The 72,089-nt window shown below is 32.6% G+C and overlaps 5 protein-coding genes across 8 annotated transcripts; 3 read left to right on the top strand and 2 right to left on the bottom strand.

Annotated features, from left to right (window-relative positions):
* The first annotated feature begins 4,809 nt into the window (after window positions 1–4,809).
* LOC123895944 (protein DYAD-like) lies at window positions 4,810–8,021 on the top strand. The gene is made up of 5 exons (XM_045946408.1): window positions 4,810–5,279; window positions 5,966–6,349; window positions 6,454–6,571; window positions 6,700–6,783; window positions 7,190–8,021. Exons 1-5 carry the CDS (start codon window positions 4,810–4,812, stop codon window positions 7,778–7,780), a joined length of 1,647 nt encoding a protein of 548 aa, XP_045802364.1. The 3' UTR covers window positions 7,781–8,021.
* Window positions 8,022–8,415: 394 nt separating this feature from the next.
* LOC123899451 (probable glutathione S-transferase parC) lies at window positions 8,416–9,840 on the bottom strand. The gene is made up of 2 exons (XM_045950581.1): window positions 9,361–9,840; window positions 8,416–8,869 (listed from the first exon to the last, which is right to left on the bottom strand). The coding sequence occupies exons 1-2, from the start codon at window positions 9,673–9,675 to the stop codon at window positions 8,525–8,527; spliced, it is 660 nt and encodes a 219-aa protein (XP_045806537.1). The 5' UTR covers window positions 9,676–9,840; the 3' UTR covers window positions 8,416–8,524.
* A 5,564-nt stretch (window positions 9,841–15,404) lies between these two features.
* Window positions 15,405–35,682, top strand: LOC123898206 (guanine nucleotide exchange factor SPIKE 1-like). The gene is made up of 30 exons (XM_045949103.1): window positions 15,405–15,777; window positions 15,855–16,017; window positions 16,582–16,703; window positions 16,843–16,946; window positions 17,056–17,111; window positions 17,269–17,366; window positions 17,484–17,621; window positions 18,749–19,060; window positions 19,586–19,873; window positions 20,835–21,002; window positions 21,104–21,301; window positions 21,426–21,469; window positions 22,208–22,277; window positions 22,672–22,833; window positions 23,150–23,257; window positions 23,450–23,487; window positions 24,214–24,358; window positions 25,193–25,319; window positions 26,378–26,571; window positions 27,856–27,986; window positions 28,702–28,777; window positions 28,870–28,980; window positions 29,363–29,545; window positions 29,880–30,023; window positions 30,160–30,333; window positions 30,693–31,040; window positions 31,144–31,476; window positions 31,894–32,079; window positions 33,965–34,939; window positions 35,119–35,682. The coding sequence occupies exons 1-30, from the start codon at window positions 15,718–15,720 to the stop codon at window positions 35,371–35,373; spliced, it is 5,511 nt and encodes a 1,836-aa protein (XP_045805059.1). The 5' UTR covers window positions 15,405–15,717; the 3' UTR covers window positions 35,374–35,682.
* A 1,273-nt stretch (window positions 35,683–36,955) lies between these two features.
* Window positions 36,956–48,470, bottom strand: LOC123898208 (probable serine/threonine-protein kinase DDB_G0283337). Its single transcript, XM_045949110.1, has 2 exons — window positions 48,434–48,470; window positions 36,956–37,761 (listed from the first exon to the last, which is right to left on the bottom strand). The coding sequence occupies exon 2, from the start codon at window positions 37,694–37,696 to the stop codon at window positions 37,046–37,048; it is 651 nt and encodes a 216-aa protein (XP_045805066.1). The 5' UTR covers window positions 37,697–37,761; window positions 48,434–48,470; the 3' UTR covers window positions 36,956–37,045.
* Window positions 44,544–68,387, top strand: LOC123898207 (ATP-dependent zinc metalloprotease FTSH 12, chloroplastic-like). Of its 4 annotated transcripts, none has more exons than XM_045949108.1 (19): window positions 44,544–45,006; window positions 55,746–55,930; window positions 56,948–57,168; window positions 58,186–58,460; window positions 59,823–59,900; window positions 59,983–60,225; window positions 60,698–60,838; window positions 60,939–61,106; window positions 61,560–61,672; window positions 63,498–63,714; window positions 64,062–64,133; window positions 65,231–65,350; window positions 65,431–65,547; window positions 65,645–65,821; window positions 66,534–66,653; window positions 66,754–66,828; window positions 67,002–67,109; window positions 67,668–67,748; window positions 67,885–68,387. In XM_045949108.1, exons 1-19 carry the CDS (start codon window positions 44,629–44,631, stop codon window positions 67,960–67,962), a joined length of 2,967 nt encoding a protein of 988 aa, XP_045805064.1. In that variant the 5' UTR covers window positions 44,544–44,628; the 3' UTR covers window positions 67,963–68,387. The 4 variants fall into 4 exon arrangements, with proteins under 4 accessions (XP_045805064.1, XP_045805060.1, XP_045805065.1 ...); XM_045949104.1 differs by having other exon boundaries at window positions 58,183–58,460; XM_045949109.1 differs by lacking the exon at window positions 44,544–45,006 and adding an exon at window positions 54,041–54,579.
* The last annotated feature ends 3,702 nt before the right edge of the window (window positions 68,388–72,089 follow it).

Here is a 72,089-nt window from a genome sequence, read left to right as displayed (position 1 = left end):
TATAAGTATACAAGGTTCAAACGATTCATAATCATATAATAATCAAAAATAAAAACTACTTGTGATTTCATTCAAATAGAATAAGAATTATGTACCTCAATTGGTTAGAGCTTCGTGCTAATAACGTGTTATGAAATATAAGTAATAGTAATAATATATAAGTATAGAAGAGAGAAGAAGATAAGAGAGAAAGAATAGAGATTGTATTATTCTCATCAAGGTGTATGTTTACATGACAATACAAGTCCTATTTATAGGACAATATAATGAGTCAGTGGAATGAGTCAATGCTTAATGGACATCCACCAAATTATTCATAACATTGTTTTCTTTTACTCAACTCTTCATATATTTTATTACTTTATTTCATCTCATCATGAAAAATTGGCAACTTATTTATATTTTTGTCATATTTGGGCATAGGTGAATGCACAGTAAATTTTTAGATACGTTATTTTAATAGGGGATGAATATTCTTTCAGTAAAATTCAATTTTACATTGTAAGTAAAATTCCATTTTATAATCTTTTTATTTTCTCTATTATATGGTTTTGGAAACAAAGGTAAAAATGTGACATCGAATAAAAAAAAATTGTTGACACAAGAAATGACAAAATTATTGAAAACTCACACACATAAATTGGGGGTGATCGGGGATTGAACCCCGATCATGACGTTCATCACTAGCAATTTCGGTATTTTTACCAGTTGAACTAGAATTTCTGGACGACATTGAATAAATTATATACCTCAAAATATTTTAAAATATTAATATAGAAGAAATGATAATAATAATAATAATAATAGTAAAAAAATGAAGAAATCTTAAAAACTACTCCGTAATTAGGTGAATTTACCAATTAATTCCGGTATTTTTAATTTGTTAGGATTTAGTTGTGACCCTTATATTGAATCAGGTAGAGAACCACGTCCACGTCAAGGACAGTAAAAGCAAAAAAAAAAAAAAAGTCATTCTTCTCTTTTCACCATTCAACTTGTACGTTAGGTAATAGAGACTCTTGCATAGATACAACTCCAAATAAAATATATTTGGGCACACTCACGTACGTCGTCAAGGACTTTCTACTCCCAAATATGATTAATTAATAGATATAACTCCAAATAAAATATATTTGGGCACACTCACACACATGTTAGTCACATCACTTACTATTAATTAATCATTTTACTTTCTACTTTTTTGAATTTACGTATGTGTGTGCCTAACATGTATTATTTGTGGTTCTGTCTAATTCAGTGCCGGCTACTAGCATGTGCAGGGTGTGCTACGTAGCCGGGCCTCAGTTTTATCGGGGCCTCAACAAAAATTTATATGATAGTAGATCTTTGCAAAATTATAAAAAAAATTTATTCACAAAAATAAAATAAGAACTCAATATTTTTTTTAACCTGTCTTTGTTAAAAAATAATTTCAAAGGCCCAACTAAAATGGCTAAGCTTCCGGAAAAAACATAAAGTGAACAAAAAAAATACAATATGAAGATTTGTTTCGATGAATTTACTTCAAAAACTGCTATAGAAGTTAAGTGTTGCGCTTACGTAGTTAAAATGTATTTTGTTGTGATTAATTAAAATATGAATATTTTGTATGTTAGTTATAAGGATGACAATTTTTTATGTCATTAATGTTATTTACAATTTAAATAAAAATTATTCTTTCTAAATTTTTTGCATTTTTTTTATTAAGGCTTCTATTCTTAATATTCGGAGCCGGGCCTCCAAATTGTCGGGACCGGCCCTGGTCTAATCAAGTATTCCTCTGACTAATATCCTTTAAATTTGCATTTTATAACCTTTGTTAGCCTCTAATTTTCATCTCTAACTTTTTTTCATTAACTAATGATGACCTTCAACTCATTATACGGTAATAATTGTCTGCTAATACAATCAGTTTGTTTTTGTTAATCTTGTTATATTATTTATAGTATAGGATCCGTTGACACCAACTAGTTTGACACCAAATGTTACACCTCTCAATAACGTTTTAACCGATATAAATTTTATAAAATCCACCGTTGGATTGAAAGTTTACATCATATAGATCATTTGTGTAAAATTTCAAATAAATCCAAAATCATTTGATATGTTATTGAGATACATCAAAATTAACGGTTTTTGAGATTTATTTGAAATTTTACACAAATGATCTATATGATGTAAACTTTCAATCCAACGGTGGATTTTATAAAATTTATATCGGTTAAAACGTTATTGAGAGGTGTAACATTTGGTGTCAAACTAGTTGGTGTCAACGGATCCTGACTCAATAGATAAAGAGTCAGGATCCGTTGACACCAACTAGTTTGACACCAAATGTTACACCTCTCAATAACGTTTTAACCGATATAAATTTTATAAAATCCACCGTTGGATTGAAAGTTTACATCATATAGATCATTTGTGTAAAATTTCAGACAAATCCAAAATCATTTGATATGCTATTGAGACACATAAAGATTAACGGCATTTAAAAAAATACAAAAACCGTTAATTTTGATGTATCTCAATAACATATCAAATGATTTTGGATTTATTTGAAATTTTACACAAATGATCTATATGATGTAAACTTTCAATCCAACGGTGGATTTTATAAAATTTATATCGGTTAAAACGTTATTGAGAGGTGTAACATTTGGTGTCAAACTAGTTGGTGTCAACGGATCCTGACTCAATAGATAAAGAGTCAGGATCCGTTGACACCAACTAGTTTGACACCAAATGTTACACCTCTCAATAACGTTTTAACCGATATAAATTTTATAAAATCCACCGTTGGATTGAAAGTTTACATCATATAGATCATTTGTGTAAAATTTCAGACAAATCCAAAATCATTTGATATGCTATTGAGACACATAAAGATTAACGGCATTTAAAAAAATACAAAAACCGTTAATTTTGATGTATCTCAATAACATATCAAATGATTTTGGATTTATTTGAAATTTTACACAAATGATCTATATGATGTAAACTTTCAATCCAACGGTGGATTTTATAAAATTTATATCGGTTAAAACGTTATTGAGAGGTGTAACATTTGGTGTCAAACTAGTTGGTGTCAACGGATCCTGACTCAATAGATAAAGAGTCAGGATCCGTTGACACCAACTAGTTTGACACCAAATGTTACACCTCTCAATAACGTTTTAACCGATATAAATTTTATAAAATCCACCGTTGGATTGAAAGTTTACATCATATAGATCATTTGTGTAAAATTTCAGACAAATCCAAAATCATTTGATATGCTATTGAGACACATAAAGATTAACGGCATTTAAAAAAATACAAAAACCGTTAATTTTGATGTATCTCAATAACATATCAAATGATTTTGGATTTATTTGAAATTTTACACAAATGATCTATATGATGTAAACTTTCAATCCAACGGTGGATTTTATAAAATTTATATCGGTTAAAACGTTATTGAGAGGTGTAACATTTGGTGTCAAACTAGTTGGTGTCAACGGATCCTGACTCAATAGATAAAGAGTCAGGATCCGTTGACACCAACTAGTTTGACACCAAATGTTACACCTCTCAATAACGTTTTAACCGATATAAATTTTATAAAATCCACCGTTAGATTGAAAGTTTACATCATATAGATCATTTGTGTAAAATTTCAGACAAATCCAAAATCATTTGATATGCTATTGAGACACATAAAGATTAACGGCATTTAAAAAAATACAAAAACCGTTAATTTTGATGTATCTCAATAACATATCAAATGATTTTGGATTTATTTGAAATTTTACACAAATGATCTATATGATGTAAACTTTCAATCCAACGGTGGATTTTATAAAATTTATATCGGTTAAAACGTTATTGAGAGGTGTAACATTTGGTGTCAAACTAGTTGGTGTCAACGGATCCTGACTCAATAGATAAAGAGTCAGGATCCGTTGACACCAACTAGTTTGACACCAAATGTTACACCTCTCAATAACGTTTTAACCGATATAAATTTTATAAAATCCACCGTTGGATTGAAAGTTTACATCATATAGATCATTTGTGTAAAATTTCAGACAAATCCAAAATCATTTGATATGCTATTGAGACACATAAAGATTAACGGCATTTAAAAAAATACAAAAACCGTTAATTTTGATGTATCTCAATAACATATCAAATGATTTTGGATTTGTCTGAAATTTTACACAAATGATCTATATGATGTAAACTTTCAATCCAACGGTGGATTTTATAAAATTTATATCGGTTAAAACGTTATTGAGAGGTGTAACATTTGGTGTCAAACTAGTTGGTGTCAACGGATCCTGACTCTTATCTATTATTTCCTTACCTTTATTGTTTCCACATTTCTAACCAAGGTGTCACTTTTTTGCCACAAACTGTGAATAAATATTTCAAGGACTCTTGAGGACTTTAAAGTGGGTCGATTTTATAACCATTCCAACACTTCCACCCAATTGCTCTGTTCAATTAAAATGTGTGAGCATTGTAATGGTATCTCTCTCTCTCTCTCTCTCTCTCTCTCTCTCTCTCTCTCTCTCTCTCTCTCTCTCTCTCTCTCTCTCTCTCTCTCTCTCTCTCTCTCTGTTATATGCAAATGTATTTTCAAACACTTAACATACCTCTAAAAATATAATCTTTGCTGGGTTTCATATACTGAATGTTGAAATCTTTCAGGTATGTGACAAAGTTGAGCAACAAGTATATCTGAGGTATCATCCACTCTCATTGCACTCACTTCAACAACAAAACCTTTGGTAACAAAATCTCTGCACTTGAATAGAAAAGTACGTAATGGGAATCGAATTTGCCATCAAAACTCTTTGCAGAAGCATCAAAGCAGACGAATTTGCACAAAAAAGAAGAAACTCATTGGTTTCCAAGCATGGTTCATGTTGGTCTCAGCTCAAGTTCACTGGTATGATGCAATGGGGCCAACGCCGCCATGTTCGGTTCCTTGGTCGTCATGAGGACAAAAAGCTTCAATTTTTACGTGAAAATCGTAAGGAAAAAGGTGTCATTTTTGAAGGAGGGGCTAGTAGGAAGAGGAAAAACAACGTTGAAGATGAAATGAAGGGTGTAAAGGTGGCTCCTTTTGGGGTATCGGAGCCGAGGATGACTCGTGGATGTAATCAACAAGGTGTGAGTAGTAGCAGTGTTGCTAAAAAGTCTAAGAATGAAGTACATGACACCAAGAAGCGGCAACTTGTGCTTTATGGGAAAAAGAAGGGGAAGATATTAATTGATAGATGGTGTGCTAAGAGGTACTGTAAATGGTTATTTTTGTTCAAATAAATAACTTGTTTTTAGTTTGCTGCAGAAATTATCAGTAGGATGGGTGAATTTGGTTTATTTAATGCTGCACTCCTGTATTAATTAATTTGTTTAAGAGATGATCAAGGTTTTAAATTGCGGTTGTAGTATTGCTGATGTGGTAGCCTTCGCAACAACATCGCGCCACAATTGCAGATGATTTTACCCATATTCGTTCTAATTTTGTCATCAAAAAATTAAATTTATGAAACTCAAATACTAATTTGCATCAAATCTAAGGAAAAATCTTACTTTTAACGATGTATCAACCGTGTATTTTAAGCACTTTTGAATCGGTGCTTTTGAAATAAACTGCAATGGTGGGTAAATAGTGTAGTGGTATAGCGGTGTCATTCTATATATAGTATGTGAAATTTCAAAATATTTAACCCGCAACGACCGCAACTGTTACTGCATCCACGACCGCACCCGCAATTAAAACCATGGAACTGATGCTTTTGTTTCTGCACTTCACCCTAATTTGTTTCCGGTTTGCAATTTGGCTCTTTGTGTTGGTTTATCATTCTTATATCAATCTAATGTATAGGGTGAAAACTCATAATCTTGTATGGTTCTATTCTATGGATGTTAGTTATAAATTTTCTGCTATAAATGTTTTTACCTTGTACATTTGAAGGTATAAATCGGCAGAGGAGAGTGTGTTGAAGGTTATGAAGGAAAAGGAAGCTATGTATGGAAACCCAATAATGAGGTCAGACTTGAGAAAAGAAGCACGGAAGTATATTGGTGACACAGGTTTACTTGATCATTTGCTGAAGCACATGGCTGGAAAAGTGGCACCAGGAGGGGTTGAAAGATTCCGTCGGCGACATAATGCAGAAGGTTCAATGGAATATTGGTTAGAGAGTGCTGATCTTGTTGACATTAGAAAGGAATTGGGTGTCCAAGACACTTACTGGACTCCTCCCCCTGGATGGAAGCCTGGAGATGGCATTTCACCAGATCATGTTAATAGTAATGAACTCAGAATGATAAGGAATGAGATAATTAAGTTGAAAAGGTATGGCTAATTTCATCCATTTTTTAATGATTAGATGACTGATATCATCGGTTATTATTCTATTGATTCTGAGTCATTGGTTACTTTTCTTGATCTGCAAAAAGAGAGATGCAGGAACTTGCATCAAAAAAAGAAGAGGAAGCATTGGCCATTGTGGCTACTCCAACTTCTTGTTTGTCAAGTTTGAATTGTGAGGACTATGGTTCCCAGGTTTCTAAGCAGGTGAGGGGAAGCATTGTAGGCACATTTTACTGCTTAAGTACTTATATGAATAGTAAAGTTGGGATTAGGAGCTTACATGTCATATAGATACCAGCTACTTTTAATAACTCTTGTCTTTCATATTACAGGATATTTATGTGGACTTGGTTCATAGAAAGGCTAAAATTGAAGAACAACTAAAGGAAATTTCTCTGGCTATGAGTGTCATAGAGGTAACATAAACTCTGTAGTCTGTATTTAATTGACTGCTCACAGATTGAAATTTTCATTGCAAAGTAATGATTGCTTTGTATTTTCCCCTCAAAAATCTATATATTTTGGTATAGTGTACCTAAATGGATTTTATATATGCGTGTGATCAAGCCAGTGTGTGTCGTATATAGTATAGAGTGTTAACCGAAGTATAGAAAAATGCGGGCAGATTTGCTGCTGTAAAAAAAATGCCACAATTTTCACACAGTTTAGATTTTGGACGGTCCGAGCTAACTTGTACGGATGAGATCATTTTATATGATTTTATATCTTTATCAACTTGAGCCGTCCAATCAATAATTAACGGCCGAGATTAAAAACTGGGAATGGTATTTTCTTGTCACTAATGAAAGTCAATTAATGCAGGAGCAGGATCAACTGGGAATGCTGAAACCAGCAGTAGTACAAGAACCAATAATGTCAGAATCATCAACACCACCAGCATTATTGCTTGGACCAGCAACATTGGCACAAAACATTGGAGAAGAGACAAGTGAGGATGTGAAAGGTACTAATGACAAAGAAACAAAATCAGCAGACAAACAAATGGTACTAAGCAGCAAATCAGAGCTCAGGGCAGCAAAAATAGAAAGATTGAAAAGTGGTTTCAAAATTTGCAAACCAAAAGGGACCTTTATGTGGCCAAATATGAGTGTATCTCCAAATCTATTGACCAACCTTGATGAACACACTATGGTCCCAACACCAACCTCAGCTTTCAAGCTTGTCACAAAATCTCATACTCAGAACTTGTCCTTACTTAATCCTTCTTCTCCTATTATTAAGCCACTCGCTGCGAGGCGCACTGTGAGCACTGCTACTTTGACATATGTCACTGGACCCTTTTCCCCTCATCTTTCTCCTCCACTAGAAACTCCAAGGTCCAAAATCACTACCACCATCACCAAGAGCAGTTCATCCATTAACCTTAATGAGAGTCCTCTGGGCCGAGAGTAATGCTGCTGGGAAAGTCCTGACACATAAATATATACTTATATAGTTAATATATATCTTTGAAAGAAACCCCACCAATTTTGGTAATAGTAGATTGAGCCAACTTATAGGCTGTGTGGGTGACTGTTTTTGCTTGTTTGGCATTTTATGATTGAAGTTAGATATTACAATTATGTGCAATTCTAATTGCAAAGAGAATTTTAATATTAAACAAGCCATTTGCTAAAGTCTGACTGTGAGGAAAACTTGCAACTTGAAAGTGCTTGAGTAAGGATTGTATCTTCATTTTGTGTGTTCAAAACTTGCCACTGCTGAACCAGGAATCTTGGTTAATTTCTAGTCAATATTTTAAGGCCCTGTTTGGTAAGACCTCAATTTGAGCTTATACCTTATAAGCTCATATGACAAAAAAAGCTTTGTTTGGTAACTGTTTTTCACCATGAGCTTATAGCTCATTCGCTATAAGCTAGCGTATCACTCATCCGCTATTTTTTACCAAACAGAGCCTAAAACAAAGGTGGGAAATCTCCCCTATTCAAATGTAAATTTTGCACAAAACATTATTTGAAATCCTGCAAAATTTGCATAACCATATTTGACAGTTTACTTATGGAAATCAAGATGACAAGACCAAACACTAATAGGAAAAACCAAATTGCTTAGTTTAGTTACATATTTTGAACCCAATTCAAGAAAACAAGACCAACAACAAGTTCAATTTCTCAAAGATTCCAAAATGTCTTATGATCAATCCAACTGAAACCTCTTCCTATAGTTAACAACATACTCATATGCCTCTTTCTCATCAGCAACAGATTTGGAAACACTTTCCCTCTCCTTGCATCTCTTTGCCCAAGCAATCAACTTATCACACTCTGCCTCTACTTTGAAGTTTCCTAATTGTTCATAAGTATAAAACCAGCTATAGAAAGGGATCAAAGCAATGTCAACAAACCCAAATGTGTCACCACCAAAATAAGGCTTGTCTCCAAGGACATTCTCCAATTCCTTTAAGGCTTCAATCAACTCCTTCTTTGCCACTTCAATCTCATCTCTCTTTCCAGCCCATATTCTTCCCCCAACATCACCAACCTGCATTTTTTTAACACATGAAAATGAGTTAATATTAATGTATTATGTTTGCACAATGATGCAATTTAGTCTTTAATAATAAGGATATGGAGAATATATCAATATATGATTGTGGTATACTAGTTTCTTGATTTGGATCCTTGAAGTCGGGGATTCCCTGCACATTTGAGACATCGGTGGTCATTCATCTAACTATCTAGATTTAAGCTCGTTTCTTTTGAATTATAAAACAAAATTAAAATCTACATTTTTTTTTCGGACCGTTCAATCTTGATCAAACAGTTACCGATGTCTCGAATGCATGAAATACTGATAGCATATATTCATTATGTCTAATTAAATTAAAAAAAATAATTATTCATCCATTGAATAGAGAAAACAATAGAAAAACAAGGTATACTCATCATGTTTAGTTCATCAATAAAAATTGATTCATTCTAAAGTACAAACAATACAAGAAATTATATGTTAGGTATCCTAAAAACACTTACCTTCTTGTTGACAAAATCAGCCCAAAACTTAGCTTGAGCTCTCTGATAAGGATCTAAGGGCAGAAATGGAACTCTATCATTCCAAACCTCATCAATATACTCAACAATAATGATGGACTCACAAATAGGTTTTCCCTTATGGATAAGAACTGGAATCTTCTTGTGAATTGGGTTCATTTCCAAAAGCATTTGGCTCTTGTTCTCAAGATCTTCTTCCTTGTACTCATACTTTATACCTTTTTCAGCCAATGCTATCCTTGCTCTCATACCAAACATACTAAGCCATTCATCCAACAATATCAATTCTTCTGCCATTAATGTCAAAAACAATCACAGAGCTCAGTGAATTGGAACGAAAAAGACTTTTTAGATAATGTGTTTTTCTTTTCTTGTGGATGGAAAAATTGTTGAAAATGAGATAAAGTTTCAATCATGCGAAAACTTCAGCATACATTTTTTATTATAATTTATACTAATACTAATCATAAATACATTAATATGTGCCTTTAAGGCATATATTGAAAATGCAAGTATAGTATTTTTTCAAAATTTATACATTATATTTTTTGTCAAAAAAAAAAAATTATACATTATATTTTTGTAAATATTAAATATTTTTATTTTATTAAATATCAATTTTTAATTTTAAATACATTAAAATGTGACTATGACCCAAAAATAAATTTTTTGTTTGTCGCGGTAAAAACACCACTTGTCAAAAACATTTTTTTTTAAATATTTTAGACATTAAAAAAAAATTGGAAAATGTTTTTCAAAATGTCCCTTTATGCAAAAATGGTTTGAATTTGTTATCTAATCTATATAAGAAAATTTAGTTGTTCTGAATTTGTCTAAACTATCATTGCTTAAGCTGCTGTCATGTCCCAAATAAATGTAATTGGTGTTCAAAAATTAAATAACTGAACTAAAAGTAAACACCATTTATAATGGAACCAAGCAGCCATTTTCTAAGTTTGTGAGTGAAAAAGTGTTTTATCAAACTAGTTTTTACATTGTAACTAAGTCACTTGAGCCATTTTGCAATTTTTGAGTGAAAATTCAGTTTGGGAAACTAAGTCATCTAAGAGCATCCACAATGAAGATATTCATTTTTAGTACATAAATGGGTCTCACGTGTACACATCATTCATTTATATTTTTTTAATAATATTACCTAATAAGTACTCAATCTCTTCAACCCAACATCTCTTAAAAAGTTATAAATAGACCCTACCAATAACGCATCTCACCAATAATTATACATCATTATAAATGAGACCCACAAAAAAAAAAGGTACTAATGCTTATTGTAGAACCAATACCTATTAGGTACTCATGAGTACCTAATAGAAGTACCTAATAAGTACCATGAGTACCTAATAGGTACTACACCATTGGAGATGGTCTAAGCGTGTGTTTGGTTCTGCGGCGGAGAGAATTGATTTTGGCAGAATTGATTCTGTAAAATTGATTCTGGCCAAAATTGATTTTAAGCTGAAGTGGTTTATGTTTGGATATATTCATGAAAAAGTGAGTTGAACAAAAAATTTGAGTGTAAAAATCAATTATAGAATCAGAAGCTACGATTTCTAGCTTCAAGTAGAATCAATTCTGGAGGCAGAATCAATTCTACTTTTGAGAAACCAAACAAGTCAGAATCAATTCTACATGTCCAAAATCAATTCTGGATGCTCCAAAATTGAAACCAAACATACACTAAGCCATGTGAAAAAGTCATATGTGAAGAAGTCACTTTTCAAATTTTTTGGGGTTCCCAATGTCTCAAATCAAATTTGAAATATCTTTTATTCAAATTTCTACTTTCCCCCTCAAACTCATATGGTGATAAGTAAAAAAAAAAATTCACGGATAAATTGTAACTGGTATATAAACTTTAACTATCGTATACGGGATAAATTATTACTGATAAAAAATTCAAAATAAATATCATTTGTGAGACAAGTTATAACTAATAAAAATTCCCAAAAAACTAATTGACACGGGATAAATTTTAACTGATATATAAATTTAACTATCGTATACGAGATAAATTATCACTGATAAAAAATTCAAAATACTTATCATAGGTGACACAAGCTATTACTAATAAAAAAATTTAAAAAAAAACTATTTTATACGGGATAAGTTCTAAGTAATATAAATTTCAAACTAACTATGATATATGGGGCAATTCTAATTGATAAAAAATTTAAAATAATTATCAAATGTGAGAAAGTTGTAATCGGCCAATTACAATTTGTATAAAATAAAACTATCTTATACGGGATAAGTTCTGACTTATATAAATTTCAAATTAGCTATCATATACGAAGCAATTTCTAACTGATAAAAATTTCAAAATGATTATCAAATGTGAGACAAGTTCTAACTAATAACAATTTTTTAAAAAAGAAAAACTATCGTATACACGGAATAAGTTCTAACCGATATAATTTTTTTTTTTAAAAAAAACTATCTTATACATGATAAGTTTCTATTATTTTTTTCACTTTTTCTTAATTAACACAATTTTTTATATTGTTTTTACATATTTAAACATACTATTATTTTTTAATTTATTGAAAACTTCTTTATTTCTTTGGGACTTTGCCCCTCTTTTGTACAAAAAAAAACTATTTTATTTAACATTCATGCTACTTTAAATATCAAAATCTATTTAAATTTATACCTAAATCTATAGCTGGATAAGTTATAACTGACAAAATTTTCAAATAACCATCATATACGGGACAAATCATCACCGATAAAAATAGCAAAAAAATTACCATATGTGAGACAAGTTCTAACTAACGAAATTTTCAAAAAAACTTTCACACTGGATAAGTTATAATTGACATAAATTCTAACTATCATATACGTGATAAACTATCAGTGATAAAAATTTCAAAATAATGATCATGTATGAGACAAATTCTTGCTATTAAAAAATTCAACATTTTTGGTTTCCAAAATAACTATCGTACATGATACAAATTATACTACTAACTCATAATACTGATTAACTAAAATAATTTTTTTCAATTTTAATTAACAAAGTGTAACTGCTAAAAATATCGTCGTAACGTTACGACCCGTGCAATAGCACGGGTCTATTACTAGTTGTATACCAAAAAATAACACAACTAATAACATGTTGCCAATACGTCGCTCCACGAGCAGCTCTTATCTTGGGCAACCTGATGATTCAAATTGAAGGTGAACCATTGCTCTAGATCACAAAGAAAGAAGATCACTTGATCCTCAATCTGCTAGAAGAAACCACTAGACTATCAATTAGTGGTGTGAATGATAAGTAATGAAATAAATAACTGATCAAACTTAAAAAACATAATCGAAACACGAAAGCTACGCATAAGAGTTTGATTGTGAGAAATGTTAACACCTTTTCTTTAGATGTAAGAAATAACCTTTTAGTTTTCCATTTATGCAAGGAGTATGACATCACCCATTATATATGTCATTGTTTGTACATGTATTCATTGTACCGGGGGAATAGTGTAATCAACTTAGCATTGTTTGTACGGTTGACTACAATGGCAAACTTTCCAAACAAGCACAAGCCCTTAGATATTGCTTGGGGTCATATGGAAAATTATGAGTTTTTACGACCCTTTAAACTTGTTTTCATAGTCCACCCCTTGTGTAATCTCCATGTAAACTTTTTACTACAAGTCTCCATTAGAATGTATTTTTCTGCCAACTAATAGGCATATACAGCTCTACGATTGTCGTGAAACTTAGGCACCTATGGTCAAATTTAACACCATCAATGTGTTACTTCCCAAAGATTTTTGAAGGGATAGATGTGCTCCAAATCCGTGAAGTTGTTGCCACTAAATCTTCTTCATATAGCATTATGGAAGAAGTTTGACAGCACCAAATAACAATTTTTAACCTTAAAGTTTTAAGTTTTTGCCAGCTGTCAATGACGGTTATAACCGTCTCCCTCTATATAAGTACAAGGCTTTAGCGCCAATATACAAAATTCTATCACTTTTCACTTCACTCCTCACTGATCACATATTAACTTGAGCGTCAGAGTGCTAACATGTTTTGCATCTACCTTCCCCGCCGTGAACTATAGTTCCAAAGGCCTAGCGCCACTATAACAGCCTCGAGCCTCACCGTCAGAGACATTTGGTTTTGATCTGCTTAGAGCAAATACTATACCTCAAATTCTTGGTTCATTCCAAGACTTATAATGGTGGTGTAACTGATCTTTGATCTAATCAAACCACATATGGGAGAGATGGACAAGACAACTAAGTGTATGCTTGGTATCGTGATGAGTATCCAAAAATTGCAATGACCCATTGTGATTTAGTAGAAGCTACAAAGTGTAGCTTATAAAAAATAATAGTAGATCATCGCAATTCTGACATATCTACCGTAATATCAAACATAGACTAGAGGTTTGTCAATCAAACTTACAACACTTGTTTGATTTTACAATACTTGTGTGTTAAACAAATTATATAAATGGAAATGGTTTTGCATCCAAAATTGATTTTACTTGGATTTAGAAATTATAGCTTCACATTATCGTTCAACTCACTTTTACATGTATGTATCAAAACATAAATCACTTTATCTTTAATTCAATTCTAGTAAGAATCAATTTTACATAATCAATTTACTAAAATCAATTTTTTTTTCAACTAAAAATCAATTTTTCTTTTAGCATAACCAAACTTACATGTTTAATACTTTAATGTACTTCCCATTTCAACACCGTCTTATTTTCCCTTCTTTTTATTATTCTGGTTGAGTCCCTCTTATTTTTTCTATTATTACTACTTTTTCACCAGGAAAACTAAAATAGAAATAGGAGTTTTTTTTTTTAATTATTTATTTTTATAGATAGACAAAATAACAATAATAATTAGAAATTCACGAACATAAATTGGAGAAATAGATGTTCGAATTTCAACTAGGACATTCAACCTAATAATATTGACTTATGAAACATGGGATAATCACAAGTAGTAGTTTAATGTCTTTGACTCTCGGACAATCATGTAAACAATGAAAACACTGGCAAGGTACTCCATCAAATTCCAAAGTAACCTTGACAGTGCATATCAAACTGCCCAGTACATCAAGAATTAATCATCGTACAACTTAATTTTAAAATATGACAAGAAATGTTATTTAGAATCGAAGGAGAGATATGTTAACACTTGGAAGACGAAAGATATAATGAAATTTGAAAGCAGGTCTGAGACGAAGGACATTAACAGTTTTGAGGTAAGAAGCACGGACTCTGACACGGACACCGCGACACGGCATCGATACAAACACCGTTAATGTGAAAAATATAGGACACCGACACCGCTACATATTTATAAAAGATATAAACTAAGAGTCAAAATATATACATGTAAATCTAAGTTTAACAAGTTATTTCTTAAAAAAAAGTTCTAAAACAACATATGATAATATTTTACCTTTACTTATATCCATCTACTATCGAGAAAACTAAAAATATTGTACTTAACATGTAATGTCTTCAATCTCTCATTGATCAATATTGTTGTTTCGACACATCTTTAATACTTGTAGATATGTTTGATACGTGCCTAATTATAGTATAAACAAAGAAAAAATAATTTTTTTTTGACACTTGTCCGACACGTATTGTACAAGTGTTTTATAGGTGTTAGACACCGATCAAATGAGTGTCAAAGTAAAGAAAAATTGAGTTTTTTTGGACATCGATTTGAACTATCCGACACGTGTTGTACGAGTGTCGGACACCGACACGTGCAGGACACTGCGGCATGCCTAATCATAGAAGTTTCCGTGTTTTATAGGTTTTGAGTTCATTTGGAAATTTTATTTCATTGTAAGGGTAATTTGGTCATTTTAGGGTGTAACTTGGATTTTAAGTGGTGTTACTAAAAAAAATCTTTTCTTTTTTATTAATCAATTAATAATTAATTGCTTAAAAGCACTTAAAAAATACTACTGTATGAACAAGTTGGGAGAAAAATAATAGAAAGGGACATTGGGTCCGACACCACTTTCCCTTCTATCTATCTGTTTTACATATAGGAGTATACTATTACTATATGATATATGATATGAACCCACTTTGGCGTTTTCTTTCTATTTAGACTTTTTTTGACTTGTTTTCTCCACTCTCTTCTTTTTCTCTTGTTGCATTCAGCTACCAACTACTCTTTCTCTCTCTTTCAATCCCCGCAATGCTTCTTCTTCTCCTTCCAGATCCAGCAATGTTCTACCTAACGCACGTTTAACACCAAAACTACGTCGTTTTGTCTTCTAGCTTCCCAGTCTTTGATTCAGTTCCCTCATTAAAACCCTAGATCCGCGATGCTTCATCTCCGTCACCGTCGAGATTCTACTCCGGCCACCACCAAATGGCGTAATAAGGTATATAATTCTATCTCTGAGTGCTACAAATGCTGCGTTTGATTGAATTTGATGCAATTTTCTGTAATGTGTTGCAGTTTGATGAGAATCTTGAGCAGTGGCCACACCTCAATGAGCTTGTTCATTGCTACACTACGGATTGGGTTAAGGATGAGAACAAATACGGTCACTATGAAAGTATTGGAACGCCGTCGTTTCATAATCAGATATATGAGGGACCTGATACTGACATTGAGACTGGTATTTTAATTTCGATTTTTAATTCATTATATAAGGTTCTACATTCAGCTTCTAATTTTAGAAAATAGGATATAAGGTTTGAATGCCTTTTATAAGATTCATTTTTTAGGTCCATACTGATGTATTTAGTCTATATTATCGACCAAATACATCGGTTACTTAATATAGACCATATACACCAGTTATTCAATAAATCTAAAATGTGAATCCTTTCTTATAAAAGGGACAAAAGGGAGTATGTTTCTTAGATTTGGAGGGTGCATGCTGTGAATGTGCGTAGTTAATGGAGTGACACTAATAGCAATTCTGTAATAACAAAAATTTTTGTCATTTTTTATTAGTGGTTTTCAATGTAATATTAGCTATTGTTTTGTCAAAATTATCCCAAACTAATGTATTGCAGAGACAGAAATAAGTTGAATGAGATAATAATAGTTATGGGTCTTATAGGAAAACGACAAATAATTGCAGCAAAAGTAACGGAGACAATAATGATTGTAGCAATTTTATATTTTAACTTTTTAATCTTTAGTTTTGGGTGAAAAACTTGAATGGTGTTTGCAGAAATGCGGCTTGCTGGTGCAAGACGAACGAAGGGTGAAGACATTAGTGAGGATGACATCCCTAGTACTTCAGGAAGGCAGTTTATGGAAACTGCAGATGGTGAACATTTGGTTGTTTCAAAGGTTAATGGGGTTTAGTTTTGTTCATGTCAAACTTGGTTTTTGTGGATTTTTTCTTTTATATATATACATGGAAACAACAACAATGCATTACTGATTTTGTTTTTGGTTATTTCTTCTTTTGTTTATGCTTAACGTGCAGCATTTTGGTCAATCCCCCCTTCCTGCTTATGAGCCGGCATTTGATTGGGAAAATGAGAGGTCATTGATATTTGGGCAAAGGATACCGGAAACTCCTATATCACAGTATGGAATTCCTGAGATGTTTCTAGTCGAGTGTTCTTTGATCTGTCTTTCCTGTTTGTTTTTGTCCAACTGATTTTTTTTTTCATCCCTTTTCTGTTGGGCATCTTAGTGGAATGAAGATTTCTGTAAAGGTTCAGTCTTTACAATTTCAGGCAGGATTGTCCGGTGAGTGTTATGCTCTAGTTATTGATGGGACTGTTTAGATGGATCGCTTCCTCTTGTTGAGCTGCGGCTGCCAATGCCATTTAATTTTTAGATTTTATGCTGAGAGCAGGTTAATGTGTCTGATTCAGTGCTCTGTTTTTGAATTCATGTTTTGTAGAGCCCTTTTACGGTACCATTTGCTTATACAATAGGGAGAGAAGAGAGAAATTATCGGAAGACTTTTACTTTCACATCTTACCAACTGAAATACAGGATGTAAGCTATACACGACCAATTTTAACAAATTTTCTTGGATATGATTTATTCATTTTGAATACATCAAATCAAAGGTTTCATACTGACAATTATTGTTCCCTTTTATACAAATTCCAGGCCAAAATTACCTGTGATCCTCGCGCAATTTTTTACTTAGACGCGCCATCTGCTTCAGTTTGTTTGTTAATCCAGTTGGAGAAGCATGCTACCGAAGAAGGCGGAGTTACTCCATCTGTTTATTCACGTAAAGATACTGTATGTATTATGTTTTTCCTTCCATTGTTGTGGATGCTGTTTTCTTTATGCTTTAGCCAATAGCCAAGAACTATGGGCCGCTGTTCCTTTTTTATGCCACTGAAGTATGTAGGAGCACCTTTTGGTTTTGGGTGTAGGATGACTCTTCCATGTGTGTAGGAGTATAATTTTTTATTGACTTTATTTATTTATTTATTTATTTATTTTTTTTAAATTTCACTAGGACATAAATGAGAAGATTCTATCATAATTGCAAAGATGGATGTGAACTCTCAAATCAAATCTCAAATAGCATTCTCTAGTTCAATTGTTAAGGATTTAAGCCTATTTTTTATGGATCAATTGTTAAGGAAGTAGTTGATCACCAACAGCTAGGGAAACAGAATTATTTGCCTGTAGATTTTAATGATTCAAAGAAATTGGATACACAAAGGAGCTGTTCTTCCCTACATTGGAGCATTCTCTAGTTCAAACATCACAAAATAAACATCCTACCATCCATTGGGAAGAGTTAGTCCTAATTACATGAAACAGGACTAACAGAATTCAAAATTAAGCAAAAATAGAATAGTAACCAACTAAAAACTACGGTACCATATAACTAACACAACTAACTATTATTTTACAACCTTCCCCTTTTTCCTTTACAGTTCAACTGGGCTTTGGGCTCCGAATAATAATAGATCATTTTTCTTTTATCTTCCTTCTACTTTTCAGGAAGTTTTAATTCCATAGGCTTGGATACCACTAAAAATGGCCAAGACACTATTGTTTTAGTTTGGAATATTTTTCTACTTTTTCCATGATAAAAAATTGAAAAAAATAAAAGATAACCTTGTAAAATACTGTTCACGAGATGTTAGTTTGTCTTTTTTTCCTCTGAAAACTGATCTGTACTCTTTTATCCGTACTACATTTTTTAAAATTGTTAGTTCATAAACGAGAAGCAGGGTGTAGAGACTAGATATGCATTTTCCAGTAGAATTTTGTTGTAGAAATATAGATCTTATCTGAATGGTGGTTTGCTGACTGTGGATGCTTGACTATTTTTAATATATAATTTGAAGAGTGATTGGTTTTTGTACATGAAATGATGTGTTTACATGACATTCTCTTCATTTTGACAGGCACATTTGACTGAGAGAGAGAAGCAAAAATTGCAGGTGTGGTCCCAAATCATGCCGTACAAAGAGTCCTTCGCATGGGCCATTGTGTCATTATTTGATGGCAGTATTGGTGCAGCTTCAGTAGGGCCTGGTTCTCCAAGCAGCCCGCTTGCTCCTAGTGTATCTGGTTCAAGTTCGCATGAAGGTGTTTTTGAGACTAGTACCAAAGTCTCTTTAGATGGAAAGCTGAATTATTCAAATGGAAATTCTGTTGTGGTTGAGGTTTCAAACTTAAATAAAGTCAAAGAAAGCTATACCGAGGAATCACTTCAGGTATGCTCATCAGGTTCCTCTGACGGAGACTCTGTTATGTTCTTAAATACTAAATAGTAGGCATAAAAATTCAGACTAAAATTTGCTGCTATTTATAATACTTCAAAGCATTTTTAATGACCTATACTGTTTATATTAGACAACTTATATTTCAATCATTTAGTATTGTATGCATTTAATATATGTTTATTGAATTTTTATTGTCATATTGCTTTCATTTTTTCTGTTCACAGCTAAATGCTAAATTGTGATTGTATTATTCTTTGACAATTTTTTTATTTTATTTTATTCAGTATGAAGTTCAAATTATTTTAAGCTGTTCTTAATTTTCTAGTTTGAAAAAAATTAACCAATAAATCTTCTGAAATTCCTTGATAGACGCTATTGTCCATTTGTCATACTCTTATTAAGACCAAGTTCTTAATAACTGCATTTCTCTCTTAAGAATACAAAATTTCGTGTCTGCTAAGATTTCAACATAAGTGTTTTGACTTGATACTCTTTGGTTGTGAACAAAATGTCAAGGATCCCAAGCGTAAAGTACATAAACCTGTCAAAGGAGTTTTAAGACTGGAAATTGAAAAGCACCAGATTTCTCAAGCTGATTTGGATAATATGTCAGAATGCGGTAGTGCAACCAATGATTCTGTTGATCCCGGGGATCGCCTTGCTGATTCCATGTCTGGAAAGTATCCTAGTAATGGTTGTGATGATCCTCAGGGTAGTATCTCCAGGTGGAACGTCAGTGATGCGAAGGAAGTTCTGGGCAATGGAGCAAATCAACATGGAACCTCAGATTTTAATGCTGATGATGTAAGTATTATATCTTTTGACTGAGTTGACAGCCTATATATATATATATTATGTTGGGTTTGGTTTCTTAAAGTAGAAGTTAATGAATAGAGGGATTTATTGAAACAGGTTTTGAAAGGGATTTTTTGCAAAAATTTTTTTATACTAAAATTGCATTTGTATACCTGAGTTTTTAGATAGGTTCTTTATGTATCTGGAGAGAAAATACGGAGATTTTAGTTTATTATAAAGAGAATAGCTCTACGGTGTATCTAGGTGTTAAATTTATCATTACGAAGTACCTTAAGAAAATGGAATTACTGGCTGTTATAAGTAGAACCTTTCCAATTATACGCAGAAATGCATATATAAGGTTGTGGGGTGCACATAGTAGAATTGTGTGAAATTGAACATATCTAATTTTAGATGTCTGTTTTTAAATTGGTTTGTTTCTATTCCATGGTAAAAAGGGGAGCTTATCTAGAATCTCACATTTTCAAGGATGGCCTAATTTTCAACTCTTAGGGATTCTTAATTGTAATTCCTCTTGAGAATGGAGTTACTATGTGGTATAAAAGAATTAACTTTTCCTATGCTACACTGAAATGCATAGATAAGGTTGTGGGGTACATGCAATGCAATAATATGTAAAACTGGACATATCCAATCCTAGAGATTTATTTCTGAATTATGGGAGGTAAAAAAGGAACTTATCACACCTCTTCAAGGATAGTAAGATAGTCTACTTTTCAACTTTTAGGGATTCTTAATTGTGATTTCTCTTGCTGAATAGTGATCAGTGATCACTCAATGGATATTTTAATCTTGCTGGTCTATTTTGTGTTTTGTTAAGATATTAAAGGCCTATAATGTTTAACTTTGCTGCAGTGATGACGATATTTCTTGATGTTGTAAGCATAATTTAATTTTATGTCTATATACCATGTCAGTGCTAATATGCTCTACATTGATTAACATATAGTTCCAAGCTTTTGACTTCCGCACAACTACAAGAAACGAGCCGTTTTTGCAACTTTTTCACTGCCTGTATGTGTATCCGTTGACTGTAAGTTTGGGTAGGAAAAGGAATTTGTTTATACGGGTTGAACTCAGAGAGGACGATGGTGATATTCGTAGACAGCCATTGGAGGTATTGACCATCATTCTTTTGTTCTTATGACACCCTTGGCTTGTGCTATACTTTTTTAATTTTATCTTATTTGTTTCTTTTGGTGTGGCTAATCTGTCCAGGCAATTTATCCTAGAGATCCAACTCTAGGGACATCATTTCAGAAATGGGGTCACACCCAAGTTGCTGTTGGGGCTAGGGTTGCTTGCTACCATGATGAAATTAAACTTTCCCTTCCTGCCATGTGGACACCAACACACCATCTTCTATTTACTTTATTTCATGTTGATCTGCAAACGAAATCGGAAGCACCAAAGCCAGTAAGTTTGTTTATCTGTTCTACTTAATTTCTTGGATTTTATTCCAGCTTTTTTTTTTCTGGCTGGGTGTCTGGAGCTTGTTTTTTATTCATTTGAATTGATTATCCTTGTTAATTTTTCCCAGGTGGTAATTGGATATGCAGCACTTCCTTTATCGTCACATGCTCAGTATGTTCCCTCGATTTGATATCTTTATCTTTGATTAGACATAATAAATGTTTATTTTATTAATGACATATGGTGCTTTAATGCTCTGTGTCAGCCAAATAAAAATAGACTGCACCTGATAGAAATCTCAATTATAAACCCAAAACCATAACGGTGATGACAAGTGGTCAATTTTTCTGCTGTTGAATTTCCAAACTGGAAAACTGAAAAGCAGATAGGAAAAATACAGACACAGTTGTTTGAAGTTGTTTAGCCTTTAGTGTTTGTCCACGACACATTCAATGGGTGGATCATAGGTTGACTAATTAGCAGAAATTTGAGTGCAATTCAGTGAATGCTATATTTTAAAATTCACAAACCAATTAAATCTTAAGAATTTAATTACAAAAAATAAAGTAAATCAGTCCCCATGTTTCATTCTAAATCCTTAATTATATCTTTAATCATAATAATGCCTCTGTTGTGGGTTTTATTTCACTCTAGGCGATAATTGATGTTTTGTTCTTTATGTGATTCTTCATTTGTATTTTTGGTGTTCCCTATTCTCCTTTTAATACCAAAGAACTTTTATGTCTTGATGACTTGATGCATGTTTGGGTTACATATTTTAAGGTCAAAACTTTATTAGCAGTGTCCTTGAAGAGCTTCTGAAGTAGAAGTGATTGTCACCCAAAATAACTGTTACCAATCATTCACTCTGCTTAATTTGTTGAAACTTTTGTTCTTGTTGTTATACAGGTTGCGGTCGGAAATAAATCTCCCGATTTTGAGAGAGTTGGTCCCACATTATCTCCAGGATGCAGGACGGGTGCGTGTTTATAATATTTGTGCACACCAGTATATCTTAATTGATTTTCATTGGCTACCTTTATCCTTTTTCTTTGGGAAGTGTGAACCTATGGGTAAGTTGGGTGGAAAGCGAGGATTAAATAAAAACCGTTGTATTGAGTTTTATAAAATGAGTTCATCATGTGATCTAAAACCCTCCCTTGTATGTCGAAGGATCTGAAACATCTAAGGAGAGTGAATGCCTTTGCATGCGATTAGCCTTTTATTAAAAAAAAATCCATCGACAGCGAATGCCTTTTAAAAGGTGTTTTATTTTATTTTACTTCACTTGAATTTATGTTTTTTTGGATTGTTTTTTCATAACGCATTTGAACTTGAGTTATTTTATATTTTGTTTTCTTGCTTTTTGATAGGAGAGATTGGATTATTTGGAAGATGGAAAAAATGTCTTCAGACTACGTTTACGGTTATGTTCTTCTTTATACCCTATCAATGAACGTATTAGAGATTTTTTTCTCGAATACGATCGACACACTCTCCGAACAAGTCCACCTTGGGGTTCTGAACTGCTAGAGGTATCTTTACTGTCCAGCTTTTTTTTTTTAGTATGATTTTGGGCCCTATTAGTTATCTTAGTCGTATCTTATGGAATTTTGTAGGTATTGTTGTATTTTATTTTCAACTCATTGTCAAATTTTAGTTTTGGTTATTAGTAGAAGGTTTGTTGATAGACTGGATTCTGATTGTGCAATCATTACCTATTGTTGTCTTTTGGGTTTTACCTTGTATGTTTGTAACCATTTGAAGCTAAACTTTGTTGATATTGTACGCTGATCATATGATATCATTAGTAGGAGTACTAACTTAAGATTCACTTATTCTGGAATGCAGGCTATTAATAGTTTGAAGAATGTTGATTCTACTGCTTTACTTCAGTTTCTTCACCCAATTCTTAACATGCTGCTTCATCTTATCGGCAATGGTGGAGAAACACTCCAGGTTTGCTCATCAATTGGTTCTTTTTTGTCACATGTTTTAAAAAGAGTCTTGCTGCTGCATATACTGTTATATTTTCTCTGCAAATTATATTTTGTTGGTTCAATACTTCCCCCCCCCCCCCCCCCCCAAATTCTTTGGATGTGTGGGTTTGCTTCTTTCACATTAAGTTCACCTTTCCACAACTGCTTTTAGGTTGCGGCTTTCCGGGCTATGGTTAATATTGTGACCAGGTATGCCTTTTATCTATATTTTATTCAAGTTTATTATGTTAAAATTGTGTTTGATAAGGATAAGGAAAACATTATTTTTCTATTTGTAAAGCTTGTTTGTTTTGGAATCACTGTTCTTTGATTCTCTTATGCTATATGGTATAGTAATTTCTTCTTTTCGTGGCTATGTTTAAAGACACTGTTTACATCTATGTTAGCATTTCATATGTCCGAGATCCTTAATTGGGATACTCCTCTGCATAGAGGTATTAAGAATATAAACAGAGTGCCTTTTAAACTTTGCCTCTTTACAACTGTTTATTGGTAAAATCTCACTGAGAGACACGCCAAAGGGGAATTTGTGGCCCTTGGGAAGTGTGTATTCTTAAATAAGAAGAGAAAAACATGTGGGATTAGGATATAATGTGGTTGGATCATGTACTGTAAACTTGTGAGTTGGTGGACATAAGCAGCCTTGGCTTGGGAGTCTATGTTGTCAAAACCAGCTTGACACATATGATCTCAAATCAAATATTTTATTGTATTTTTTCAGTCCATTCTCTTTCCCCTGTGTGTGTTTTTGGTGTAGGGAAGGGTGTTGGTGTTGCTCAACTAAGTGTCATTGGGAATGCATAGCTGTTAGACCCTTGAGTGGTTGGCGTATTTCTTTGACACATATGGAAAATTTGTTATTTGAATTTGTAACTACCCTGTGTTATTGTTATGATAACCACATTTAATTTGTAGGGTGCAGCAGGAGTCAGTTGATGACGCTGAAAGAAATCATTTTCTAGTCAACTATGTTGACTGTGCTTTCGATGATTTTGGGGGTCGTCAACCACCAGTATACCCTGGATTGTCCACTGTCTGGGGAAGTCTGGCACGGAGTAAGGTAGTGAGATGTTCATTATCATTTGTCTAATGCTATACCCCTTGTTTGTAGTAATGTTGTATCCCTAATCATCATTCATCTGTCTGAGTTTTCACTATGCATTAGAAATTGGCTACTTCTCATGTGCATGCATATGCTGATTTGATGTTTTAAGGGTAACTGGGAAGTTCAAGGATGGGATGTTTGATAATAGTCTCACATTTCCAGATCATGTTTCAAATGTTAAGCACAAACTATTATGTGAAACTACTTATTTACAAGTAGCACAATCATACATTTTTTTACGCCTAGCATAATCATACATGAATATCTCTTATCCTTCACTTCTTCCGATCTCAATTTCCGTTCGTGCTTATCCTTCTCATTAAACCAAAGGTCTTCCTTCTCTAACCATTTATTTACTATTTTAGTGGAAAACCAGTTTAAATAGATTTCACTGAAGACTTAGATTTGAATTATTAGAAGATTCATTACATAGAATTTAGAAATTTCTTCCCAGTAAGTTGAATTTTCTGTTAATAACTAAGGGTTCAAGAATCACTTTCACAATGAATGAAGTGGCGTAAATAAAGATAATATATTTTAGTTTCTTTATAATCATCCATAATATTCTGTTTAGGCAATTTGACTTTGCATTATTCATACACTTTCTCATTACTGCTCTATTCGAGACGTGCTACCTTATTTTGTCTTGCTTATTTATTTTCTTATGTTGAATGGATTTCATGCTGTTGTGTAATAATTGCAAGAAAAACCAAGTCATTAGCATGAATTTTCAATTGTTTGCTTCTTTCCAACCATCCAGTTAGTTAATAGAATGAGTTGATGTTACAGGCTAAAGGGTATCGTGTTGGACCAGTGTATGATGATGTTTTAGCAATGGCATGGTTTTTTCTGGAGTTAATTGTTAAATCAATGGCATTGGAGAAAACTCGCCTCTTCTATCATAGCCTTCCAATAGGTACCTTTGAAAGCTTTTAATCTGATCACCCAAACATTCTATGGCTTATTCATGTGAAAAACAAACATTCTATGGCTTATGAAATTTTAATCCTTTTCTCAATCAATTATTTTTTTATTTATTGTTATCCTATCTATTATCGAGAATATTAATTTTAAATTGTAAGAACTTAAGCTATTAATGCATAATTTGTAATTATTTTCCACAATTTAATTTTAGTTGGTTAATGGGCAACAATGTGTATCTACTGTAAGCACACATAGGTATTTAAAATTTTGTATCTACCTTCCACTGATTAGATTGACTATCACGGATGAATACTGTCATTGTGTTATTTCAAAAGCCAAGTCTTTAGATGGTTCATTTATATTTAAGTCTGGCTGAGTAGTTTCACTACAGTTGTTTTTGTTCTTCTACATCTATTCATCTGAACAGCTCTTCTTAATGCATATATGGTATTTTGTGCAGATATAGATTTTGAGATAAATGTTACTATATATTTTACAATGTTTCTCTTTTCACTGAATGCCCACATCTTGTTTTGCCACCTCGAAATTTGCCAATTTTTTGAACTCCAGGAGTCTACTAATTGACTCACCACACTTGTTATTATTGCTTTCTACCTAAAAGCGGACTTTGCAACAGACAAGGAGCCTTTGGGGACATTTTGAATAGCTTATTAGGGCTAATTTATACATATCCGATAAGTACTTTTATCAGTATTAAAAAACACTTCAAAAAATAACTTATGAAGTCATCCATAAATTGTTTTTAGCTTGTTTTTGTAAGTTCTTGGATAGCACTTAAATCAATTCTTAAAATTTTAGAAAAGCTGATTGAGTAAGCACTTAATTAAACTATTTACTCAAACATGCTTTTAGTTTAGTTGTCTCTGTTGCTGTTTTTATGTATTTGATTCTGTGGAGAGGTTTTTTGTCTTCTTTCAAAATGTATAGTGTTCAAAGTTCAAACAATGACATCAAATTCGTACTATTTGAAATAGCTTAGATTCTGAAGTTGATTTTGATCTCAATCTTTCTCTGCTTTTTCCTCTAAAGGTGAAGATATCCCACCGATGCAGTTGAAGGATGGTGTATTCAGATGCATAATGCAGTTGTATGATTGCCTTCTCACTGAGGTGCATGAGCGCTGCAAGAAGGGTTTAAGCTTGGCAAAGCGCTTGAATAGTAGTTTGGCCTTCTTTTGTTATGATCTTCTATCAATTATTGAGCCACGACAAGTTTTTGAGTTGGTATGTTGTTTTGTATGAAGCTTTTTTCTTTTTCTGGGGTTTCAATATATTTGGATGTTTATTTTCTTAAACTCGTAGTGTTTTTGCGTATTAATTATAAATGGGGGATACTTTATGCTACGGAGGACTCTTTTTGTTGAAGGGCAAATAGAGACATGTAAACCATAAGATTCCAGCAAGGCTGCAAGGTGGATGAAATGGAGGGTGCTCTGGGTATTATTTATGATAGAAATGTACTACCCAAGCTTAAGGGATAATTAGGAGCTAAATAATGGTATGGGATTAAATATTTGATTGTAATAGCCAAAAAGAAAATAAATACAGTGTTGCTGAATGATGAGTATCCAAGCACTTGGGGAACCCTCGCTAAAAGCTAGCTATCAAGGGGGGAGAACTAAGCCACTTAATTACTCCACTGAACATCTCATTCTAATTGACGTGGGACTTGGGTAGCCCTCTCCAAGTAACCAGCAATTAGGATTTGATACCAGTTGATAAGTATCCAAGCACTCAGGGAACCCTCCCTTGAAAGCTACCTATCAAGAGAGAAGAACGAAGAAACTGAAATGTTTCGACGAGCATCCCATATGACTCATCGTGGGACTTGGGCACCCCATAATACCCATGTCTCTATCACAGAAATATGAATGATACAATGAATGACTGAACACAGGATATGATTAGCAATAAATGCATTTAAGAAAAAGTTGCATACCACCCCACCCTTTTTGAATTTATAATGTAGATTCTCACCTTAGTTTGTTTGGGTACATGTGGAAAATGAGTTTCCCAATGTTTGTCTCAATAGTCAATGATAGAAGAGAAGTTGAAAGGAGCAAAAGTGAGAGAAACATACCACTTTTTCTCATTTGGCTGTGGAGAGCAAACAGTGAGGAATTAAAAAATTGATGTGAGTTGGTCTTAACTCTTATCCCGCTTATTAAAGTGCTGAACTAGTGTTTTGAACTTCATGAGATTGTGACTGATTTTGAATTGTATTTGATCTTATGGTTATGAATTTTTAATTTAGCATTAGTTTACTTTAATGTGATTTAGAGGTTAGTTTCCTATTCTATGTTGTTATTTTATGAACATGCATGTGTAGTGTAGGTATAATTTGACATCTTAGGGTGGATCTTACAATCCATGTTATGTTACAACTTACAACTCACAATCTTTCACCCCCTCTCATTGTCATTCCTAGGCTAAATCTTGATTTTGACATTGTTTCCAATTTCCATGCTATTATTCTATGACTTCATGTCAAGTTTATCGTCTCTGCAGGTATCATTATATCTCGATAAGTTCTCTGGTGTATGTCAACCAGTTCTTCATGAGTGCAAACTTACCTTTCTACAAATAATCTGTGACCATGATCTTTTTGTTGAAATGCCTGGGAGAGACCCTTCAGATAGGTACTTTATCGATAGTGTTTATTTGATTAGTTATGTACCATTTTGCCATCCTGGGCACAAATATTTACTACCCCTGTCCCTAAATATAGGACCCCCTGGAAATGAGAAAGTTGAATGTGATTAAATTTGTTGACAATTAGTATGGATTTTACATTAGTGTATTTATTACAGATTGCAGAAAAAGATGTAAATTAACTAGGGGTATGATTGTAAAGAAATAATTAATGCTGTTGAAAATTCAAAGAGGATCTTATAAAAAGGGACAAAGAAAATATCTAAGAGAGTCTTATATTTAGGGACGAAGGTAGTAGTTAGGAAGTATCATAATTTATGCAGTGAGATTTTATCTCAGTTTTTATTTATTATGTTACACGTTCTATACTCCTGTCAATGTTGTTAGCTTGTGATAACTATCTTAATTGGCCTCTGACCTATCTTTATGTTATTTGTTTTCTTTGTATGACATTAAATAACTATTGGTTCATCTGTCTGTTTAGATTTTGTTTTATTTCATTGACATGAATCCATGCCATACTTTGTTGAACCTAAGGGCATCTAAACTTTTAAGTAAACGTACTGGAACTTATGGGATACTATTACCTCATATATGACTTATGATATCTTATTAAATGGTCAATGTGAGAAAGAAAAAATTCTGAAATTTCATGTATAAATCAATGACCTGCATATTTGACTGTTGATACACTTGTTACAGGAACTACCTTTCGTCTGTATTGATACAAGAACTCTTTGTTACTTGGGATCATGAAGATCTGTCTCTACGGGCAAAGGTGAGTTTAGTTGGAATAGAGTATCTTGATTTTCTTCTGATTCTATTAACATTTTTTAATAGATATTGTCCTTTTTGTGTAACCATCTGTAGGCAGCAAGAATCCTGGTAGTGCTCTTGTGCAAGCACGGATTTGATGTGAGATACCAAAAGCCTGAAGATAAGTTGTATATCGCTCAGCTATATTTGCCGGTTATTGGACAGGTGCATAAAATCGTTTTAATTTAAATGGTCTTGTTGTGTTAATTGAATCTTTTTATGTGTTAATTGAATTTAAATGGTCTTGATTTTATTGAATATTTTTGGGTAATTTGACAACTTTATTTAAAGCTAATGTATCAGAATCTGTCAGGATTTTACACAAACGCTCAAAAAGAAATTAGTTTCCTATTAAATTTGAATATATTCAAATTTTTATTTAGTAGATAAATAATTTCATGTGTATTGGTTAGATTTTAGTATAATTCTATTACATTTTAAAAGATGTAATAGAATTAAGTTTTATATATTAAACCTTGTTATCATTTTCCAAACTTATTATTTCTTGACCTCCAATTTCTTTAATGAATTTCGTTTGTCTTTTCAGATATTAGATGAGATGCCTGTTTTCTACAACCTGAATTCTGTTGAGAAGCGGGAAGTTTCCATCGTAATTCTGGAAATAGTTCGAAACCTTGATGATGCATCACTGGTCAAGGCATGGCAGCAAAGCATTGCCCGGACTAGATTGTTTTTCAAGCTCATGGAGGAATGCTTACTTCTATTTGAGGTACTTTTCGTACTGTAACTTATCATAAATCTGGATTGTGTGATTGATTGGCTTTTCTGCTATAAATTTGGAATTTGCTGAACATTCTTTTTATAGAATAGGGGAGAGAATATTATTATTTATTAGGGTAGTAGGGAGGCACTAGGCCATACATTCCCCCAAAGGAATTCAAACTGTCTCTTTGGTTTTAGAAAGCTGGAGAGTCACCATGATGCTAGCACCCACAAGATAGTTGCTGAACATTTATTGTCATTTGGACAGCTAAATTTTTTTCGCTTGTAATCTTCTTTATGTCAAATGTCATAATGTTCTGTTAACACTAGCGTTTTTACAGCACAAAAAGCCTGCTGATGGCATGTTACTTGGCTCTAGTTCTCGCAACCCCGTAGGGGAGACACCTGCTTCCCCCAAATACTCTGAGAGACTTTCACCTGCAATCAACAACTATTTATCTGAGGCCTCAAGGCAGGAAGTCAGGGTGAGCCAATTTTTGCTTAGCTATTGCTAGTATATTATTTTGTCACCGTTTGATTTTCTTCCTCGTACTAGGCTAGAATGCTCAATGTAGGTAAATCCATTTTTTGCATCTTATGGCTTTAATTTTTGTGTGGCAGCCTCAGGGAACACCTGATAATGGGTATCTATGGCAGAGAGTAAATTCCCAGTTAAGCTCTCCTAGCCAGCCATATTCCTTGAGAGAAGCTCTTGCCCAAGCACAGTCTTCTAGGATTGGAGCTTCTGCTCAAGCACTTCGAGAATCTTTGCACCCACTTTTGAGGCAAAAATTGGTATTTTTTTATTTTGTTTAACTAAATATTATTTGTTTAGTTTACCAAAAAAAAAATATTTGTTTATAGTTATTCTAAGATGGATTCGTCAGGAGCATAATGTGCTTTTTTTTCCAATTCTTTTGTATTAATTCCTGTTGTAAACTCCCTTCTGCTGGATTCAATTCTTACCCTAATTTGTCGATTAAAAATTTCATGCTTTATGCACAATTCCCTGAATTAATCTTCAACTGCTGTAATGGAATCTTGAACATAGATATATTCACTATTCATTTGGAATATCCACTCATTTGTTTATTTTTGTGTTTTGTTATTTACATTTGGTAACTGACATTTGTGTCAACTTCTATTTTTGGTAGGAACTATGGGAAGAGAATTTGAGTGCTTCTGTCAGTCTTCAGGTCTTGGAAGTGACTGAAAAATTTTCAACGATGGCAGCATCACGTAGCATTGCTACAGATTATGGAAAACTTGATTGCATCACAGCTGTATTCATGAGCTTTCTATCTAGAAATCAGCCATTGTCTTTTTGGAAAGCATTTTTCCCTGTATTTAATAGTGTGTTTGATTTACATGGGGCAACACTAATGGCAAGAGAAAATGACCGTTTTCTAAAGCAAGTCACTTTCCATCTACTTCGGCTTGCAGTTTTCAGAAATGACAACATCAGGAAAAGGGCAGTTGTTGGGCTTCAAATACTTGTGAGGGTATGTCATTATCTATTTAAATTTTTATTAAAACTTTTGATATTGGATTTGTGTCATGTCATATTAATCTAAACCTTTGTTTTGGTTTATTCAATCTGTGCAGTGTTCATTTCATTACCTTACACAGACGGCAAGGTTAAGAGTCATGTTGATCATCACTTTATCAGAGCTAATGTCTGATGTGCAAGTGACTCAAATGAGATCTGATGGAAGCCTAGAAGAGAGTGGTGAAGCACGGAGACTTAGAAAATCTTTAGAGGAAATGAAGGATGAAAGTAAAAGTTCTTTGCTGTTGGAGGAGTGTGGATTACTTGATAGTGCTCTTATAGCCATACCAGAGAAAAAGGCAGAGCATAGATGGTCTTGGTCAGAGGTGAAATATCTTTCTGAAAGTCTGCTTTTGGCCCTTGATGGTAGCTTGGAACATGCACTACTGGTAAGTTTTGGCTATACATGTATCAAATGAAATAAATATTTTTTCAAATATTTCAATGAAATTTATTTATTTATTTTTTAAACCATTTGTAGATGGGAAGTTGCTTCCCGTAATGCCAAACAGCACCGTATTGTTCAAACCGGCTTACTTCCTTTTTAGCTCACAACTTTTTATAACTTTGTAAATGATTACATAAAATATAAGGAATCCTGATTTAGTTAATTGATAGTAATACATATGTAGTATCTGTTACCATAAGTATAATCTAGATTCTAAAGTTGCTTGTCCCTTTGCCTTCCTTTCTTTTTTAATGCCTATCCTTAACCATTTGGATGTTTATCTGTTTATGACTTGGTTCCTGATGATTGACCTGTTTAATTGGGCTTCAAGTGATTGTTAACTGTAATCTTGTTTCAGGCCCCTGTAATGACTGTGGATAGATATGCTGCTGCTGAAAGCTTCTATAAACTGGCAATGGCATTTGCCCCAGTCCCTGATCTTCACATAATGTGGTTACTTCATCTGTGTGATGCACATCAGGAAATGCAGTCATGGGCTGAAGCTGCTCAATGTGCTGTTGCTGTTGCTGGTGTTGTAATGCAGGTAAAGGCATGGTTTATTTATGCGTAGAAAGTGCAACACATTATTTTTCTCTGATAGATACTTTATTGTGACGGGCATATTCATTGCTCAGATAAATTGTAATGTTAGTGTGATCTATAATATTGAGGTTTTCATTTACTCAGTATGCATTCTGATAGAACACCGAGTTTCCATGCATGTAATGACCCAATCATTGGGTCCAATTCATACAATACAGGTTCTAAAAGGTTATAGAAGCTGTTAGAATAAAAGTTAGTTACTAGGGAGTATGAGTTAGTTAGCTCTCTCCCTAAGTTTTAGGGAGTCTTTGGTTATAAAAGAAAAAGGTAGAGAGGTGAGGTATGCAGAAAGTTGTTAAGGGTCAGTTATTTTCTCTCTGGTGTAGGAGCAATCTTACTCTAGTCTAGGAGTTCATAGAACTCTGGCTATTCCTTTCCTTTTTCAGTTATTACATCCATTGTACTCACATATTATACAATAAAATTTCAATATCCATTGCTTCTGAATTTCTGAGTTCCATCACATTCATAATTTTTAAAGCATGGTTGCATCTAGGATATTCTTTTATTGATAGGGTGAACTGTGGCCAGACCAATTATGCATCAAAATATACACAGGCTTTATGGTTACAATATAAACTACGAATACAAATGAATTAATTATTAGTATCTTTGAATCCATGCTAACTTGATATATAGATGGAATGCAATATTTCTATCATTTTATTATATATCTCTACTTGATCAATTCTACCTATATTTTAAATATCAGAAGCCATGGTTGCTTGGTATTAGTAAGAACATTTTACAAAAATCAAATAGACAACTTATCTTATTCCTGCATTCTTCTTCAATGACTGAATTATACAATTACCAACTAGTCGGCTCTAATTATCAATGTCTAAAATATGAATATTCGTTTTTTCTCTTTTGTTTTTCCTTTTGGTATCTGACTATTGTCTGCTAAAATCTATGTTTCATTCAAGCTTTAGCTGTTAAATGAGAATAAATTGTTTTTATCCCTTTAAATAGATCTAATATGTCTGCTTTTGTAGTAAACTTTTCAACCTGAACAAAGTACATAAAGTATAAGAACACTTAAGTTTACTGATAAGAGCCGAGGGAGGAAAAATTAAAGGTTAAACTAAAAATTTAAGTCCCTATTGCTTCCCTACAATTTCAATTTAGTGCCTATTTTTGTTCCTCCCAATATTCCTCAATTCTTTCCTAACTATCTCATAGAAACTGATACCTATAGTGAATGAATTAAAGAAAAGAAAACAGAAATGATAGAACAATCCTCTGTAGAATTTGTCTAGAGCAACAGTTTATATTATTAATACAGAATTGTCACACAGTGAAAGTTTAAATTAGAGACGATGATAGAATAGATGCAAATAAATTCCTTCCAAGAAATTTGAGAATCTCTTGCTCTCTCCCTCCGATAACAACTCAATATGATTTTCTATCTCTTTCCACTCATCAAATTTCACCTATCTCATTATGTTATAACTCCTCCTTCTAACTGCTTGCCGCGATTCCCATCAACGAATAGGGATATATATATATATATATATATATATATATATATATATATATATATATATATATATAATACTTTGTTTGTTAAATGAAGTGTTAGAAACCAAAAGTATAGTCAATTTTGAATATTAATATAACTAAATTGTAGGGATTTTGACACTGAACAATTGGTCAATATTTGTTGTTTTTATACGGATAGGCAGCCATCCTTTTTTGGTGACATTCCCATATGATAATTTCAGGCTGCCTCACTCTGGAAGGAGGGGGCCTAGAAGAGAGCTGAAATATCCTCTGATTTATCTTGCAACTAATTTGTGCTTACGCTATTATTCAATTTGATGCAGGCCCTTGTTGCCAGAAGTGATGGTGTATGGAACAAAGACCATGTTGCAGCTTTACGTAAGATTTGTCCTATGGTTAGCAGTGAGATCACATGTGAAGCATCTGCTGCAGAGGTAGAGGGATATGGTGCTTCAAAACTAACAGTTGACTCTGCTGTGAAATACCTGCAGCTTGCTAATAAGCTTTTTTCACAAGCTGAGCTATTTCATTTTTGTGCAAGCATTCTGGAACTTGTAATCCCAGTATACAAGAGCAGGCGGGTTTATGGACAGCTGGCTAAATGTCACACCTTACTTACTAATATCTATGAATCAATACTTGAACAGGAATCTAGTCCGATTCCTTTCACTGACGCAACATACTACAGGGTTGGGTTTTATGGTGATAAATTTGGAAAACTTGACAAAAAGGAGTATATATATCGTGAACCCCGTGATGTACGTCTAGGGGACATAATGGAAAAACTTAGTCATATTTATGAGTCCAGAATGGATGGTAATCACACTTTGCATATTATTCCAGATTCTAGACAAGTGAAGGCTGAAGAGTTACAGCCTGGTGTCTGCTACCTTCAGATCACTGCTGTTGATGCTGTCATGGAAGATGAGGATTTGGGAAGTAGAAGAGAGAGAATTTTCTCTCTTTCCACTGGAAGTGTTCGTGCCCGTGTGTTTGACCGATTTTTGTTTGATACCCCATTTACAAAAAATGGCAAGAATCAAGGTGGATTGGAAGATCAATGGAAAAGACGCACTGTTCTTCAGACCGAGGGTTCATTTCCTGCTTTAGTAAATAGGCTATTGGTAATCAAATCCGAGTCCCTTGAATTTTCACCTGTAGAAAATGCCATTGGAATGATTGAAACACGAACAGCTGCATTACGAAATGAGCTTGAAGAGCCTCGAAGTTCTGAAGGGGATCAACTTCCAAGACTCCAGAGTCTACAAAGAATTCTCCAAGGCAGCGTTGCAGTACAAGTATGTTGAGTATTGATTCTTATTACGCTATCATACGCATTTTCCCTTCTTTGCAATCATTTTGATTTTGTTGCAAAAATTTCAGTCTGTATTTCTCAGCCTTATTTTTGGCCTCCATTATTAACAGTATGCACTTTACTTCCTGTCTCGTTTCTTACATAACAATGGTTTTTGTGCAGGTAAATAGTGGAGTTTTGAGTGTTTGCACAGCCTTCTTGTCTGGTGAGCCTGCTACAAGATTACGGTCTCAGGAACTACAGCAACTTATAGCTGCCCTTCTCGAGTTCATGGCTGTTTGCAAACGCGCAATCCGGGTACATTTCAGATTGATAGGTGAGGAAGATCAGGATTTCCATACACAACTTGTAAATGGATTTCAGTCTCTAACTGCAGAGTTATCACATTACATTCCTGCCATTCTCTCAGAGCTATGACACTGCCACAAATATTTGCTTTGTAATATTTCTTCAATGTGTTCATATATATACTGTTATTGTTTTCTTTCTTTGTTTGCAATGATGTGCAATTGCATTTGTATCATGATTCACATATTTAGATAGAATTATGCTGACCTGCTGATTCCAGGAAAACATGAATCATCCTGTTTGTGTATTGTGTCTTCTATTTTCCCCCATTTTCCCTTTTGTTAGCGGTGAGGGGAATTATGTCAATTCTGTGTAATATCTTAATTATTTCAGATTGTTTTGCCTTTTTGGAATACAACTATTGTGAATTCAAGTGCATCGATGGTATTTGAATAGCAACAGATTGAATACAACTTGTGACATATTGAATAGCAACAGATTTTTCACACGAAGACCTCCATCTCGATGGTATTTGAATGCTCGACAATGTTTTGTTTTGTTTTGTTGGACTAGCAATTTGTAGGAACACTTAAGAGGCCAACAACTGTGCAGGCGGCAAGGGTGGTGCATTTGATCTGATCATGTACGTGGATGCCGGGATTGGAGTTTATGGAATTCAGATTCCCTACAGTTAGGAGATCACACATTCAACAATCGTGACATGGTGGTCGTTCAATCAAGATTGGATAGTTCAGAAAAACATATAAAGATTTAAATTTTATAATTAAAAAAATCGATTTTGATTATGAAACGGCCACTAATGTCCCGACTCCGTGTGGGAAGGGAACAACCCTTGGCCCTGACTGCAAGAGAACTGAACCCGAGTTTATGAGACTGTTGCCACAACATAAATCTAATTAGAAGGGTAAATTAGAACAATATGTTAACTAAAGCATGACAATTGTGCAGGAAGCAATACAAGGAAATGTTGATTTTTGCTGTTAAGGTTCCTAGGGGTGGAGTTAAAAGCTTGCAAATTAGGATTATAGTTATAACTAATAAATATTAAATGTTTCAAAATTAGGATTGAAGGCTAATTCTTGAAAATTTATTTGTGTCCTATATCAATAGGAATGGTATAGCACATAGTCTTGGGTGGGAAATGTTCCTGATCAAATTTACCACATTATCTGTAATGATTTTCAAGTTATCTAATCAAAGCTATATTTCATTGTCAAAAGAATTGATATGAACTTATTCATATATACAAAATTGTAGATTGTTTTATTGGCAGCAGCAGCTGATAAGAGAAACAAGCTTCCGATGCTGAATAGATGAAGATAGTCGAGTACTAAGATAAAACTTATAATTCATGTTAGATCAAAGCAAAAATATGAACATTAAGGCACGATGAAGCCTTTCATTCAGAAAGAACCACGATATCGTTAAATAAATTTCTTGTTTTTTTAATGGTTCTTAGGCCTATATATACCTGAGCAAGACTGACATGTATGTATAGCAACTGTTACATCACACTCTTCCAGTCTTGAGTTATCAAATATCTATAATACATGATGAATATGACCTATATATAAAGTTCTGAATTCTGTGTTTGGTTAATAATCATCAAGAAAACTTTGTCTGGACTACCAAGAAAGCAAAAATTAAAACAATACAAGAAAAATTAAAATATGAATCAAAAGGTATATATGAGAAATTGTATATATATATATTTTTATTCATTAAACATTACATGTGTTCATATAAACTAAATGAGTAGCACATTTCTTCCAACTAACAACTAAAGGAGGTTGATTCTACAAAGGGGGCATGTTCTCCTCACACCGATCCACTTTTGAATACAGTCGCTGTGGAATATATGAGAGCAACGGCGAATCTGAACTGCCGTTGAATCAGTAGACAATTCACAAAGACATATGGAGCATGGATCATCTGTTTTTGAAAAATCTGTTGTTGCAATTTCATCAAGATTGATGAAATCAAGTTGAGGAGAATGATAGAATGGTACATCATCAAGCAGAGCATTGTTGTGACCCCCCATGGTGGTGTTGTTAGCGATAGAATAAGAATTATTATCAAAGAGAAGAATAGTATCATCTACCATTCTGATTCTGTCTCTTCCATTATGAAGATTTGGTGGACCTACGTCCCTTGTTGTTGCTACAGGCCTCATGTTGTTGTTGTTGTTGTTCCGGGGACGATGACCACCCGTATTATTGGGTGCCGCGACAAAGGAATCAATTGCTACCGGTGAAGAGAACATCCCCATGTTGTTGTTGTTGTTGTTGTTGTTCCGAGGACGACGATGACCACCGGTATTATTGGCGGCGGCGACAAAGGAATCAAGGACAAAAGTATTGTCCAGCATGGAACCGGGTACGATGAAACCAGCAGCAGCATTGAAACTCCGGCGAACAAAAACAGGATTCATGTTGATGTTCACAGAAACGTAGGTAGGACAGGAGGAGTAGAGAGAGTGGAGAAAGATAATTGGAACTGTGGAATAGTAAAGAGTGAGCGATGAATTGAATAGTTGTTGGTTGATGTAGTTGTAATCTAATCTAATCTTTGTGTGCTATATTTATAGATACGTTTTTTATGACCGTTGTGGTAAACTTGAATATCACGCAATAATTTATTAAAGGCAATAGCTGTCAATCTAAGGAAAAACTAACCGTTTAGTCAAAATCAAATCTAACAAAAAAGTAATCTTGTCAATAAAAGACCAGCTGTTATTTATTTAAAAAAATACCAGCTGTTAATTATTGCAATTTGCAAAGTCGGTTTTGTTTTTAATAAAATAAATAAAGTTTATATATATTGGAAATTATAAATACTGTAATTTTTTATTCAAAATAAATAAATAGTGTAATTTTTTTTTATTTAACTAGCTGTCATTTAACTAGCTCATTATTTTATTTTTTTAAGAAAATAAATTATAGTGTACTTTTTTTTAACTATTTTTTAAGGTTAAATATTTTTGTGTCTCTAAAATTAAGAGAATTTTTACTTTCATCCTATAAAAAGAATCACATAGTTTCATTCAAAAAATAAAATTTCCTATTTTGTTTTTTGTCTCTAATTGACAAAATTTTTACATGTTTTTGATATTTTTTAACCTAATATAACCTTATATAGGTTTAAGATAATATATAGATAATAGATATAATTAGAGCATATCTATTACTCGTAAATTAAAATCGATTACCAACAAAGTTTCTAAATTATCCTTATTGCTTTTAACTACGTTGCAAGTTTTATATCCTTTGTTATAATTTCACTAAAAAAAAATATAGAAAGAATATAAGATAAATACAACAAAATACAAAAAAAAAAAACAACAAATATATAGAAAAAATATAAGATAACTACAAAAAAAAATGATATGCTTAAAAATAGGAACAAAACAAATTACATATAGAAACAAAATAGAACAATATATACGCATAAAAATAGGGGAAAAAACAATAAAAACATCATATAAAGTTTAGTCAATAAAACAATTATAGAAAGAATATAGAAAAGAGAAGAAGAAACTGCATAAAACTAAGAATATAGAAATAATTAATAAAAAAACATTACTTTATAAAAATAAAATAAACAATATTTTTCATAAAAAAAAGAAGAAAAGAAACATAAACAATATTACTATCAAATTTACTACTAACCACTAATAATAATAAAGTTAAATAATATCAAACTTACTAAATTGCCATAAATATTCCTAATAAAATTTATAATTTTTTATTAAAAATATACACATGACCATTATTTATCACTGAAACATAAAACCTTGACTAAATAGTTTATAAGAAAAAACACAATAATTTCACTTATATTTTAACAATATTATATAATAAATTTTATACCTTAATATAATGACAAACTTAGATCAAATAAAAATTAATGGACCCGTGCATTCGCACGGGTCTTTAAACTAGTTTTAAACATAAAAAGAAAATGAATAGTAACATAGATCAACCAATTAGTGTTTCACGAAAAGAGAAACGAATTACCGTAAGTAACCAAGGTTATAAGAATCAAGCTTCTACATTAACTTAATTAGTTTATGTGGAATCAAAACATAAACTCGGCTCGTAAACTCGTAGAGTTTACATGATATTAAAATCTTATGAAATCAATAATTTTATTTTTAATTTAGAAATTTAGTATGAATATTAATTAAAGAAAATAAAAAATTAATAATTAATAATTTTAAATATATTAGATAATATACACTAAATTGATTTTCTCTCTTAGATAATTTACACTGAGTCAGGATCCGTTGACACCAGATGTCAAAGTTTTGTTTGACACCAAATTTGATCCATTCAAATTATTAGATCCAACGGTTCACAATTTATTTGATTAAAACCTTTTTAGGAACATCCGGTGATACCTTCTCTTTCTTATTGTGTCACAAAGTCTCGTTGAAATTGAACATGATTCATCATCATTCCAAGGCACCTCTCACAAAACATCACATAAAATTAAAATATATTCATTCATCGGTTTAATTTGTAAAGCTTTTTAATTCTCAAAATTGAGGTCACGGTGAATTTCTTTAAACTAGGATGCAAAGTTAGAGCTTATGATTTATAATAATATTCTAACCAAAAACCAATGGCCTAATTAACTTTTCATGATTTATAAAAATATGGAAGAAGAAAATGGATTCATCTTCTTATTTTATATGTTGCTGATTATGATTTCATGTACTGTATGAACGAAGAGAGATATATTGTCCGAAAATAAAGGAGGAAGATGATTGCATCAATTAGATATTATGATTTGTTTTCCCTACAAATTAAATCTTAGATGAATAAGTACTAGTCATTGGATTTAATAAATTGAATGGATCAGATTTGGTGTCAAACAAAACTTTGACACCTGGTGTCAACAAATCTGACTCATATATATATATATATATATATATATATATATATATATATATATATATATATATAGAGTCAGGATTCGTTGACACCAACTAGTTTGACACCAAATGTTACATCTCTCAATAACGTTTTAACCGATATAAATTTTATAAAATTCACCGTTGGATTGAAAGTTTACATCATATAGATCATTTGTGTAAAATTTCAAATAAATCCAAAATCATTTGATATGTTATTGAGATACATCAAAATTAACGGTTTTTGTATTTTTTTTAAATGCCGTTAATCTTTATGTGTCTCAATAGCATATCAAATGATTTTGGATTTGTCTGAAATTTTACACAAATGATCTATATGATGTAAACTTTCAATCCAACAGTGGATTTTATAAAATTTATATCGGTTAAAACGTTATTGAGAGGTGTAACATTTGGTGTCAAACTAGTTGGTGTCAACGGATCCTGACTCATATATATATATATATATATATATATATATATATATATATATATATAACTTAATATGAAATCAATAGTTTTATTTTTAATTTAGAAATTTAGTATGAATATTAATTAAAGAAAATAAAAAATTAATAATTAATAATTTTAAATATTAGATAATTTACACTAAATTGATTTTCTCTCTTTCTCATAAATTAAATATGATTATAGTCATGTATTTCAATAACAAATATTGTCGGTGTTGGTTGAAAATTACATATTGAAAAATCATGATTTTCCCAACAAATAACACTAACAACTATAATCCCACAATATATCTTGTAAAAAATAATATCACTCTCGTTATTTTTTTCATGCATTAAATACGACTCTTTAACTCATGCATGTCATGCAAGAATGAATATTATATATGATTGAAATATAAAGTGATTGTATTGTAAGTTATCTTATTTTTTACGAAACCCTTACTACATTTATTTATGTATCTTTTATTAAAGGCTTTAAATGCACTTTCGGTCCCCCTATTTTCAAAAAAAAAAAAGAAGTTTTGGTCCCTCAATTTTAAAAATCAGTTTTTAGTCCCCCTATTTTCATTTTTTTTTAGTTTTGATCCCCCATCCTATTTTGGGGTTAATTTTGTTGATGTGGTCTTGTAACTAATGATGTGGCAACATTCATGTGGACAAATTTAATATCCATGTCATTATTATATATTTTTAAATTCAATAAAACTTTATTTATAAAATATTTTAATTATTAGAATTATATATTCGACTAAAATAATAATTGTTAAATCTTATAAAATATGAAATTTGAAACCCTAATTATCAAACCTTCAACTACTAGAATTTTATTCATAATCGGAGAGAATCCTTCCTTATGGATTTCACCAATCCTATGGTTTCCGTTCAAACTCAACAATTTTTGGATTTTTAAAAACGAAAAGAAATTAGAGATGATTTTGTGTTTCAAAAGAAATTACTCATACTCTTTAAACTATCTATGACTTTGGATGAATTTGAATGAAAACCCATAAATTGTTTTAAGTTTGAAATTTAATTCTAGATTGGTTTTATATAAAGTTGGATGATGATGAAAGTTGGAGGTTCTTGAAACACAAAACTTGCTTTCAATATGCAATTATTTGATTTGAATCAAAGAGGATCATGTTCATGTTGTGATTGTTTGTTTTTTCTTAGGTTTAATAAATTAAAGGTTGTGAATTTTGAGATTTTTTATTTTAATGATTTTACAATGATGATATGATGATGAAATGTGATTATTTTGTTTTCTGGGTTGGTAAGAAGATTAAGGATAACTGGATAAGTGGATGATGATAACGGGAGCTATGGATTGTTTGGTGTGATTTTGATGTTTTTGAATTATTTTTTGATTGATTTCTTTTTAAAAAATACTATAATTTTAATAATTAAATTATTTTATAAAATAAGTTTTATTGAATTAAAAACAAATAATGACATGGATATTAAATTTGTCTACGTGGACGCTGATATGCATTAGTGGCAATGCCACATCAACAAAATTAGCCTTAAAATGGAATGAGGATCAAAACTCAAAAATAAAATAAAACTGGGGACTAAAAAGTTGATTTTTAAAATAGGGGGCCAAAACTTCATTTTTTTAAAAATAGGGGGATTAAAAGTGCATTTACGCCTTTAGTAAATAACTTATAACTTATATATATTATATTTGAATAGTTGCATACAATTTTGTAATATTCTATTATTTTATGAAAATCTAATAACTTATATGTTTCGACTCTCACATGTTTTCTTCTATTCTTTTGTATATTTTTGTTTTTCCTTTATTATTTTCGCGCATGTGCATAAAATAGACATTATTCACTGTTGGCTGCTATAAGTAAAAATTCACTTTTAGGATAATTGATATAATTGATTTATAATAAGAGACAAAAATTCACTGTTGGCGCATGACGACGACCCATATTATGGGCGGCGACAAAGGAATCAAGGAACCGGGTGCGATGAAACCAGCAACAGCATAGAAACCCCGATGAACAAAAACAGGATTATCCTTCTTTTTTACTAAAAAATTGACAATGAAGAGATGAATATTGAAATTCATAAGAAGAAGAATAGAACAAGTAGAGTGGTCGGTGATGAGAACATTTATTTATAGATAGAAGGGTTACGTTTTTATGACCCTTGGGTTGGTATATTGCGTGATGCTCATGAGATAATAATTATTCCAACACAAATTACGCTGGCAATTAATTGTCATAGCTATCTATTAAATGTTGATTCCCGAAGGAAAAAAAGAAAAAATTCTACAAAATATCTCATTGTTTTTTTGTTTTCTTTTTTATATAATGAATGAAATATCTCATTGTTTTCTAAATCCGACGTGTCTATAAATCCTAGTTCAATTGGTAGAAATATCAAAATTGCTAGGTCGGACGCTATGATCGGGGTTCAAAAACCGGTCTTTTCACTTTGTGTGTGTGAGTTTCCAATGACTTATCATTTCAACTATATTAAAAAACAATACCATATGTAAATTACACAGGATGTATTTATCTAGTTATGTTAGACTTTCATTTGTCTTATGTGGGAATCGAAGGCATCACCACCTGTAAGTCGGTTTTTGTTAGAAAAATTTGCATAGAGTAACTTGAGAGTTAAAGAACTTTATTAGTGGATCTCAATAACATATCAAATAATGTTATTCATGACTGATCCATCATGAACCACTTTAAGAAGTGACCCATAATAGAATTTGCCTATTTTACACACATATAATAAGCTATTTTTTTTTAATAAGAACTTTTTAAAAAAATTGATTTTTTTTAATGATAAAATGTTAGATGTTAGTATATTACAATCTTACGTTAGTTTTTCTCCTTGTCAGCCAGGACTTGAATCTTGAACCTTCAACTCATTTAACCCTTAGTTTAACTCCTTTAAAAAATTGTTTGGCTCAACTTTTTTGTTAAAGTGTTGAGAAGTTTAAAATAAGTCACAATTTTGTAGGGACAAAAAACATATCGAAGGGCACTAGACTATTTGACAAAAATAACATATTATTTATTTTATTTACTTTTTTTGGACTGCATATTTATTTTATTTACTAATATACTATTATTATTATATATAAGAACTAGTTCAAAGACCCGTGCATTCGCACGGGTCCATTGATTTTTATTTGATATCTAAGTTTGTCATTATGTTAAGGTAGAAAATTTATTTAGAATTAAATATTTAAAAATTTATTATATAATATTGTTAAAATATAAGTGGAATTATTGTGTTTTTTCTTGTAAATTTATTTATTCAATTTTTTTATGTTTTCGTGATAAATAATGGTCCCGTGTATATTTTTAATAAAAATTATAAATTTTATTAAGAATATTTAGGAATAGTAAGTTTGATACTATTTAACTTTATTATTATTAGTGGTTAGTAGTAAATTTGATAGTCATATTATTTATGTTTCTTTTATTTTTTTGATAAAAAATATTGTTTATGTTTTTTTTTTCTTATAAAGTATTTATTTTTATTAATTATTTCTATATTCTTATTTTTATGCGGCTTCTTAATTTTTCTATATTTTTTTTATAATTTTCTTATTGACTAAACTTTCTATAATGTTTTTATTGTTTTTTCCTATTTTTATGCGTATAAATTATTCTCTTTTGTTTCTATCTATAATTTGTTTTGTTCATATTTTTAAGTATATCATTTTTTTCTATATTTTTTTTTGTATTTAACTTATATTTTTCTATATTTTTTTAGTGAAATTATAATGAGGATATAAAACATGCAACATAGTTAAAAGCAATAAGGATAATTTAAAAACTTTATTGGTAATCGATTTTAATATATTAGTAATAGAAAAAAAGTATAAAAAAAAAAGAAATGGAACAGGGATGGATAAACCCCTTCGTCATCATCAACTTAACTTAAACCTCAAAATTCCAAAATGAAACCAACAAGCTGTTCCATGTAGAACTTCAAAATCCATCAATGGATCTCATTATTTCCCACACTCCAAACCCATTTCTTCTTTCCTCATCATCACTAACTCCAACTCTTCAAAATCCTAACTTTTTCACGTTAACCCCATCCTTCAGTAACCGCAGAAAGCTCAAACTTCGAGCTTCATCTACAGCAGACCCAAATGGCGCTGATGGGTCTTCTTGGTCACAGTCACTTGAACGCGCTTCGAAGCGGTTTTTGGTGAAATTCGGAGATATGGTGAAGAAAGAAATAGGTGTTGATTTGGGAGATGGTGTTGTGAAGGCAGGTGAGTTTGTGGATGGTGTGAAGAAGAATGTTGGGAGTGAGTTTCAAACTCTTTCACTGTCCGAGTTTGTTGAATGGAATCGGTTTGAACATTGGAAGGTAACTCAAATCAATTGCTTTGTAACGAGATTTTGTTGTTTAATTTCATTCATAGTGACACGACAAACAAATTGTTTTGGGTTTGGTTGTTGGATTTAGTGTTAGTTTATTCATAGGAAATAAGGTTACATTTTTCAAATTATGACGGAATTTAGAATATGATAACCATAGATAGGCAAGTGCTACATAAGAGAGTGATTGATCAAAAAGAAGCCAAACTTTTGTGACATTGCCTGCATCTCAAGGGCACTCTATCTAATTTTCTTTGGAAAAACACGAAACATAAGGAAAATGGGTTGCATGAAAGAGAGACGATTTTTATTTTGGTGTATAGAACTAGTTCCCAGGGGAAGGGGCTCCGGTAATCCAGAGTTCGGCCGCGAGGTAAGTAAAGCCTTGCCAAGAATTGTTTCCACCATGAATCGAACTCGGGTTCTCCCGAACGATTCATCTTAGGGGGAGCTCATTAATTACTTGAGCCCAATGTCTTGGTTAAAATTAAAGAAACTATTCAGAATAAGGTTACATTTTTCAAGTTATGAGGGAATTTAGAAAATGATAGCCATATATAGGCAAGTGCTACAATTTTGTGAAGGCAGGTGAGTTTGTGGATGGTGTGAAGAAGAATGTTGGAAGTGAGTTTCAAACTCTTTCGCTGTCCGAGTTTGTTGAATGGAATCGGTTCGAACATTTGAAGGTAACTCAAATCAATTGCTTTTTAATGAGATTTTGTTGTTTAATTTCATTAGTGACATGACAAACAAATTGTTTGGGTTTGGTTGTTGGATTGAGTGTTAGTTTATTCATAGGAAATAAGGTTACATTTTTCATGTTATGAGGGAATTACAAGATTACGGTCTCAGGAACTACAGCAACTTATAGCTGCCCTTCTCGAGTTCATGGCTGTTTGCAAACGTGCAATCCGGGTACATTTCAGATTGATAGGTGAGGAAGATCAGGATTTCCATACACAACTTGTAAATGGATTTCAGTCTCTAACCGCAGAGTTATCACATTACATTCCTGCCATTCTCTCAGAGCTATGACACTGCCACAAATATTTGCTTTGTAATATTTCTTTAATGTGTTCATATATATACTGTTATTATTTTCTTTCTTTGTTTGCAATGATGTGCAATTGCATTTGTATCATGATTCACATATTTAGATAGAATTATGCTGACCTGCTGATTCCAGGAAAACATGAATCATCCTGTTTGTGTATTGTGTCTTCTATTTTCCCCCATTTTCCCTTTTGTTAGCGGTGAGGGGAATTATGTCAATTCTGTGTAATATCTTAATTATTTCAGATTGTTTTGCCTTTTTGGAATACAACTATTGTGAATTCAAGTGCATCGATGGTATTTGAATAGCAACAGATTGAATACAACTTGTGACATATTGAATAGCAACGGATTTTTCACACGAAGACCTCCATCTCGATGGTATTTGAATGCTCGACAATGTTTTGTTTTGTTTTGTTGGACTAGCAATTTGTAGGAACACTTAAGAGGCCAACAACAGTGCAGGCGGCAAGGGTGGTGCATTTGATCTGATCATGTACGTGGATGCCGGGATTGGAGTTTATGGAATTCAGATTCCCTACAGTTAGGAGATCACACATTCAACAATCGTGACATGGTGGTCATTCAATCAAGATTGGATAGTTCAGAAAAACATATATAGATTTAAATTTTATAATTAAAAAATCGATTTTGATTATGAAACGGCCACTAATGTCCTGACTCCATGTGGGAAGCGAACAACCCTTGGCCCTGACTTCAAGAGAACTGGACCCGAGTTTATGAGACTGTTGCCAGAACATAAATCTAATTAGAAGGGTAAATTAGAACAATATGTTAACTAAAGCATTACAATTGTGCAGGAAGCAATACAAGCAAATGTTGATTTTTGCTGTTAAGGTTCCTAGGGGTGGAGTTAAAAACTTGCAAATTAGGATTATAGTTATAGTTATAACTAATAAATATTAAATGTTTCAAAATTAGGATTGAAGGCTAATTCTTGAAAATTTATTTGTGTCCTATATCAATAGGAATGGTATAGCACATAGTCTTGGGTGGGAAATGTTCCTGATCAAATTTACCACATTATCTGTAATGATTTTCAAGTTATCTAATCAAAGCTATATTTCATTGTCAAAAGAATTGATATGAACTTATTCATATATACAAAATTGTAGATTGTTTTATTGGCAGCAGCAGCTGATAAGAGAAACAAGCTTCCGATGCTGAATAGATGAAGATAGTCGAGTACTAAGATAAAACTTCTGATTCATGTTAGATCAAAGCAAGAATATGAACAACAAGGCACGATGAAGCCTTTCATTCAGAAAGAACCACGATATCGTTAAATAAATTTCTTGTTTTTTTAATGGTTCTTAGGCCTATATATACCTGAGCAAGACTGACATGTATGTATAGCAGCTGTTACATCACACTCTTCCAGTCTTGAGTTATCAAATATCTATAATACATGATGAATATGACCTATATATAAAGTTCTGAATTCTGTGTTTGGTTAATAATCATCAAGAAAACTTTGTCTGGACTACCAAGAAAGCAAAAATTAAAACAATACAAGAAAAATTAAAATATGAATCAAAAGGTATATATGAGAAATTGTATATATATTTTTATTCATTAAACATTACATGTGTTCATATAAACTAAATGAGTAGCACATTTCTTCCAACTAACAACTAAAGGAGGTTGATTCTACAAAGGGGGCATGTTCTCCTCACACCGATCCACTTTTGAATACAGTCGCTGTGGAATATATGAGAGCAACGGCGAATCTGAACTGCCGTTGAATCAGTAGACAATTCACAAAGACATATGGAGCATGGATCATCTGTTTTTGAAAAATCTGTTGTTGCAATTTCATCAAGATTGATGAAATCAAGTTGAGGAGAATGATAGAATGGTACATCATCAAGCAGAGCATTGTTGTGACCCCCCATTGTGTTGTTGTTAGCGATAGAATAAGAATTATTATCAAAGAGAAGAATAGTATCATCTACCATTCTGATTCTGTCTCTTCCATTATGAAGATTTGGTGGACCTACGTCCCTTGTTGTTGCTACAGGCCTCATGTTGTTGTTGTTGTTGTTGTTCCGGGGACGATGACCACCCGTATTATTGGGTGCCGCGACAAAGGAATCAATTGCTACCGGTGAAGAGAACAACCCCATGTTGTTGTTGTTGTTCCGAGGACGACGACGACCACCGGTATTATTGGCGGCGGCGACAAAGGAATCAAGGACAAAAGTACCGTCTACGATGGAACCAGGTACGATGAAACCAGCAGCAACATTCAAACCCCGAACACGATTCATCTTGATTTCACAGAAGGAATGAATGAATGGAGAGAGTAGAGAGTAAAGAGAGTGGAGAAAGATAAATTGGAACTGTGGAATAGTAAAGAGTGAGCGATGAATTGAATAGTTGTTGGTTGATGTAGTTGTAATCTAATCTAATCTTTGTGTGCTATATTTATAGATACGTTTTTTATGACCGTTGTGGCAAACTTGAATATCACGCAATAATTAAAGGCAATAGCTGTCAATCTAAGGAAAAACTAACCGTTTAGTCAAAATTAAATCTAACAAAAAAGTAATCTTGTCAATAAAAGACCAGCTGTTATTTATTTAAAAAATACCAGCTGTTAATTATTGCAATTTGCAAAGTCGGTTTTGTTTTTAATAAAATAAATAAAGTTTATATATATATATATTGGAAATTATAAATACTGTAATTTTTTATTCTAAATAAATAGTGTAATTTTTTTTATTTAACTAGCTCGTTATTTTATTTTTGGGTTAAATATGCAAAAGGCCCCTACACTTACGAGTTATTTGAGTTTTAGTCCCTGCATTTTAAAAATATTTCATTTTGTCACTGCACTTTCATTTTACTTTAAAAATGGTCCCCATAAATTTATTTTTTTGTTGAAATGGCACATTTTTGCCGATCTGTCACTGTTGACTGGACTTTAGAGTTGATGACTCGTTTAATTTTGCAGTGAATCGATCAAAATACCCTTAAATAAGTAATTTTTTAAAAGTAAAATAAAATTGACACATCATAAAAAAATGTGTCACTTCAACAAAAAATGGGTTCAGGGACCATTTTTAAAGTAAAATGAAAGTGCAGTGGCAAAATGAAAGGATTTTAAAATGTAGGGACTAAAACTCAAATGACCCGTAAGTGCAGGGACCTTTTGCATATTTAAGCCTTTATTTTTTTAAGAAAAGAAATTATACAGTGTACTTTTTTTAAACTATTTTTTAAGGTTAAATATTTTTTTTCTCTAAAATTAAGAGAATTTTTACTTTCATCCTATAAAAAGAAGGAAAATTCTATGGTGCAGCCCTTATTTAGACTGTTTTGGTGCAGTCGTAATTTGACCAATGAGAATGTAGTGTTTGATTCACTTTAAATTATATGGTACAAACCACTTATATGGTACTTGCCATGTATCTTTATATCTATTAATATTTCAACTAAATCCCTACCATATTAAAAGTTACAAAATTACTCCAATATTTAAATTATTTTTAATTTTAATTGTGATTGTAAATCAATTAATATAAAATTACAATTAAAATTAAAACAAAAAACAACAAAGTCACAAAATCAAAGCTCATCACAACAGAAGCTCATGTGATAATGGTGATCTAATGTACAATTCAATATTTCAAGATCCCTCAATTTTTTATTAATGGTGAAATATCGCTAATAGATCAAGCTTTTAGCTTCTCTAGAAAGTATGTTTTTTAGTTTTTGCTTAGCCATGGTAAAAGCTAGATCCAATGTTCTTAAATTGGGTTCTTTGAACGCTGAGTAGTTATTCATAGATCTATGTAGCATCAAACTTCATATCGAAGGCATGTTCTTAATTTTTAGGCTCACACGATGGAGATGAAGAATAGGTGAAATTTGGGATTTAGGGTTTTCAATTTTATTTTTAATTTGGTCAAATAAAAAATATTATAAATTATATTATCTGATTTGTTTTAAATTGAAATAAAATATGTTTTTTGTTTGTAATCAGTAAATGAATATTTACTTGATGGGAGACTCATATGCAATAAATAAAAATTTGTTAAAAAAAGGGACTCACCATGGACTTGCGCTGATGTGACAAATAAATTGAATTCTATTGGTAAAAAAAAGGACTGCACCAAAACAGTCCAAAAAGATATTGCACCATAGAATCTCCCTAAAAAGAATCACATACATGTACCAAAAAAAATAGAATCACATATTTTCATTCAAAAAATAAAATTTCCTATTTTGTTTTTTTGTCTCTAATTGACAAAATTTTGATATTTTATAGGATTAAATATATTTTTAGTGCCTATATTTTACTCTATAGTCAATAATAGTCCTACTTTCTTTTTCTAGTGAAAAAATATTTCATATTTTTATCCGTTATCAAAATTAGTCCCCACCATTAACTTGACTAACAGAATGCTGACATGGCATGATGTGATCCCATTTTTTAATGAGTTGACCAATAAGATTGTGACATGTGTCTGCTAAATATATAGAATTGAAAACAAAACCAAAACTTAAATTAAAAATGAATTACTATTAATTACCAACAAATTCTGTCGAGAAAAAAAAGAAATTACCAACAAAAAAAATGAATCAAGAAAAAATAAAGCAATTTTCATCTTCATCAATTCCTTGTTCATCTTCCATCTTCAATATTCACCCAGAAAAGTTTAATCAATCTTCATCTTCAATATGAAAAAAACTAGATCTGAATTTTTCATCCCCACATTTTCCATGTTATCATCTTCATCAAGAAAAAATATTGAAGAAGAGAATCAAACGTTAAAATCAACAGATCTGGAAAAAAATAGAAGTCAAACCACATTTCATGAGCTACTCTCGCGATGCAGGTGGACATAACACCAAAGTTTCACCGGCTCAAATGTCCGATTAAGTTTTCGAAGCATTGATCTATAGTTTTATCTTAGTCATTTAATATATTACATTATGTCTCCAAAACTACAAATAATAAATGTTATGATATAGAAAACCATTTCAATAATAAAGGGTGATGTTCTTAACACTTACTGGAGCATGAACTTAGTTTCTAATTTAGTTTATACTTTTTCTTCCTGCAATTTACCTTTTAAATATTGCATATGATAATTAAATTCATTATCGCGGCTAAACCCTTTTTGAAGGTGACAATTTGCCTACCCATTTCGTATAATTGGGCTAGGTGACCAATCTTAAGTGTCTTAATTATATTGGTTCACCAAATTATCATTTATAATATTATTAAAATATAGTTAATTTTCAATTGTGACAACACAACTTTTAAAAATTGTAAATACATCCATGTTTCAATTCATGTTTTCTATCATTATCTTCGGATGTTGTTTTTACGCATCATTCATAATTCAATTTTGAATAATTGTAAACAGAAAAAAAATGTTTTTTTAATAAAATTTTGAATAATTTATTTATAGATAGAATGACTACGTTTTTATGACCGTTGGGTTGGTATAATGCGTGATGCTGAAGCTATGAGATAATAATTATTCAAACACAAATTACGCCGGCAATTAATTGTCATAGCTATCTATTAAATGTTAATTCCCGAAGGAAAAAAAGAAAAAATTATACAAAATATCTCATTGTTTTTTTGTTTTCTTTTTTATATAATGAATGAAATATCTCAATATCTCATTGTTTCCTAAAGCCAATGTGTCTATAAGTCATAGTTCATTTGGTTGAAATATCGAAATTGCTAGGTCGGATGCTATGATCGGGGTTCGAAAACCGGTCTTTTCACTTTGTGTGTGTGAGTTTTCAATGACTTATCATTTCGTCAATAAAAAAATACCATATGTAAATTACGCAAGATGTATATATCTAGTCATGTTAGACTTTCATTTGTCTTATGTGGGAATAGAAGGCCACCGCCTATAAGTCGGTTTTTGTTAGAAAAAGTTGCCTAGAGTAACTTGAGAGTTAAAGAACTTTATTAGTGGATCTCAATAACATATCAAATGATGTTATTCATAACCGGTTCACCATGGGCCACTTGAAGAAGTGACCCATATTAGAATAGAATTTGCCGATTTTACACACATATAATAGGCTGTTTTTTTTAATAAGAACTTTTTTAAAAAATTGATTTTTTTAATGACAAAATGTTAGTTGTTAGTATATTACAATGTTAGAGCATCTCCAATGGTAATACCATTTTGAGTATCATACATTACTAACGAGTAGTCCCTACAATGCCATGTAATATTTATGCAACTCATACATATTTTACTCCAATGGTGATACCACTTTTTGAATCATACATTAATGACAAATGATAATGTTTTGACATATATGGAAGTTATTTAAGGTACCAGTATCATCAACTTCGATACCCTCTCTGTATCACGTCATGGAACTCAAATGATAAAAAAGTTAAGGTACCATATCATTATTCTATGAAACTCTCTTAGATACCTTTATTAGAGATGCTCTTATGTTAGTTTTTAACCTTGAACTTCCAACTCATTTAACAATTAGCTTAACTCCTTTAAAAAAATTGATTGGCTCAACTTTTTTGTTAAAGAGTAGAGAAATAAGCCACAATTTTATAGGAAAAAAAAACATATCGAAGGTCAGTGACTATTTGACAAAAATAACATATTATTTATTTTATTTACTTTTTTTGGTTACATATTTATTTTATTTACTATTATTATTATATATAAGAAAAAAAGTATAAAAAAAATGGTCATGTTAACATGTTCACCAATGACACATGTTAAGCCGGGATCGGTTATTATACATAAGCTATCCTTATGCACCATGCATAAGTTACTTAGTGCACCCCCCAAATTACTTGTGCACCCCCCAAATTACTAGCACACCCCCAAATTTCTCATGCACCCCCCAAATTACTTGTGCACCCCCAAATTTCTCATGCACCCCCAAAATTTCTCGCACACCCCCAATATGACTTTTGCCCCCCAATTTTATTTTTTTGGTCCCCTCCACATTTCTAGCCTAAACCATTTTGTTGTGGGAATGGTTTCAGAGATATGCACTCCAAAACCATTAAGTGTATAAGATGGTTTTAGAGTACAACCCTATAATTAGAATACAAACAATAATTGTGATTTGAAACCATTTAACCAACATAATGGTTTCCAGAATTTTTAAAACCATATAAACACACATAAAACCATTTTACAATACAAATGGTTTCAGTGTATAACTATCTGAAACCATTTAACCAACATAATGGTTTCCAGAATTTTTAAAACCATAAAAACACACATAAAACCATTTTACAATACAAATGGTTTCAGTGTATAACTATCTGAAACCATTTAACCAGCATAATGGTTTCCAGAATTTTTGAAACCATAAAAACACACATAAAACCATTTTACAATACAAATGGTTTTAGTGTATAACTATCTGAAACCATTTAACTGGTTTTAAATAATGATTATAATTGTACCAAAAAAAAACAATTATGATTCTAATTATAGGTTGTACTTCAAAACCATCTTATGCACTTAATGGTTTTGGAGTGTATATTTTTGAAACCATTCCCACAGCAAAATGGTTTAGGCTTGAAATATGGGGGGTTAAAAAAAAATTGGGCGCACAAGTCATCTGGGGTGCGTGAAAAATTTTGGGGGGTGCGCTAGAAATTTGGGGGTGCGCGAGAAATTGGGGGGTGCATGAGAAATTTGGGGGGTGCACGAGAAATTTGGGGGTGCGCGAGTAATTTGGGGGGTACGTGAGAAATTTGGGGGGTGTGAGATTAGGTGTGAGTGTGTGAGTTGAGATTGACTAGGATTATTACATGTGGATGCTCAATCTAATGGATGTTATTGACTTATGTACCATGCATAAGGATTACACTTATGTATAATAACTTCTCCCTGTTAAGCCATCTAAAAATAAAAATATAATATTTAATGATACAAAACATTTAATGTTTATCACATTTATCTTCTTAAAAAAACAAAGTGTTTAACATTCTCAAAAAAAAAAAAAACAAAAAAAAAAAACAAAAGAAATGGAACAGAACAGAGATGGATAAACCCCTTCGTCATCATCAACTTAAACTTAAACCTCAAAATTCCAAAATGAAACCAACAAGCTGTTCCATGTAGAACTTCAAAATCCATCAATGGATCTCATTATTTCCAACACTCCAAACCCATTTCTTCTTTCCTCATCATCACTAACTCCAACTCTTCAAAATCCTAACTTTTTCACGTTAACCCCATCCTTCAGTAACCGCAGAAAGCTCAAACTTCGAGCTTCATCTACAGCAGACCCAAATGGCGCTGATGGGTCTTCTTGGTCACAGTCACTTGAACGCGCTTCGAAGCGGTTTTTGGTGAAATTCGGAGATATGGTGAAGAAAGAAATAGGTGTTGATTTGGGAGATGGTGTTGTGAAGGCAGGTGAGTTTGTGGATGGTGTGAAGAAGAATGTTGGAAGTGAGTTTCAAACTCTTTCGCTGTCCGAGTTTGTTGAATGGAATCGGTTCGAACATTGGAAGGTAACTCAAATCAATTGCTTTTTAATGAGATTTTGTTGTTTAATTTCATTAGTGACATGACAAACAAATTGTTTGGGTTTGGTTGTTGGATTTAGTGTTAGTTTATTCATAGGAAATAAGGTTACATTTTTTAAATTATGAGGGAATTTAGAAAATGATAGCCATATATAGGCAAGTGCTACATAAGAGAGTGATTGATCAAAAGAAGCCAAAATTTTGTGACATTGCCTGCATTTCAAGGGCACTCTATCTATTTTCCTTTGGAAAACACGAAACATAAGGAAAACGGGTTGCATGAAAGAGAAACGAATTTTTTTTTTTTTTTGGGTGTATAGAACTAGTTCCTAGGGGAAAGGGACTCCGATAATCCAGAGTTCGGCCGACAGGTAAGTAAAGCCTGACCAAGAATTGTTTCCACTAGGAATCTAACTCGGGTTCTCCCGAATGATTCGTCTTAGGGGGAGCTCATTAATCACTTGAGCCCAGTGTCTTGGTTAAAGAGAGAGACAAATTCTGCTTAACCATATTGTTAAGAGTCCCACATCGGTTGAGAGATGGCCTTACTAAGTGTTTATATACTAGAGACAATCCTCACCTTACAAGCCGGTTTTGTAAGGATGAGTTAGGCCCAATACTCATTTATAAGATGGTATCAGAGCCTCTCTACGATCCATTGGGCCACCTGTTATCAGGTTTCCGCTATCGGGCCACCTACCGTTTATATCCACGCACCAAGCCTAATAGTGCTGGGCGTGAGGGGGTGTGTTAAGAGTCCCACATCAGTTGAGAGATGGCCTTACTAAGTGTTTATATACTAGAGACAATCCTCACCTTACAAGCCGGTTTTGTAAGGATGAGTTAGGCCCAATACTCATTTATAAGACATATGTATCATATAGTATTTCTCATTTCCTTTACATACCTCATTGGATATAATAGGATAGCATTGCATTTGTTTAATGAGTGGAATTGGTTTAGTAGCTATGTTGGCATTTATGTATTTTCTATCCTAAAACCATTTGTGTATTACTAATTTTTTGATACATAGAGAATTAGAGATGTTATATAAACTGTTGAACCAGCTTTATTTTTGGCTCCAGTTATTTTTGTTATTGCTATGAAATTTTTAATGTGAACTAAAACAATATTGCTTGTTCTTGTACCAGAATCTCAAGAACTGGGATCCTAGGCGAATCGGTGCTTTAGTTCTGTATATATTTGTTGTAGCATTTGCTTGTAGAGGATTTTATGTAGCAATTCAAGCACCTTTCATAAACCGCCAGAGGAAAGAGTTGACTGAAGCCTACATGGAAGCGTTGATTCCCGAGCCATCCCCAACAAACATCAGAAGGTAAGTCAATCGTCATTTATTCAGATATGCTTTTTATACGTTTCACACTTGTTTCTTATATTATATATATACACTTTTTGACATATCAAACTGTTAGTCATAATTCTCTTGGAAATTAAATTGTTCATTTATCAAACTTTTATTTTCTTCTAAATGTATAATATTCGTTCACTATTTTCCTAAATCCTGCTTAGTAGACTTCTAATTACTAAAATAAGATAGCAGTAGAGACAGTGCTCCAAAAAGAATGTTGGTAGCCCTTCTCACATGCTGGCTTGTTGATTTGACCAACAGTCCAAGACACACATGTTGCTGCATGTTCCATTATCTTTTGGCCTCAACATTCGTTGAATGATGATGTATAACACATGGTTTCAAATTGAGGACTGTGTTACTTTACTTGATGCAGCCTTAATAGTAGTTGAGGAGTCATAACCAGGTTGTCTAGAGTTCAAACACTGAAAACTAACATAACCACCAATTTACTTATATAACAACATTTTCCTGTAAAAGAATAGTAGTTGAGGCATCACCTCGTGATTGCGGGGTGATCCCTATCCTCAAAAACCATCTACTACGTATTTGCAGTGAGTGCGTAAGCTTATTGAAATGATGTTATAGCTTTTATTTCAAAAACAAAATTTCATGGCCAGAAACTTGAAAAAATTTCAAAGCTGTTTTGACTGTAACTCGCATTGCAATTACTGACTGCAGTGGTTACAATTTCACTGACCAAAAATCCAATATGCAATCTCAACTGTAATTTGAAGCTATGACCACAACTACTCCATGAAGAAAAAAAATAAGCACTACAACTTTAATGGTTCTATCTACTTTTAAATCATTCTCTGTATATTTTCCCTTGCATATAATTCTGACATTGTCCTTAAAACCCCTAAAATCTTCTTTCCAATGTTCAACTATTGCTGACCTATCGGAAGACTAAAAACACTTTAATGTACCGAATCATTTAATGCATTGTATCCATTTACCAAGATTTTTGTCTTTTAATTGTAGATTTAAGAAGGGTTTGTGGAGGAAGACAATGCCAAAAGGCCTGAAAATGAAAAAGTTTATTGAAAGACCTGATGGAACACTTGTTCATGATACCAATTATGTTGGAGAGGATGCATGGGAGGATGATCAGGATACTTCTGAGGAACATGTTAAACAATTTATAGAGGACGATGAACGGTTAAACAGTGAAGAGAAGAAAACCAAAGATCTGGCCATTTCAGGTTCACTTTAATCATTATCATTATCATTATCATTATTATTATTATTATTATTATTATTATTATTATTATTATTATTATTATTATTATTATTTGAGTTTGTTAAGACTTGAGAAGTAATATTGCATAGCTTAATTACTAATTATAATTTATTTTATAAAAATCTAAAGAATGAAAAATTAGAGAAGTTTCTTAATGGAGAAAATCATGGTTTGGCTTCACGTCTCAAAAACTAATATGTTATATTTGTAGTTTTAACAATTTATTGCAAGACAACACTATCACTGACTTACCGCAGATTCTTAAAATTGGAATAATTGTAGAAAAGGTTATTAAGCCCTATTTCATGTGAAGTTTTAGATGTATATCATGATTATGATTATAATTGTCTCAAAAGTGTTACTTTATAATGCAATCCTCCCACTCTGCCATTTCAATTTGCACTAGTTCGGTTTTCTTTATCATGTCACTAAAATATAGAACATCCCTGTACAAAGGCCTGGATAATCCTTGTGTCTCGGTACATTTTTTCCTCGCTTTATATCTTTTAATCCTCTTGGGTTATACCCTTTAAACGAATTCTTGTGTCTTAGGTCACCAGAATATTTTGAATCTTCTTCTGTAGTTGATAGAGAATTTTATTTTTTATAGCGCGTAATGTGATCATTTGATCCAAGCTGACTCCGCCATGTGAGATAGGGTTTGGATGTTGGAATTTGGAAAATAACAAAGGCCATGTCTTTTGGGTTGGTATACCGTTGAAGACTTGAAGGCATTATCTTTTAATTTAATACTAAAAAATGTGAGACTTGTGAGGATTTGCACGTGTCCCGTTTAAATTTCTCACTACCTAGGTTACTTACATAGCACAAGGCTGGTTATGTTCATAATAATATAAATCAAGCAATTCTATCGGGAGTTGGATTTTATTTTATATCTGTCCAATAAGAAACATATTGCCAAGTTTTGATCCTTTCAATTCTTATTCTTAATGAAGTACATTTTCATCTACCAAAGCAGGCGAAGTTCAAACTGAGGGCACATGGCATGAGAGACTTCATAAATGGAGGGAAATCCTTGGAAAAGAGCGTCTCGTTGATCAATTAAATTCCTCAAATGCCAAATATGCAGTTGAGTTTGACATGAAAGAGGTTGAAAACAGTCTTCGCAAGGATGTGGCAGAAAAAGCAACAGCCACTCAGGGAACAAGAGGTCTGTGGATAGCTAAGAGATGGTGGCGCTATCGTCCTAAACTTCCTTACAATTACTTTCTTAACAAACTTGATAGTTCCGAGGTGGGTTTATGTATATAATTCTATTGCACTTTATGTTCTCTTTTCCCTACAAGCATGTATAAGCTATTTTGTATAATCTGGTCTTGTTAATTTCCAAGGAGCTTATATTTAATACGAGTTAGTTCAAGTCTAATGGTGGTGATGCATACGAGTATATGACATATACAAATTTTTAGGAAATTGAACTAAATCTTAGACTTTTAGGTATTCATTCTTTCAAGTTTGAGTATTTGGCAAACACGGATTGAATTCCATAATACAACTCGATAACACTTAGGTAAACTGATGAGTCAGGAAAGGATTAATTCATATTTGACTAATCATTATTTTCTTCATGCAAGAAACACTGTATCACCACAACATGCGTAGATATGATGTCTTTGAACACAAAAGGTTTTAGAAAATGGTGTATATTGTGTACACGGATCCCATCATATTAATACTAGGCACAAGAGCTAATCAATCACTAATCTTTTTTTTTTTTGGTACAATCAATGAATCACTAATCTTATTAACAGCTATTGACTACATAATAACTGTAGTTAACGAGTATCATAATGAGATGCACCAATGTGGGGAGGCAGTGAATGAAGAGAAGAAGTCCTTGATAATTAAAAAAGGTCCTAGGTTTACACCCGAATCAAACCACCCAAAATAACCGAAGGATTGAAAGGATGGAAATGGGCCTAGATTAGTGATTTCAATTTTGATTGAATTGTCACCTTTCATCCTGAAGCTGACCACTTTGACACTGTCCAACCCTACAAAAAATCACCATGGTCACAGCTGCATCTTGTTGTGGACATATGGGCCAAGAAGGTGCAAATACTTATCAATGTCCAGAAAATATATGTAAGTGATGGAAAGTGCAAGAAAATTCACTGAGAATGTTTTCTGAAACTGAACTAATTCACATTAAAAGAATTACACAATGATGGATCTATTCATAGATGTCTAGTCAGTTTAGATCAGCTAAACTTGAAGTAACCATGGGTGATGTCTGAATTCTGTTACACAGTTCAACAATATGCAACTAATAGACACTGTACTCCTATTAAAAGTCAAATTAGTAATTATAATGACTTTGACTATAAATTTGAAAGTTGAGGTGCAGTCTCTCTGTTTAGGACTTGAACCTACGACATCGGGTTTTGGAGACCCGGGTTCTACCGAACTGAACTAAGAGCGCTTTCTTTTCATAAAGAATTTTATTTTATGTGATGGCAATACATCTTGCATGGATACATACTCAATAGGGAGAACTATTCATATTGAGTATGTCCAATTGGAATCGGCATATGGATCCTTATATCTATTTAAATTGTTTTGCACATGAAATTTTCAACAATATTCTTTTGACAGGTAGCAGCTGTTGTCTTTACAGAAGATATAAAGAGATTATACGTGATAATGAAAGAAGGTTTCCCATTGGAATATGTTGTAAGTTACTTAAAAATTGATAATGCTGATCAGAAATATCAAATCTGTAAGGAATATGTTGTAACATGATTCTTATCTGTAGGTTGATATTCCTCTTGATCCTTATCTATTTGAGATTATTACAAGTTCTGGAGTGGACGTAGAGCTTCTTCAGAAGAAACAGATCCATTATTTTTTGAAGGTTGCATTCGCATTTTTACCTGGATTACTAATTCTGTGGCTTATAAGGCAGTCTCTGTCCCTTCTGCACATCACTTCCAGTCGTTTTCTTTACAAGAAGTATAAGCAACTCTTTGATATGGTTGATGCAGAAAATTTCATTCTGGTAAGATTTTGATTCCTTATAAACTGTAGGGAAATAGATCACAAATCAAAATTACAGCATTTTACTTTTAAAAAAAATAAAATTACAGCATTTAGTTGATTTCTTTTTCTTCACAAAATGTGTTATTTGTTTGTTTATCTTGGCCATTTGGAATACTTTTATAAATAATATTGCTATATGGCGGTTTTATGTCCAAAAGATTTTTTTGAGAGGAAAAAGATATGCAAGTTCAACGTTAGAAAACTAATTTGGTGGATCTATATTTAAATTTAGTGTTCTTTTTTGCTGGGAAGAGACATGTATTTACGTCAATTTCCGTGTTAATATTCTTCCCCCTGAAGCTTTAAAGGCTGATGCATGAAATCCAAATTTAAATCCAGTATCTGATTCTAATTTTGTAATTTTTCCTCCTCCTTTTATACTGCTATAGTATGCAAGTTTCATTACTAGTTTATGTTCTTGTGTTGGTCAGCCAGTTGGAGATGTTGGTGAAACAAAATCCATGGCAAAGGAAGTTGTGTTGGGAGGTGATGTTTGGGATCTGCTTGATGAGCTGATGATCTATATGAAAAATCCTATGCAGTTCTTTGAAAGGGATGTGAAGTTTGTTCGGGTAAAACATTTGATATTAATGTAGGCAGTCATTGTCCTCGATGCTATGTTGAGTGACGTACAATACTAGGTAAGCTGTTTGATGAACAAACAAATTGCAGGGTGTTCTACTCTCTGGACCTCCAGGAACAGGAAAAACACTTTTTGCAAGGACGCTTGCAAACCAAAGTGGATTGCCTTTTGTTTTTGCTTCTGGTGCTGAGTTCACAGATAGTGAACAGAGTGGAGCAGCTAGGATTAATGAGATGTTTTCCCTTGCTAGGAGAAATGTAAGCAACTAAGCATTAGCCACTTCTAATATCAAATGCTATTTAAAATCGCAATGATGTTCTGTGTCAATCTATATTTTGCTTACTCTTGGTTAAAGATGCACATGCTGATATTTGCAAGATCCATTTTTACCATTTGTCAGATAAATGGAAATTAGATGTTTAACATGTTGCAAATCTTTGATTGCAATTTTGAAAATATGAATAAATTATTTAGAAATGGTTTGCACTATTAGCGCTGTAGCAGAGTATAGTAATGTTGGCTAATGTAAATATCCTAAAAATCATGTTGTAATTACAGATTTCCTCAATAGGAAAATGAACGCTTAACATTTTACACTGCTTAATATGTAAGCTTAACATTTTTAGCTCTGCTCATTTTATTCAAAGAGTGCTGTTTTCATTTATAACTTTAGCAATATAGGTTATAAATATTCTTTCTTTTTTCTGCAGGCACCTTGTTTTATATTTGTGGATGAAATAGATGCCATTGCTGGAAGACATACTCGGAAGGATCCACGTAGAAGGGCAACTTTTGAGGCTCTTATTTCACAGCTTGATGGAGAGTAAGTTATTCTTTGTTTTGAAATTTGTTTAGAATATTGTAATTATTGTATAGATTTTGTCAGTAGGAACGAAATCTCCACTATTTATTTTGTAATTATTATTGCTTTATGCCTATATAAAATGGACTCCGTTGTGAAACTGAAACTCACGGTTTGAACATCATATGCCACTTTTTTCTCTCATTCAACATGGTATCTATAATTTGGCATAGGTAATGATAAAAACCTTGCCTACCTAGTGAACTCACTGTTCTCCGATGATAGTTTTTCAGCAACTGTGATTCCTTTCCATTTTCTGCCTTGTTACAATTTTCCGGTGTGTTCTCTGTCCCTTCTGCCACTGGAAAAATTTTCCGACAAAAATCTCCTGGTCTGCCTTACCCATACCCAAAAGTCAGGTTCAGAGGCCCGCTCAATCACGCACATTGTCAAACTTCTGCATTTTCAACTAACCATGACAGAAAGTGCAACTAAAAGCTAACAATAACAAAAACTTAGAGAAAATATTCTATGCTCAGGCTGCATAGTAGAACTAAACTAAACTGTACTTTCTTAATTGAGCTAGATAACAACCCAGCAGACGGTAAGCATAAGATCATGCAAACACAAAGAATATCATAAAGTATACTTTAGCACTTAAAAGAAGATATGATAAAAGCGGTATACTAAAAATAATTCAGCAGTTTACAAAGTTCATTTGTTGAGGAGGAAACGAATAAGAAAATGAACCAGCAACGGGATATGGAGTCAATAACACAGTGAACCAATGAACACGAGACGAGTGCCTATGGGCAACCAAAAATCGGACAAGCATATTAAATCTAGCTCTGTCCTACAAAACCGGCTTGTAAGGGATGACCCAATCAGAAACCTGATAGCAGGCTTGTAAGGTGAGGATTGCCTCTACTTTATAAACATATATTCAGGTCATCTCGCAACCGATGTGGGACTTCTTAACAAATTGAAAGTGTCTTCTTACTTGTATGGTATAAGAACAAGCCTTGTCTTTCCTAACAAATTTAGAAGGGAGGAAATATCAGATGAAGAATAATTAACATTTAAAATTGAAATATGGAGGTATAGTAATGAATCCGTACTGAGGCAAACTGATATGGTTATCAAACAATCGCTCAGGATACCGTAGGTGCAAGAGTCCCAAAAGCAGAAGCATAATTTAAAGTTTGCATAGAACTAGAAGCACACCTCTTGTAATTTTTCTCCATTTACTATAGTCGATTCGATTATAGTTAAAGATATCCACTATTGAAGCTCTTTGCACTTCACTTCTGGTATAAGCATTTGTAGAAGGGGAAATTATGATCATAATCTGCATTGGTATAAGCATTTGCACCATAAATAGCATAATCTGCAAGATGAAACTATGATTGTGTTTGTAGGGAAAATGGAAATGTTCATGTGTGATTGGACTGCTTTGATAGTAGGATAAATGCCCTGTAGTTTTAAAGCATTTACTTTTGTAGTTAAGTTAATATCGTTTTCCTTGTTAAACACTTAAAATAGAATGGTATTTTCTAATATCATGAGGATCTAATTCTTGTATATGTTGTTACGCCTCGTTTGGATTTCCCCCGATGGTATTACATACTTCTCATAGCTGTTGCCATTTTAAATCACTCTTAAAGGTATATATGTTGAAGAAACATCCACCGGGAAACTACTATACCACCCTGTAAATGTGACATCGTCTTAATGTCTTATACTTCCATCTGACCATTTTGTATGAAGATCTATGCTGAGAATATTTTTGTATCTTGATTATATTTTCTTGCTAATGACTTTTGTACTTGTCTGTTCATGAATTTAGGAAGGAAAAAACTGGTGTTGACCGTGTATCCCTCAGACAAGCGGTCATATTTATCTGTGCCACAAATAGACCCGATGAATTAGATGTTGAATTTGTTCGATCTGGACGAATTAATCGTCGTCTATACATTGGTTTGCCTGATGCAGAACAAAGAATCAAAATTTTTGGTGTGCATAGTTCTGGAAAGCAACTTGCAGAGGATGTGAATTTCTCGAAGGTATATGTCTTATGTATATATTTCGTTCACTGTTATCTCTCTTCCCCTCCCCTTCTCTCAATTGAACTTTCAGTTGATCTCTAATCTTCTAAAAATAAACACATCATCATTTAGAGGAATAGTTAAGTTTGTTGAATAAAAGAAAACAGAGGCTTAATATTGTGAAACCATGTGTCTCAACGACACAACAGAGTCAGTTTTTGTAGGCTCAAGGAAATAAATACAAAATAAATATAGGAGATTATTCATATTTACATGATGTGATACGATACAATATTGCCGATACAATAATCCTATACTCGATCTGGTTTTTTTGCTGACTTTTCTCCTTCTCTGCCCCTGAACAGCTTGTCTTCCGTACTGTTGGATTCTCTGGAGCAGATGTAAGAAACCTTGTCAATGAAGCAGCAATTATGTCGGTAGGTTTAGACTGCATAGACAGTTATAGCTACTAATCTTCAAATTTTGAGCCTCGGTTCTGTATACCTCTTTGCATGCACTGGCTCCCTTTTGGTGCCTTCGAATGTAACTTTTATCAGAAAACGGAAAGGAAAATAAGATTGAGCTACTTAGGGCTGTAAATTATATAAGGAGGTAAGATTATTATGTCTTGGTCAATTCGATAATATTATTAGTTTACTACAAAATACAGAAGGGAATAAAATATATTGATTATTTGTTTCGTTTAAAGCTTAGATATGTCTAGTCTGTCAAAAATATGTCGTTTCTGCCAGTAGTCTATTTAAATTATGGCTTAATTGCATATTTGGTCCCTTGTGTTTATATTAGGTTTCAATTTGGTCCCTTATGTTTAAAAAGTTTCAAGTTGGTCCTTTTCGTCAAATTTTTGTTTAAATCGTCGACTTGTCTAATGAATTTGTGTACGTGGACCACTTAGGCGAGTACTATGTTAAAGTTTTAGAAGAAATTAACTCAAAATATAACAAAACGTTAGAAAAAATTATCTCAAAATTTAACGAAAAGGACCAACTTATGTTGAGATCAATAACATAAGAGACCAACTTGAAGCTTTTTAAACATAAGGGACCAAATTGAAACCTAAAATAAACATAAGGGACTAAATATGCAATTAAGCCTAAATTTTATTCAATCTTAGTCTTAATAAAATAATATTAATATGAATACAAATCATATAAACTTTAGTCCATAGTGAGGGACTAAGAAGTAAGAACACATTTTTTTAAATGTTAAAATTGAGTAAAATATAAAACATATTCATGAATAAAAAACATTCATGTCCTTGGTCAATATATTTTGTGAATAATTTAAAAAACTCAGTTGGAAATCTTTATTACATGGTAGTTATGTTAGTGCCATGTCATCTGTATGATTTAGAAATCATTGTTTAACATTTTCAAAATCTTGCATTCATTTTGGCAATGGCATGTCATCATTTTGATCTGGTTAATTAATAAGTAATCTATGATCAAACATGGAATTAAATTATTGCTTTTATGTTTACTTTATTTTAATCATAAAAAGTTGTTGCTTTTAGGTGAGAAACGGGCATTCCAAAATTTTCCAGCAAGATATTGTTGATGTTCTAGATAAACAACTGCTTGAGGGTATGGGTGTCCTTATCACTGAGGATGAGCAAAAGAAGTCTGAAGAAAGAGTATGTTTATCTTTGATAGTTATTTTGATTGGATTTAATATAGTGAAACATTCTGTATTTAATTTGTTGCGGTACTATAGGTGTCTTTCGAAAAAAAGAGACTGCTTGCTGTACATGAAGCCGGTCATATTGTGCTTGCTCACTTATTTCCTCGGTTTGACTGGCATGCATTTTCGCAGCTCCTGCCCGGTGGTAAGGTACAAAATATGATATCTGCTCACAGCAATACACGATATCATGATATTTTGTTACTGTTATTATGGCTTTGTATGAACTTCTGTTCAACTTAAGCAGGAAACTTCAATATCTGTTTTCTACCCTCGAGAAGATATGGTAGACCAAGGTTATACAAATTTTGGTTACTTGAAGACGCAAATGGTAGTTGCTCATGGTGGTCGATGTGCTGAACATGTTATATTTGGTGATGATATTACTGATGGAGGAAGGGATGACCTAGAAAAGATAACAAAGGTAAATTCTATATCATTTTAAGATATGTTTGTTACCTCTAGCAAATTATTGATACTGCAGATATTGTTATTATGGGCTGACTTTAAGATATTCTGTTAGGTTAAAGAATAAAGGGACGTGAAATTAGTTAAGGTTAATCGAAAGAATTAGTTAGTTACTAAGAGTGATTGATTAGATAGATAAATAGGCAGTGTAAGGTTAGGGGGGTCATTCTGGACATTTGATATTTTGAGTTAATGGAGACAATTTGTGAAGGAAAATTGATTGGCAGAATTCCATGATCCATTTTATTTTAGTATATCAATAATAAAAATTCTATTCTTTTGTTAATCCTAATTTTTAGAGATCGGTTTACATCATCACATCCTTGAAACTTTAGGCTTGTTTGGTTTCAGAAAAGGTTTTATATTTTTCATTTCCTGATTTCACTTTTAGATACAAAATTTCACCTTATTTTGCACTTTCGTTTTTGTTTTCTAAGATTTGTACAAAAAACAGTGAAGATAAAATGATTTTTTCGTCATTTCCTAGGCAATATTTGAAAATAAGAAACAAAGTGAAAACCAACAGACAGTTTTGTTATACTTGTACTCTCTAATATATTTTTTCTTATAAAATAACCCATTACATATGTCTCAACTCTCAAGTTAATATATTTTTTGTTATAAGTTGGATTTAATCAGTCACTTGTTTGTCTTAAATTTGATTTCAGATTGCCAGGGAGATGGTAATCAGCCCTCAAAATAGAAGGTTGGGGTTAATAGCTTTAACAAACAGGGTTGGCTTAACTGATCGACCAGACTCTTCAGATGGCGATTTAATAAGATATAGAGTAAATCCTCATTTTAAACTACATTTTGTTCTGTGGTTACCACTCTTTGTCTGTGAACCGAAAGTAATGTTTGATTTTTTATTTTACATTCTTTGATTAGTGGGATGATCCTCAAGTAATTCCTACAAAGATGTCGGTAGAGTTATCCGAGCTCTTCACACGGGAGTTGACAAGGGTAATATTGATTTATTTTCTTTCTGTCTTTCTTGCATCCTGAGTTTCATGTTATACAGATGTTGAGACAAATGTTATCATGCACATAAAGGGAACACTTTGCGATCGCTATACTTCAGTTATTTTCTTAAGTACATATACAATGATTTAAAGTTGTTTGCTACACGGTGACAGTTCATTGAAGAAACCGAAGAACTTGCTATGAATGCTTTGAGGGATAATAAGCACATCCTGGACTTGGTTGCAAGGGAACTATTGGAGAAGTCACGAATAACTGGATTGGTAAGCTATTCTCCTCTAACTGCTGCTGTCAGTTCTCCTTTCCTTTCCTTTAACTGGAGGAGGAGGTGACTAAAAATTAATTTTGCTTTCCGTATGTCAAAGACTAAACAACCGAAAGGGTTTTGTATGAGGAATTGTTATATAAGATGTTCAATGGGAGCTTACAGTTTTATCTCTTGAGCACCTCTCAGGCAAGAGCCCTTTTGGGCTTATTAAAGTCTGAAGTATGCAGATTCTTTGTTAGAATTTAGAATAAAGGGGAGTTTGTTAGGATTGGAGTAAAGAAGTTAATTAGAAGTTAGTAAGTTGATAAGTTCGTTAGGTGGTTTTTAAATAGCCCAGAAGGGTAGAGGGGAAACATAGTTTTTGAAATGAATAATTAAGTTAAGTGACTAGTGAATGTTCTGGTGCGAAAGGAGAGTGCTCCTTTGGCGTAGCCTTGTGCGCAAGGAATTCTTTCTTGCTCAAACAATGGATCCTAACAATCCTACTTTACCTTATTTTTCGGAATTTTTTTCCCCTTCAGTTAGAGTTTAATGAAAAGCTATGTTTCTACAGGAGGTTGAAGAAAAATTGAAAACAATGTCTCCAGTAATGTTTGAGGACTTTGTAAAGCCATTCCAAATAAACATCGAAGAGGTACCTTCTCCCCTAGTGCATAAATTTGTTAAGACCATTATTTAAAGTGAGAATATCCACCCTTCTGCACTGTTATATTTTGGTGTAACTGCATTGCATTACAAACATCGCGGTACTTACAATTTCATCAATGCAGGATGGACCATTGCTGCATAATGATCGTGTACGGTATCGGGAACCTGACTTATACCCTGCTCCTCTCCATAGAGGTTAATACATTTAGATCTTTGCATTACAACCTCACTTTTGATGCTAGCTTCTCCATTAGAAAGTCGACACTTATTACACATTCATCGGAAAATTAGGGAGAACATAGTGGATGGAGCTGTTATTCAACTAGCTCATTTTCCTCTTCAATGGCCAATGAAAATCTCTATGCTGATTAGCGTTGGAGACAGATCTTTCACATATCCTAGGCCATTTTCTTCCTAAATTAAATTAAATTAATTGGGGGGTGCATACTTGCCTTGTCATGTATGTCACATGTTGTAATTCTGTATTAAATTATGGTAGTGTATAAATTCTGTATAAATTTTATTTAAAGTTAAAAAAATATAAGCTTTAATTTTGCAGTTGTATGTATTCAATTTGAAGCTAACAATGTTTTAAAAAATAAATAAATTTGAAGCTAACAAGATATACATGAACATTTGCATACATTTGTTTTAACAGAATAGAAAAACCAGGTAAAAAGAAATGGCTACAGAATTTTACTATAGCCGAACCCGTGTTTAATATGCTTTCGAATTCACTCGGTGTCAAGTGATACATAGAGAATCATTTGTAATTGTTGTGCTTGTGTGTAGCACACCAAGTGTATGAGAACAACACTCACTCTGTGGAAGAAAAACCAACAGTGAAAATCATCAAGGTCACACAATGGTCTATTGCGTGTTCCTTAGAAAAATGTGTTTTCATTCTCTACACCCAAAACTTCAATGCCCCAAAGACATATCATAATTACTTAACAAGTGAGTATCATGGTCTTATGTGCAATGGAAACGCACCAAAGTACTTATGACTTGAGCTTTTCAGGTGTGAAGTATACAACTCTGCATAACTAAAGCAGCACTCTGAATATATTAGAGGTTAAGGAATGAATGAATTAATATTATCTTAATCATTCAACCTCTTGATATAAAAAAGACAATGTTCTTAATTCTTTTAGGATTTGTAAAATCCCATAACATGTGATCTATGAGCTTCATAGCTAGTAAATCCTCTCCGTTGAGAGTTACTTAGATCATTTTGTACATCAACTAGTCTTGAATACACCTCTGAGAGTTAGAAAATCCTAGAGCACGACTTTATATCACATTATACAAACTCATAGATTTTCAACCAGTGCAGTAGTGGCAACAAATTGTAATTAAACAAGGAAGTCCTCCTTGGGAGGCAATGAAGTCCTCATGTGAGGCAGAAATTCCTTCTTAGTTAGATGGCAAGAAATCTTGGTGTGGTCCACTGGCTGGAAGACTACTGATTAGGAAAGCAGGAAATCTAGGTTATAGTGTTTGTTGAGGCAAAATTCATTTTAGTGTTTTAATGACAACAAACCTTATGGAATAAATGTTAAGTTTTATGAATGGTGATCTACTGATGTTTGCACTTGAGTTTTTGTTGAAAGATAGATATTAGCAAGTGGACGAGCTAGAGGCCACTCACGTCAACAAGTGCATTTATATACTCAAACAATGAAATAATTGGAGTATCATCAGATAATTACAACAGTAGTATCACAAGCTTCAAGAATATTTTTAAAGACTATTGTTTTGAATCATAAAAACATTCATCGAAGGATCAAGCAAGAAAGTGAGTTTCATGGTTAATTGTCTTCCTCATCACAACAAGGTTCACAATAAGTATTGAATAATCAAAGAAGAATTTGAGGATCATAGTTGAAGAATCAGGATGGAAAAACCTGCATCACAAGCTACTCAAGAATATATTGATTTTATGTGACAAAGGTTACAATGAGTTTTTAAGTTATATGCTTTGAGGATTTACTACTACAATTAATATTAATGGGAATGATGCTTTCATTGAGGATCTTCAAAACCTACTCAAAGTATCATTTTACCAAAACTTCTCAAGATGACAACATTTGAGAATTATGGTCCATGAGTTTTTCAAAGGAGCTTATGCACAAGGAATAAAAGTTTTAATCATTCTCAATGATCAGTACTCTCACACCTCCACTAAAGAATCTTAAAGATACTCAATAAGCAAGCAACCATGTGTGCAAAACATCAAAGAGGAATTATGTAAAGTTTTGCAGCAACAATATTTCAAGTTAATTGATCAAGATCACGTGTCTCACTCCTTGAAGAAAATCTTGAATGCTGTTTCAAGAATGCTCTGAGAACATTCTACAGTTCATGCTTCATTCTCTCCAAGAACGAGCTTCATAGCAAAAACACTTATTTCTTTAAGTCAACTCTGTTCAAGACAAAGAAACACTTTTATCTTGGTTTTAACTCACAAGATCACAACAATTTATGATCAATTAAGGCAAGGAATATTTGGGAGAAAAGTGACCTTCCCCTTTGGCCATAGTTAAGGATCAAGCATGTGCAACATGATAAATTCTCAAGGCAAGATCTCATCAGGTGTCTCAAGTGTGTTTAGACAAAGTTTACATAGACCAATGGGAATGGGACAACACATCTTCAACTCATAGTTGTCATGTACTTTCAATTTCATTATTAAATGAACATTCTCCAAAGAGATTAATTTTTAATCAAGAAAGAAAGTACTTGGAAAGGACATCATGAACAGTTCCAAGAAGGACAATACAGCTGCTTCCTCTACATATTACAACTGGTTTCTGTCATGCATCAAATCTACTCCAAAAGAACAAATTCATATGTTACCCAGTCTGGAGAACACTCTGAGAACGATGTCGAGAATGAATGTCCTTTACATTTGAAGATGCAAACTCATCTACAGCTGGCCAAAACGTGTTTAAATGTTTTGTAACGGCTATACTTGGTGGAAAAGCAAGGGACAACTATCTACAACTCACTGCAAGCTGTCAATACTGGCTCTTTTATTTGAAAAGTTGAAGAACTACATAGAGAACATTCTGAGAAAGAACAATCAGCACTTATCTCTTCAACAAATCATCATGAGCTATCTTATTTGAAGAAACTGGTCGTTAGAGACTTCCTTTGGGACCAAGGAACTGAAGACTCAAGGCTCAGCTATAAGAGGAAGACATTGGTTCCTTTGAAGAGTAAGAATCGAAGCCACAAATCATCAATCACTTGTTTTTGTCTACAAGTCATAAAATTCTTCTTTCATCACTCACACTCAAGATCTACATTCTCATCAATACTTCTGAGTTTAGAGTGTTTTTTATTTGCTTCTCAAATTAACCTTTGAGTTTCTAAAAGCAAATAACTCAAGAGACAACTTTTCAACATAACCCACTTTTAAGTGGTTACATCTTTGTCTCTTTATTTAAATCTCTCTCGCTCCAAACACTGTAATCTCAATACTAGGATCAGTATATCATTTGAGTGAACTGAGAGTTTTTTCCATTGTAACAAGCTACTCAATTGTTTGAGTTTTTGTAAAAGCTTGAAGATCCATACCATCATCATTTGTAAAAGATTGGCTCAAGTCAATACGTAACTATTGATTGAGTGACACCTTATAAAGTCTGGAGGACTTAGGTAGATCAAGCGAGTGAAGCTTGGAAGATTATGATCTTGGACTAGATCAAGGAAGAAGTGTAATTTGAGATCGGTAGTATCTCATAGTGGATAATCTCACATGAGCGTGAGGACTGGAGTAGCCCATACTATTAAGGGGTGAACCAGGATAATTGTTTGTGTGTTGTTTCTCTTCCTTATTCACAAAGCATTTCATTATATTTAATTTGAATTCCCACACAGTAGAGAACGTTCTCGGAATAATCTATTTTATAGTAAAGAACATTCTCAGACCAAGCTGTTCTATAATTCACTAACATTTATCCAAGTATACACTTGAGATCAACTTTGTAGAATGCAGGATTAATTTTTAAAAAGGGTCACAATTCAAACCCCCATTTCTTGTGACTATTTCTTCCACTTCAGTGTTGTCTTAGTAATTGTACTGATTTGTTACTGCATTGTAGAAATCGGTCAAAAATTACACCAATCGATAATGGCATTGAGGTCACCTGTATTTCTGAAACAAATAAAAGAAAATTCTGAGATGAAAAGAGTAGAGAGAGAACAAAGAGAATTCGAGATACATAATTCCAAAGTGAGTTGAAGTTTGAGCGGAGGCCTCTATTTATATAGGCGCTACGAAACTGAATCAGAGAGAAAAAATGAACGTGGATAGGGCCAG

The sequence above is a fragment of the Trifolium pratense genome, linkage group LG7, assembly GCF_020283565.1.
Source record: "Trifolium pratense cultivar HEN17-A07 linkage group LG7, ARS_RC_1.1, whole genome shotgun sequence".
Taxonomy (NCBI): domain Eukaryota; kingdom Viridiplantae; phylum Streptophyta; class Magnoliopsida; order Fabales; family Fabaceae; genus Trifolium; species Trifolium pratense.
The sequence above is the reverse complement of the archived record's forward strand: the minus strand, read 5'-3'. Positions and strand labels throughout refer to the sequence as shown.

Excerpts from the sequence above, each read along its gene's own strand:
- LOC123895944 (XM_045946408.1), top strand. The coding sequence starts at position 4,810 with ATGGGAATCGAATTTGCCATCAAAACTCTTTGCAGAAGCATCAAAGCA. Across the intron at positions 5,280-5,965 it reads GATAGATGGTGTGCTAAGAG|GTATAAATCGGCAGAGGAGA; the intron begins GTACTGTAAATG and ends GTACATTTGAAG. Across the intron at positions 6,784-7,189 it reads TGGCTATGAGTGTCATAGAG|GAGCAGGATCAACTGGGAAT; the intron begins GTAACATAAACT and ends CAATTAATGCAG.
- LOC123898208 (XM_045949110.1), bottom strand. The coding sequence starts at position 37,696 with ATGAATCCTGTTTTTGTTCGCCGGAGTTTCAATGCTGCTGCTGGTTTC.
- LOC123898206 (XM_045949103.1), top strand. The coding sequence starts at position 15,718 with ATGCTTCATCTCCGTCACCGTCGAGATTCTACTCCGGCCACCACCAAA. Across the intron at positions 21,003-21,103 it reads TTCGTAGACAGCCATTGGAG|GCAATTTATCCTAGAGATCC; the intron begins GTATTGACCATC and ends TAATCTGTCCAG. Across the intron at positions 25,320-26,377 it reads CTATCATAGCCTTCCAATAG|GTGAAGATATCCCACCGATG; the intron begins GTACCTTTGAAA and ends TTTCCTCTAAAG.
- LOC123898207 (XM_045949104.1), top strand. The coding sequence starts at position 44,629 with ATGGATCTCATTATTTCCCACACTCCAAACCCATTTCTTCTTTCCTCA. Across the intron at positions 60,226-60,697 it reads ATGCAGAAAATTTCATTCTG|CCAGTTGGAGATGTTGGTGA; the intron begins GTAAGATTTTGA and ends TGTGTTGGTCAG. Across the intron at positions 61,673-63,497 it reads ATTTCACAGCTTGATGGAGA|GAAGGAAAAAACTGGTGTTG; the intron begins GTAAGTTATTCT and ends TCATGAATTTAG.
- LOC123899451 (XM_045950581.1), bottom strand. The coding sequence starts at position 9,675 with ATGGCAGAAGAATTGATATTGTTGGATGAATGGCTTAGTATGTTTGGT. Across the intron at positions 8,870-9,360 it reads CTGATTTTGTCAACAAGAAG|GTTGGTGATGTTGGGGGAAG; the intron begins GTAAGTGTTTTT and ends AAAAAAATGCAG.